The sequence below is a fragment of the Triticum aestivum genome, chromosome 4B (genome assembly GCF_018294505.1).
Source record: "Triticum aestivum cultivar Chinese Spring chromosome 4B, IWGSC CS RefSeq v2.1, whole genome shotgun sequence".
In the NCBI taxonomy this organism is placed as follows: Eukaryota; Viridiplantae; Streptophyta; class Magnoliopsida; order Poales; family Poaceae; genus Triticum; species Triticum aestivum.
The window spans coordinates 80011722-80083810 of record NC_057804.1 but is presented as its reverse complement, the minus strand read 5'-3'; the positions used below and the strand labels follow the sequence as shown (position 1 = coordinate 80083810).

Genomic DNA, 72089 nt, shown 5'->3' with positions numbered 1-72089 from the left:
GGTGAATCTTCTCTCCTTTTGTAGGGAGCCATACACTCATTGGAGTAGTGTCCGGGTCTTCCACAATTGTAGCAATTACGTTCACGACTCGAAGATCTTTTGTCATTGTAGGACCTTGACTTGGAACTTCTTTCCTTGCTTCTACTCTTGTAGAACTTGTTGAAGTTTTTCACCATTAGGCTTAATTCCTCATTGAAGGTTTGTTTCTCACTTGATGATGTAGGAGCATCACATGAGGCTTTGTAAGCACCACTTGACTTGTTGTGAAGCTCTTCCTTATCCTTGAGTGACATCTCATGAGCAACAATTCTTCCAATGACTTCCGTTGGCTTGAGATCTTTGTAGTTGGGCATCATTTGGATCAATGTGCACACGGTATCATATTTTCCATCCAAAGCTCTTAGGATCTTCTTGATGATGAACCTATCGGTCATCTCTTCACTTCCTAAGCCACCAATCTCATTTGTGATGAGAGCAAGCCTAGAGTACATTTCAGCGACACCTTAACCATCCTTCAGTTTGAACTTGTCAAGTTGACTTTGAAGCACATCCAATTTGGATTCCTTGATGGAGTCGGTACCTTCGTGCATATCAATCAAAGTATCCCAAATTTCCTTTGCATTCTCAAGGCGGCTGATTTTGTTGAATTCTTCGGGGCACAATCCGTTGAAGAGGATATTACAAGCTTGAGCGTTGTATTGCAGCATCTTCAACTCTTCCATGGTAGCTTCACGGTTTGGTTCTCTCCCATCGAAGAATTCACCTTGCAAGACAATACACACAATAGCCCAAACGGTGGGGTTATGTCCAAGAATATGCATTTTCATCTTATGCTTCCAACTAGCAAAATTAGTACCATCAAAGTAAGGACCTCTACGGTGGTAATTTCCCTCGCTAGACGACATACTCTCCTAGGTTGTGAAACCAAGTCTATGATCACCAAAACCTATCAAAATCAAGGCAAATGGAGACCAAAGCTCTGATACCACTTGTAGGATTGAAAGTATGTCTAGAGGGGGGATTAGACTACTTGACCAAATAAAAACTTAACCTTTTCCCAATTTTAGTTCTTGGCAGATTTTAGCAACTTAGCACAAGTCAAGCAATCAAGATACGGTTCAAGCAAGTATGCAAAGAGTATATGAGATGCGGAAAGTAAAGCATGCAACTTGCAAGAAAGTAAAGGGATGGGATTGGAGTGTGCAAACACAATTGGAGACATGGATATTTTTGGCGTGGTTCCGATAGGTGGTGCTATCGTACATCCACGTTGATGGAGACTTCAACCCACGAAGGGTAACGGCTGCACAAGTCCACGGAGGGCTCCACCCACGAAGGGTCCACGAAGAAGCAACCTTGTCTATCCCACCATGGCCATCGCCCATGAAGGACTTGCCTCACTAGGGTAGATCTTCACGAAGTAGGCGATCTCCTTGCCCTTACAAACTCCTTGGTTCAACTCCACAATCTTGACAGAGGCTCCCAAGTGACACCTAACCAATCTAGGAGACACCACTCTCCAAAAGGTAATAGATGGTGTGTTGTTGATGAACTCCTTGCGCTTGTGCTTCAAATGATAGTCTCTCCAACACTCAACTCTCTCTCATAGGATTGGATTTGGTGGAAAGATTATTTGAGTGGAAAGCAACTTGGGGAAGGCTAGAGATCAAGATTCGTATGGTTGGATTGGAATATCTTTGTAAGTGCATCTAGTGCCCCTTAGTGATTTTGGTGTATTGAAGACTTATAGGTTAAGGGACTGATGCGTTTGTGAGTGTACACAGGTCTATAAGTCTATGAGGAGTTTGATATTTACAAAGAAAGTCAACCCTTAAAAATGAAGTTCTTCGTCTGAAGACTTTGGATATCTGAAGACTTTCTGAACACTTTGAAAGTGAAGAAATTGGTGTGACCTTGAAGACTTGGTATTCATTCGAGGAACATGAAGCGTGAAGACTTTTGTTTTCGTAGTTTCATTTTCTCTTTCTTGAGTCATAGGAAACGCCGTACTGTTAAAGGGGGTCGAGGAAATACTAAGGAAAAATTTTCATGTGATGCTCAACTCAAAATCCTACACCTACCAATCCCTTCGAGTGAAGCCATTGGAAATCTCATACAGTTCAGTCATATTCTTCAGTGATAGAGACGAAGTTCTTCTGGTCTCTGAGGAATTTGTTCTGACTGAGGAGTTAGGAATTCACCAGTGTGAATTGCCTACACAGTGAGGAACATGATAGCCCTGAGGATTTTGATAGTCAAAATTCCGACCGTTGTTGTGCTATGCGCCAGCGGTTCCAAAATATCTACCCACCTAACGGTCATATCAGACAAGGGCATTTATGTCTTATCATGTCGAGCTGCTCCCTAGGCTATAAATAGCCGCCCCCTTCAACCACTAGCTGGTTGGCTGCTCCGAGAGAAACTAACACTTGTCAATTGAGAGCATCCCATCCTCCGAGGACTTTGAGCGAAAATCATCAAGTGAGGAAAACCCAAACCCAACAAACCTACAACCCAAAGTGATTGAGCATCACTGAAGAGATTGATCCTGTGTGGATCCGATGCTTGTTACCTTTGAAGACTGTGATTCTTCCACACGGTTAGGCGTCAAGGTCTATAGCATCCAAGAGGAATTGTGGATCGCCGAGTGACCGAGTTTGTGAAGGTTCGGAAGTCACCTGAAGACTTACCACGAGTGATTAGGCGAGGTCTGTGTGACCTTAGCTCAAGGAGAATACGGTGAGGACTGTGTGTCCGGGACTGGGTGTCCTCGAGTTTAAATACTCAGCCGCTCCAACCAGATGTACAACTGAGACAGCAGTTGGAACTAGTCTACCAAATCATTGTCTTCACCAAGCCTACTGGTTCTATTTCCTCAACTCTTTCATTTCCTCATGTATGTTGTTGTGTGCCTATTCATATCTGTTTGAAGACTTTGACTGAAGACTTTCTCAATTTCCTCAGATCAATTTCTTCAGTTTGTCCGTCTTCTTTCTTGTGTTATCCTGTGTTTACGCTTTCTGTACTCTGTGTTTGTCTTCATCTTGCCATGATGACTATGCTTGTATTCTGTTATGTTTACTTCTGAGTACTTATTCCGCTGCTAGTAGTTCTTCATTTAGGAATTTCCTCACCAGCAAATTCCTCAGTGAAGAATTTCATAAAAATCGCCTATTCACCCCCCTCTAGTCGATATAACGCACTTTCAATTGTTATCAGAGCAAGGTACTCCCTTGTTCTGTGTGATTTTGGTTTAACCGCTTGGAGTTTTAGTTATGTCGACTGCAGGATTGAGGAACGTATCTTTCCCTATCTTTGACGGTCATGAGTATCCTCGGTGGAAGGCCATGATGAATAAGCGACTCATGGCTATGGACAGCGAACTATGGACAGCGAACTATGGACAGCGAACTATGCAAGATGGCGGAGGCTGATGACATTCGCAAGTACACTCTACTGAACCTCATGGCGAAGGATGTCAACTGCTCCTGTCTGTCCCGAAATCATTTCAGGAATGTCATGCACCTCAATCACGCGAAGCTAATCTGGGACCGGCTTTCTGATGTCTATGAAGGTCATCGTACTCGTCATGATCCTTGGTTTGAGGATTACAAGGATCCTCTCAAAGAAATGACTTTCGCACCTGAATCATCTTCCTCTTCACCATGCCTCATGGCTGAAGGTGCCAAGGTAACTGAATGCTACCTTTCCGAATCTAGTGATGATGAATCAGGTGATGAATTTGGCCCCAGTTATGTCAAATTTGCTTCCCTTGCCACTAAACAACAAAGAGCTTTGGAAAAAGTTCAATACATCCTTAATAAGAGTGATGATATGTTGGATGAAGAAATGGATTAGTCAAAAGCATTGGCTGAGAGTCTTCAGAGACTTCATTCCAAGTTTGACGCCCTTCAAGATCAACATAATACTCTCTTGTCTGATCACGAGAAGCTTTCGTCTAAATTTCTTCAAAGAAAGCAAGATCTTGAAAAGCTAAGAGTGGATTATGAAGATCTTCAGAAGGAGCGCAATTCATTACTTGCTCAACAAATCAGTGCTACACAGGAAGAATTTGTTCCTCCATGTCTGAAGTGCATTGAACGTGAAACTGCTAATTCTTCACCTGAATGTTCAAATGCTTCTAATGCTACAAATTCTTCATATGTCTCTGTTGTCACTAATTCCTCATCTGAGGACAATGCAGGTATCACTGATGATGTAGGGTTGAAGGAATTGTACATGACAGGCATGTACAAAAGCCTCAAAGGGCATCAGACTCTTTGTGATGTGCTGAAAAAGCAAATCCTCAACAGAAACCCTAGGAAAGAGGGTATTGCCTTTTAGAGGAAACTCAATGCTGATGGAACATATTGGAAGCCTCAGCAGTACCCCAAAACCTCATGGGTTGCTGCAAAGGGACCTCCAGTTGATCCATCCAACTTATCTGGTTTTACACGTGAATCTCCTTATTCTTCTGATGAGTCATTTGACTCTAACTATAAACTGTTCAAAAATCAGAATGGTGAAGTATTTGCTAGATATGTTGGGACTAACTGCAGGAACGGTTCCCCTATGAAGAAAATCTGGGTTCCCAAAAGTTGCCTTGAAAGTCTTCAGGTGAATGTCCTCATGACACCGCCTGTGAAGAAAAGGAACTCCAGATCAAATTCTTCATATGGATCCAAGTCCTCACGTGGATCAAATTCCTCAAAAGGATCAAAGTCCTCATATGATCATCATCATGCTAACCCTTCGTTTCGCAGGGTAGAGCTAAGGGCTATGAATATGTGCATTATTCTTCAAATCATTATGTTCATAAGTCCTTGAAGAATTTCTCTGCTTATTCATATGCTTACCCTAACCCCTCTTATGTGAAACGAAGTGGACTGGCGTCCATGCCACCTTTCTCATATGGTGCTCACAGAGTGATAAATTCTTTGCCACCCCTCCAGATGTGGGTGGTGAATAAAAAGAACTAATCTCTTATGCAGGGTCAAGTCTCCAATCATGCTCAAAACGACTGAAGAATTTGCTGGAGACCTGAACAGTGCCTGATAGGACGCAGACTAATCATGATGAAATGAACTTTCATTTCTCATGTCCTCATACTGATTGTCTGTTCTAACTGCTTGATGAAATTGACCTGATGATACTGAAGTCATATTCTTCACTGATGAAGTATATGAGTTTGTAAGCTGCACTAATTCATCTGCAGGATGATCAACCCAAGGCAAATGAGTGGGTCCTTGATAGTGGATGTACAAAACACATGACTGATGACAAGAATCTATTGATGGATGCTCCCTTATCACCGTCACATCTGAAGCATATCATCTCCGCTGACAAAGGCATAAGTCAGGTATTGGGTCTAGGTAAGGTTGTGATCTCTAAGGACATACACATGGACAACGTCATGCTTGTTGAGTCCTTAGGATACAACCTCATGTCTGTCTCAATGCTTTGTGATCTTGATATGGTTGTTGTCTTTGGCAAGTATCGTTGTGTTGTGATCATGGAAGCTGACAATTCCAAAGTCATCGAAGGCTTTAGGAGAGGAGACTTGTACATTGTTGATTTCTCTACAGGACCACAACCTGCCGTGTGCTTACTTGCAAAAGCTTCAGAAGGCTGGCTATGGCATCGACGACTTGGTCATGCTGGCATGAGGAATCTGCACACGCTCGCGAAGAAGAAGCATGTCATTGGCATTGAGAATGTCAAATTCCTCAAGGATCATTTATGCGGATCCTGTGAAGCTGGAAAGATGACAAAGGCCAAGCATCCAGCGAAGACTATCATGACTACCACTCGACCATTTGAATTGCTTCACATGGATCTTTTTGGTCCTAATCATTATTCTGCTGTGACAAATGATGCATCTCTATATGGCTTTATTATTGTTGATGATTATTCTCGTCACACATGGGTACACATTGTTACTTACAAACATGAAGTGCAGGAAGTCTTCAAACGATTTTCCTCGAGGGCTTCAACTTTGGTGTGAAGATCAAGCACATTAGGAGTGACAATGGAACTGAGTTCAAGAATTCCGGTCTTGATGACTATCTTGATGAACTTTGTATTACTCATGAGTTATCTGCTCCTTATACTCCTCAACAGAATGGCGTCGTGGAGCGCAAAAACAGAACCCTCGCTGAAATGTCCCGCACTATGCTTGATGAATACAAGATACCTCGTCGGTTCTGGGTTGATGCAATTGATACTGCTTGCCACATCATCAACAGAGTATATCTTCACAAATTCTTCAAGAAGACTACCTATGAACTCCTCACTGACAAGAAACCCAATGTAAGTTACTTCAAAGTCTTCGGTGCTAAATGTTGGATTAGAGATCCACATCACAATTCTAAGTTTGCACCGAAAGCACATGAGGGTTTCATGCTTGGTTACGGGAAGGACTCGCGCACCTACAGAGTCTTCAACAACGTTCTTCACAAGGTTGTTGAAACTGTAGATGTGCGGTTCGATGAAACTAATGGCTCGCAAAGAGAGCACCTACCTTCTGTGATAGATGAACCAGCACCTGAGGATTCTATCAATTTCAAAGCCACTGAGGATGTCATTCCTACTGAAGAATCTGCTGAAGAATTCATTCTAGAACGTGATGAACGTCGAGCTGGCGCACCTGAAGAAAATGGTGCTGAGGAAAATGCTCCTGAAGAAAATGCGGATCAAATTCCTCGAAGACAACCCGCTCATCCTCATATAGCAAATGAAGTGCAAATTGAGAAGATCATCGATGACATTGAAGCACCAGGTCCTCTCACACGCTCAAAAGCTTCATATTTATCTAACTTTTGTGGGCACTTTGCATTTGTATCTATCACAGAGCCCACTAAGGTAGATAAAAGCATTTCTGGAGCCTGAGTGGATTCAAGCTATGCAAGAAGAATTACATCAGTTCGAGCTCAACAACGTCTCGGAACTGGTCAAACGTCCATATCCTCGCAAGCACAACATTATTGGCACAAAGTGGATCTACCGCAACAAGCAAGATGAAAATGGCCTTGTGGTGAGTAATAAAGCATGGCTTGTAGCTCAAGGCTACACACAGGTTGAAGGAATTGACTTCGATGAAACTTTTGCACCAGTTGCTAGACTTGAGGCTATTCGCATATTACTTGCTTATGCTAACCATCATGATATTATGTTACAACAAATGGATGTGAAAAGTGCATTTCTCAATTGTAAGATTGAGGAAGAAGTATATGTTGCTCAACCCCCAGGTTTTGAAGATCCAAAGAATCCTGATAAAGTCTTCAAGCTCAACAAGGCCCTGTATGGCCTCAAGCAAGCCCCTCGGGCGTGGTATGATACCTTGAAGGAATTCTTCGTGAAGAATGGCTTCAAACCCGGTTCACTCGACCCAACTCTTTTCACTAAGTCTTATGATGGTGAATTATTTGTGTGCCAAATATATGTTGATGATATCATTTTCGGCTGTACTGACCAACGATATAGTGATGAATTTGCCTATATGATGAGTGAAGAATATCAAATGTCTATGATGGGAGAGTTGAAATTCTTCTTAGGTCTTCAAATTCGTCAACAGCGCAATGGAATATTCATATCTTAGGAGAAATACCTCAAGGACGTATTGAGGAAATTCGGCATGCAAGATTGCAAGGGGGTCAAAATTCCAAGGCCCACAAATGGCCATCTATGCACTGATGAAAATGGTAAAGACTTCGATCAAAAGGTATACCGCTCCATGATTGGCTCTTTATTGTACCTATGTGCATCTAGGCCGGATATTATGCTTAGTGTTTGCATGTGTGCCCGATTTCAAGCTACACCGAAGGAATCACACCATAAGGCTGTGAAGCATATTCTTCGATACTTAGCTCACACACCAACACTTGGATTATGGTATCCCAAGGGCTCCACTTTTGATCTCATTGGATATTCAGACTCTGACTATGCTGGTGATCGCGTGGACCGCAAGTCAACATCTGGTACATTTCATTTCCTCGGACGATCTTTGGTCTGTTGGTCCTCGAAGAAATAGAACTGCGTATCTCTCTCCACTACAGAAGCTGAGTACATTGCTGCTGGATCGTGATGTGCTCAACTACTATGGATGAAGCAAACACTCAAGGACTATGGCGTCAACGTGAAGAATGTGCCTCTCTACTGTGACAATGAGAGTGCCATCAAGATTGCTCATAACCCAGTTCAGCACTCGAAGACCAAGCACATCCAAATTCGTCATCATTTTCTTCGTGATCATGTGTTGAAGGGCGACATCTCCATCGACCACGTCAGCACTGAAGATCAATTGGTCGATATCTTCACAAAGCCCTTGGATGAGAAGAGATTTAGCAAGTTGCGGTGTGAGCTAAATATCCTAGAATCTTCGAATGTTCTCTGAAATGGACACACATCCTAACACTTATGCTGACTTGATGACTTAGATGCGCAACACACGAATTAACGTTTTTCTTCAATCAATGAAGACTAACCCTCTAAGTGTGAAGAAATTAATGAAGAAATTGATTCTCAGAGCCCTACGACAATTGTACGCGGTGTCTGAAATCAGCTTTCTTATACGGTGGGTTACGCCACCAACCAAAGTTGAAAATCTTCAATTTGAGTTTTTCTTCGTTTTTGAAATTCCTCAGTTTTTCAAATTCTTCAACTTTGCATTGTCTTCACTCTTCCCGGTGTTGTTCTTCATTCGAGTATATAAATATGAGTTTTAAGTCCTCTACAGCATTCAATTATTGTTATTTCTTCAAGATGATTTCTTCTGCTAAGTGAATGTGATCGGACCCTTCCCCCTCTATGCTAAACTCAACCCAGTCTATTCACAAATTCCTCATATCCGTTCTATTTGGAACTCGTTTAAATTCTTCACTGTGTCCTTGATAGCTGAAGAAATTGCGAACGGAACTTTAAAACTTATCTTATCTGAATTTTCGGCTTTGCAGCTCAAACCGTTCCGCATCCCACGATATATTTATCTATTCACCCACGATCCTACACGATCGCCACCTCACAGTATGTGGGTGACACATGTCATGTGAATGAGAAGGGTCAGGGGCATGTTCGTCCTAAATCTTCGGGTGAACAGTTTTTCACTGCGACTATAAATACCCCATCACCCCTTCCTCACTTCCTTTACTCCGCTCGACCTCTCTCTCCCGCTCGAGCTTCTCAAACCCTAGCGCCGCCGCTACTCCATCGTCGCCGGTGAGGAAGAGCTTCACTGCCTCGACCTCATCGCCGTCGTACTCGCACCGGCCGCGGAAATCTTCACTCCACCACCGCCGTAGTCGTCTTCCTCCGCCAAGTTAGGGCGTGGAAGATCTGAACTGGTGAACTTCACATCTGTTCTTCCCAGTTCGTCGTGTTCTTCACTTCGGGTAATTAAAAGTTACTTTTAACTGCTCGCTTTGATTCTCAAGTTTTCCTGAAAATCTTCAAAGGTGTTTATTCTTCAATTCTTCACACACATAAACACCTCACATGTCATTTGTTCTTGATTCATTTCTCTAAGCTATGATTTTTCTTCAAGATTCCTCAATTGTGTGGATTTTCAATCTATACAACTCTGGAACCTAAGACAAAGAACGCTTAGTGAAATTCCTCAAGACTCAACTGGTCAAACTCCTCAAGCTTGTTCTTTTTAAAAAAAACCTCTGAGAACGCATATGACCTCTCCAAATTCCTCGCAACTACACTATGTTCACAGGTACAAATGTCCGCTGCTGAATCACTAGGTTCTCATCAACTTAACTCATTTGCAGCGTTCCTCGAAGAAAAGATGCATACTTCTTAAGAGAATTCGATTGTTCAAATTCCTCAACTGAAGAAAATGGCAGATGGTAAGAAGCCACAGAAGGGAGGAAAGAAGCCTGAGGTCATGACTGCTTTTGAGATCCCCGAGGACATTTACGCAGGCTATTGCACACCTGATGGAGCCAAGTTTGGTAAGGAGAACAAAAATCAGCGCAAGGTGCGCATACAGAGGATTGAAAGGAGATGGGCACGGGAATGGAGGGAGTACAGGTATGTAACTCCTAAGTACATGAAGAAATTCGCACTCAACCCTCCATGCCCAAGACCTCCATTGGCACCAGGCCAGTTGGTGGATCCCACTAGCCTCAAGTGCGGTGAGGATTATCCTGATGAATGGGCAAAGCACCAAGCCAAACTGGCTAAGCAAGCAAAGGAAGCAGTGAGGAAGTTCAACACTGATTATGCTGCTGCTGCTGCCTCTGCTGAGGCCTCTGCCAGTCAGCCCAAAAAAGGCTATGCACAAGAAGCTTGCACACATGTCCAATGCTTCACCTTCAATGCCCTCACGGCCAAGCTCCTCTGATGTACCATCAAGGCCAGACTCCTCAAGGCCCTCATGGCAAATTCCTCAGATTACTCCGTCAAAGTCCTCAGCTCCTCCGTCAAAGTCTTCAGCTGCTCCGACAAAATCCTCGGCACCTGTGCATCTCGCCATGTGCCAAAGGACTCAAGGCTTCTCTATTGCCTCGGGAGCATCTGCAAGCTCCTTTGCTGCTTGAAATTCCTCAGCTGGTCCCTCTCCGCTGAAGAAAAAGGCCACTGCTGGACAAGGCACTCGCCCAAGTCCTCATAAGAAGCAGGTCGCCTTCCATGTACCTTCTGATGATGATGAGGCTGATGATGAAGAACTTGCCGAAATCATCAGAAGCAGGCAAGCCAGGGCCGCTAGAGCCAAAGGAAGCAATGTGCCACTGATGTTGGATCCCAAGCTGATCCTCGACTACATTGACTTATGGCACAAGGACCCTAACACGCCTTTGCCAGAGATGAACCTCACTCCTGGTCAAAGCCATGTCCTCACTCTCACTCCTGATCAGCTCCTTGCCTTGCAAGTGGAAATCAAACAACTAAGCGATGAATTTGATCGCTATTATGCTGATTGGAAGGGCGCCAAGGTGCGTTTCGTCAATCTGGCGAAGAAATTCACTTCAAGTGCTGCTCCACCTGTGCACGTTGAAGTTACTCAGGCTGGGGTATATGCTCAGCCTACTGAAGAAAATGGCAGCACCGCTGATGAAAATCAGGCTGCTGAAGAAAATGAGAGTGCCAGGGCTGATGACTCCATTCCAGCCGCTGAAGATATTGCCAGGGCATCCACTAGTGGTGCGCCTGAAGAAAGTGAACAAGTCAAGGCAACTGCATCAGTTGCGCCTGAGGAAAATGAACCAATGTCCTCTGCACCTCCTGCGCCTACTGAAGGAAATATGCCCTAGAGGCAATAATAAAGTTATTATTTATTTCCTTATATCATGATAAATGTTTATTATTCATGCTAGAATTGTATTAACCGGAAACATAATACATGTGTGAATACATAGACAAACAGAGTGTCACTAGTATGCCTCTACTTGACTAGCTCGTTAATCAAAGATGGTTATGTTTCCTGACCATGAACAATGAGTTGTTATTTGATTAACGAGGTCACATCATTAGTTGAATGATCTGATTGACATGACCCATTCCATTAGCTTAGCACCTGATCGTTTAGTATGTTGCTATTGCTTTCTTCATGACTTATACATGTTCCTATGACTATGAGATTATGCAACTCCCGTTTGCCGGAGGAACACTTTGGGTGCTACCAAACGTCACAACGTAACTGGGTGATTATAAAGGAGCATTACAGGTGTCTCCAAAGGTAGATGTTGGGTTGGCGTATTTCGAGATTAGGATTTGTCACTCCGATTGTCGGAGAGGTATCTCTGGGCCCTCTCGGTAATGCACATCACATAAGCCTTGCAAGCACTGCAACTAATATGTTAGTTGTGAGATGATGTATTACGGAACGAGTAAAGAGACTTGCCGGTAACGAGATTGAACTAGGTATTGGATACCGACGATTAAATCTCGGGCAAGTAACATACCGATGACAAAGGGAACAACGTATGTCGTTATGCGGTCTGACCGATAAAGATCTTCGTAGAATATGTAGGAGCCAATATGGGCATCCAGGTCCCGCTATTGGTTATTGACCGGAAACGTGTCTTGGTCATGTCTACATTGTTCTCGAACCCGTAGGGTCCGCACGCTTAAGGTTTCGATGACAGTTATATTATGAGTTTATGAGTTTTGATGTACCGAAGGAGTTCGGAGTCCCGGATGAGATCGGGAACATGACGAGGAGTCTCGAAATGGTCGAGACGTAAAGATCGATATATTGGATGACTATATTCGGAGTTCGGAAATGTTCCGAGTGATTCGGGTATTTTCGGGAGTACCGGGGAGTTACGGGAATACGGGGAAGAGTATTGGGCCTTGATGGGCTTTAGTGGGAAGAGGAGAAATAGGCTGCGCCCCCCCTCCCCTCTAGTCCGAATTGGACTAGGGAAAAGGGGGCCGGCCACCTCTCCTTCTCCTCCTATTCCTTCTCCCTTCCTCCCCTCTTGGTGGACTCCTACTAGGACTTGGAGTCCTAGTAGGACTCCCCACCCTGGCCGCACCTCTGCCTTGGCCGGCCTCCTCCTCCTCCATCCTTTATATACTGAGGCAAGGGGCACCCCATGGACACACAAGTTGATCCACGTGATCTATTCCTTAGCCGTGTGCGGTGCCCCCTGCCACCATAGACCTCGATAATACTGTAGCGGAGTTTAGGCGAAGCCCTGCTGCTGTAGTACATCAAGATCGTCACTACGCCGTCGTGCTGACGGAACTCTTCCCCGACACTTTGCTGGATCGGAGTCCGGGGATCGTCATCGGGCTGAACGTGTGCTCGAACTCGGAGGTGTCGTAGTTTCGATGCTTGATCGGTTGGATCGTGAAGACGTACGACTACTTCCTCTACGTCGTGTCATCGCTTCCGCAGTCGGTCTGCGTTGGGTATGTAGACAACACTCTCCCCTCGTTGCTATGCATCACATGATCTTGCGTGTGCGTAGGAAATTTTTGAAATTACTACGAAACCCAACACCTACACCAACTCCAATCCTTCCGTCTGCATCAGATGCGAAGAAGACCAAGGCTGCAGAACGTGTAGCAGTGAAGAAAAGGAAGGCATCAACTTCTTCAAATTTTTCAGCTCCAAAGAAGATGAAGACTCTGATAAGTTAGATTGATAATCCAATTGTTGCTGTTCCAGTTTCATCAATGCCATCAAAGGACCTTGTTCCTTTTGGTGAAGATTATGTGATTCCTGATGAATCTGATGAAGAAACTCCTTCTGCTGCTTCTTCAAAGCAGTTGGACGAAGAAATTGAAGTGGATAAGATCCCTTCAACCCCAATCATTTCCTCACCTTGCCTTAGTTTACTGCTGAAGAGGCAGGTGTTGAAGAAATTGAATAGGAGGATGTGGACATTGGTTGTACCACTCCTGTGCTCAATGATGAATTTTGGGACAGTCAACATCCCAACTCTCCAATGTTCACTCCCCTTCAAGCTATTCCTCAGTCCCCTGCTACCACTGAAGTGCAAATGGGATCTGAAGAACCTCATGCAACCCCGAGTGTTCATGAAGAAATTCCAGCCACTAGTGCTGAAGAAATTGTCAATGAAGAATTGATGACCCAGGCTGAAGCTGAAGAAGAGCCTGAAATTCCTCAGCCTGAGGAACCTGAGATTGCGATTCCTGAAGTGGTGCTGCAATTGACTGACACTCCTCGGCCCAAGCCAAAGGATCCTTTCTCTAAGAAGCAAAAATTCAAGGCTGATGATTTCTTCGGCGAGCATGTGTTCTTCACTGACTTCAACCCCTATGACAATGCTCGTCTTAGAAGGAAGCGTTTCTGGACTGCCAGCCAGGCAAACTTCTATTCCTCAGTGTTGTACAACAAGGACAAAGTCTTCGATCATGAGCATATTCCTCATGTGGACATGGAATCCATGTCGTGCTTCTCTCAAGTCCTCAGCATGATTCATGACGCTGGCTTGCTCAATTTCTGCTCTGACATTGTTGATTGGAATGAAGAACTTATTCTTCAGTTCTACACAACCTTGCATATCACAGGCGATGTTGCTGACGTCAACTCATGGGTGTTGGACTGGATGACTGAAAACACTCATTACAAGGCACCAGCCACTGAATTGCTTCGTGCCCTACCAATCAGTCCTCCACTTGACGGTGCTCGTTGTCTGTATGATGAGCCTGAACTCACTGATACTATATGCAAGTGCTCATGAAGCCGCTGAAGCCAGGACAAGCCCCAAGGACCAAATTCCTCGTGAATGAATTGCTCTATGTGCCAAGGACAATCTACCGCATTTTGACGAAGACCATGAGTCCCATCAAAGGCACTCATCCGATGAAGAAATTATCGAAATGATGAAGAATATGCTTTTCAACATCATTCATGGCATCCCCATCAATTATCATGATTTCTTCATGAGGACTCTCGCAAATATTGCACTTTCTCCATTTGAGTTGAAGCCTTATGCACCATGGATCATGAGATTCCTCAGAACAAGGTCTTCACTCAACTACAAGGCTGATTTTCAGAATCACCTCAGCTACTTGCCCCCCCATTGAAGTCCTCAAGTGGACAATTTCCTCATCTGATGAGAAGGGCAAGTCACCTGCCGTGATCGATGAAGGCATTCGTCCATTGTATGGTCAGTTCCGCAAAGCTACATCTTACTCCACCAATGATGACTCTGCCACTCATGATACTATTGCCAATGCTACCAAGACAAGTCCTCAAGCTACTGCTCCTTGTGTGTTGACTGATCGTGAACTGCTGATAAGTCTTCACCAGAAGGTGGATCGCAACCACAAGTGGGTTAAGCGTCAGTTTGGCTCTATTCTTCACAACATTACTTCCACACATAATGCAGTGAAGAAAAACCACTACTACCTCCATGAGGTGTTTGATTGCACCTGGGCTATTCTGTCACATCTATATGGTGAAGAAGATCTGAAGCAAATGGGCTTCAAGGAAGACTTTGACTGGTCTGCTCCTCCTCCGAATAAATTCAAGAGGGTCAAGGTTCCTCCCTTGGTGGCCAACTCATATTCTTCATCATGCGCCACAGACGAGCATGAAGACTTGGACGACACTGCAGCAGGCCCTACATCGACTCAAGATCCTGACAACGCTGGCGCTCCTCCATCTTCATGATATTCTTCAGGGGCGTTAGTCCTCAGTTTCAACCCTTTTGGTCATTCGATGACAAAGGGGGAGAAATTTGAGTTAGTCTTGAAGCGGGTCTATCTTATATGGGCGTTTTTTTGCTAAGTTACAACTCTCGTTCTTTTGATGACTTTGCTGGATCGAGTTGTAATCTTAAACTCTATGGTGACCTGATACTTTTGTTGTGGTCTTCTGCATGCTTATTCCTCATTAATGTTAATGCACGCTTGCTGAATTACATCAGTCACCATATTTCATCATGCATTTCAAATTCTTCATACTATATATCAAATGCGTGTATGAATACAAGATATAGAGGGAGATCTCCATGATTATACTCTTCAAGTGTGCATTGCTTCAAAAGCAAATTCCTCACTATGCACATCTTCAGGGGGAGTTCTTCTATATCTTGCAATCAAATTCCTCAATATCAGTATTTACACTTCACGTGTTTATCCCCGTTGAAAACTTAACCTATATTGTCATCAATCACCAAAAAGGGGGAGATTGTAAGTGCATCTAGTGCCCCTTAGTGATTTTGGTGTATTGAAGACTTATAGGTTAAGGGACTGATGCGTTTGTGAGTGTACACAGGTCTATAAGTCTATGAGGAGTTTGATATTTACAGAGAAAGTCGACCCCTAAAAATGAAGTTCTTCGTCTGAGGACTTTGGATATCCGAAGACTTTCTGAAGACTTTGAAAGTGAAGAAATTGGTGTGACCTTGAAGACTTGGTATTCATTCGAGGAACATGAAGCGTGAAGACTTTTGTTTTCGTATTTTTATTTTTTCTTTCTTGAGTCATAGGAAACGCCGTACTGTTAAAGGGGGTCGAGGAAATACTAAGGAAAATTTTCCATGTGATGCTCAACTCAAAATCCTACACCTACCAATCCCTTCGAGTGAAGCCACTGGAAATCTCATATAGTTCAGTCATATTCTTCAGTGATAGAGACGGAGTTCTTCTGGTCTCTGAGGAATTTGTTCTGACTGAGGAGTTAGGAATTCACCAGTGTGAATTGCCTACACAGTGAGGAACATGATAGCCCTAAGGATTTTGATAGTCAAAATTCCGACCGTTGCTATGCTATGCGCCAGCGGTTCCAAAATATCTACCCACCTAACGGTCATAACAGACAAGGGCATTTATGTCTTATCATGTCGGGCTGCTCCCTAGGCTATAAATAGGCGCCCCCTTCAACCACTAGCTGGTTGGCTGCTCCGAGAGAAACTGATACTTGTCAATTGAGAGCATCCCATCCTCCGAGGACTTTGAGCGAAAATCATCAAGTGAGGAAAACCCAAACCCAACACACCTACAACCCAAAGTGATTGAGCATCACTGAAGAGATTGATCATGCATGGATCCGACGCTTGTTACCTTTGAAGAATGTGCTTCTTCCAGACGGTTAGGCGTCAAGGTCTAGAGCATCCAAGAGGAATTGTGGATCGCCGAGTGACCGAGTTTGTGAAGGTTCGGAAGTCACCTGAAGACTTACCACGAGTGACTGGGCGAGGTCTGTGTGACCTTAGCTCAAAGAGAATACGGTGAGGACTGTGTGTTCAGGACTGGGTGTCCTCGAGTTTAAATACTCAGCCGCTCCAACCAGATGTACAACTGAGACAGCAGTTGGAACTGGTCTACCAAATCATTGTCTTCACCAAGCCTACTGGTTCTATTTCCTCAACTCTTTCATTTCCTCATGTCTGTTGTTGTGTGCCTATTCATATCTGTTTGAAGACTTTGACTGAAGTCTTTCTCAATTTCCTCAGATCAATTTCTTCAGTCTGTCCGTCTTCTTTCTTGTGTTATCCCGTGTTTACGTTTTCTGTACTCTGTGTTTGTCTTCATCTCGCCATGATGACTATGCTTGTATTCTGTTATGTTTACTTCTGAGTACTTATTCCGCTGCTAGTAGTTCTTCATTTAGGAATTTCCTCACCAGCAAATTCCTCAGTGAAGAATTTCATAAAAATCGCCTATTCACCCCCCTCTAGTCGATATAACGCACTTTCAATCTTGGTCTCAACACATGAGTAGGTGGTTCTCTCTCAGAAAATGAATGCTGGAAGTGTAGGCACGTTCTGATGGCTTCCCTCACGAATGATGAGAGGGTGGAGGGATATATATAGCCTCCACACAAAATCCAACTGTTACACACAATTTACCAAACTTGGTGGGACCGAATCAGAAAACTTGGTCGGTCCGATTTAGTTCATAATGTGACTGTTAGGCATTTCGGTGGGACCGACATGTCAACCCGGTGGAGCGATATCATTACGGTTAGGGCATAACGTAATCTCGGTTTGACCGATTACACAAACTCGGTTGGACCGACTTTGGTAATAAGCAAACCAGGGAGTTGGTCAGGCAAACTCGGTGAGACCGATTCGCTCGTTTTGGTGGGACCGAAGCGTTACGAAAAAGGAAAAAGGATGCAAACTCGGTGGGTCCGATCGCTCATCTGGTTAGACCGAAACGTTACGAAGGGACACAGGGAGTTTGCAATCCTATCTCAGTGAGACCGAGATCCCTATCGGTTAGACCGAAGTGACTGGGGTTTCTGGCAGTGGCTATGTTAACTGAACTCGATGGCGCCGGATAGATCAAATCGGTGGGGCCAAGTTTGACTTTTGGTTTGGAACAAATGTGGATATGAGAAAGTGGTTGAGGGTTTTTGGAGCATATCACTAAGCATTTTGAGCAAGCAAGCCATTAAGCAACACCTCATCCCCTTTTAATAGTATTGGCTTTCCTATGGACTCAATGTGATCTTGGATCACTGAAATTGAAAATGTAGAGTCTTGAACTTTAGAGCTTGAGCCAATCCTTTGTCCTTAGCATTTTGAGGGGTCCACATCCTAATCCATGCCATGCCAATCAATAAACTTTCTTGAAATATTTATCTTGAAATAGCATTAGTTCAATGAGCTATATGTTGTTAATCATTACCAAAACCACCCGGGGATAGTTGCACTTTCAACAGGTCTCTAATATTTGCTCCTTTTCCAGTCCAGAATTCCAACTGACGGCATTCTCCCTCTTCATGTAAACCTTATAAAATAAGAAAGAATAGGCATAAGTATTGTGATATAACTTGTAATAACAACGCATAATGCAATAAATAACGATATAAAAGCATGATGCAAAATGGACGTATCAATGGGCCGCCCTTTGATGGGCCGGCTCAAGGTGCACTGGCTTGGGCCCGCTTGTAAACCGTCATATGAGTTTCCTTTACTTAAGGGACAAGACGTAGACTTGTTCCGGCTTGGACTCTCATATATGCCTTGGGCCTCAACTTATATATAAAGGGGAGCCCCGGGTTAGACAGAAAAACCTACGATCTCTCGAGGTTTAGGGTTGGCCAAGCGCACCTCTTGCATCGAGATCATAATCGATACACCCAAAGTAGGACGTAGGCTTCTACCTCTGCAAGAGGGGACGAACCTGGATAAATCCTCGTGTCTTTCGTGTCCACTTAACCCCTTCGATCTACCACTCGACGTGACGGCCTCGCGCCTAAGTCCTATGTGGACATCTGTCGTGAAAATACCGCAACATAACCGAAATGAGAAAAACGGGGCACGATCGGGTCGCGAGTGCCGCCATCCCAACACTTCCCACTCGTCACCCGTCATGGCGCCATGACCTTTTAGTCGTGCCATCCCACGATCGGGTCAGGGCGCAGCTCGGTTATTAACTGACGAAACTGAAGAAAACTAGCTACTGTCGAAACTGAAACTTTTTGACACCTAAAACCCTACTGAAACTCTGAACTGAAGATTACAACAACAATGGCTTAATGAACTTCACAAGGGCCATGTAGAGACAAGAATATTGGATTCTAATTTTCTTCCGCAGTGTTCGGAATTCCTAGATGTTTTGGGCTACTGCATGGAACTCATGAGTTCTTCCTGCTTCCTTTAGGTCTCCAAGATTTTGATTTGTTCTTGGAAGTTCAGTTAATCTTCGTGAACATGATAAGTATATATTTGTGAGTGCCTAATTCAAACGATTAGTATACTCATGTGCTGAAAAATAGTGGTCGGCCATTCACCCCTGATTGTACTATTACCGAGCCTGATGAATTAACAGTCAACTTGAAAACTTAAATCATATATGTGAAGTCCACTTCATTCATCATCAAACGAAAGGGTGGAAATTTTAAAATGTTCAGAGAACGCCATGTGGCTATGATTACTTATTGTGTCTATATAAATCATTTAAATGTGTAAAAACTTTGAGCTAAATGGTTGGCTTTGCACCAGGTAGATTACTAATTTTTCACTAATAAAAATTGGTTGCGCAATCTGATTACAATATTTATGTGTATAGAGGGTGATACTACAACATGAATTGTTCTTTTTGCATGTCTTATCAGAGTTCGGAGGATACACATGCTAGGCCACTTTCATATATTAGATTCGCATATACCTCTTGCTGAAATTTCAAAATTGTACATTTTTTCGACAAAGGGTGGATTTTATTGGCTCAAAATGAAGCATGATAAGGATACAAAACACAATGAGGACACACACGGCTTCTGCATAGTTAGGATGCACACAACTAATACCAACACACGCACACAAAAACACGCCATAAAATAGCAAAGTCATACAAGACCAAAGCTATGTGTAGGCGAGACAGAGAGAAAACGATCAGATCCGCGATCGGCAAACTACAACAATGACCTTATTTGCACCAACCATCTCATGGACGATGAGGTTGTTCAACAACAACGCCTTCATAAAATGAGCGACGCTCAAGCGCCACCGTCACCGGATTCGTCTAGAATCTAGGTTTTCACCTTGAAAAAACAGTCCGAGCATATCCGAGTAATACCTTCAACAAGGTACCAATGTAAAAACTTCGTCATTGCCAGGTATAACCAACTCGGGTATGACCTAGGCTTTCAACCGGGAGCTCGAGACCAAGTACTGGAGTACCGACACCATCGACACCACTCATGTGTTGTCTCCACCACTTATCTGTGATCCCAGCAATTGCATGCGATTGCCGCCGAGGCTGCACAACCATTCCTCTGCGTCAAGTCATCGTCCATAGTTTGCATCTCACTACTGAAGTCAACCATCGGATCTAGAGGGAGAAATCCTGACGAAGACATTTCGGTGACCACCGTAATTCACCGCCGCCGTCACGAACATGAACAACGGAGTACCTCGCCAGAGGGTACTCTGCCCGGGCCCATCGGCCCAAGGACCGACATGCTACAATCATGAGACTTAGGCATTGTATCTATTGTATTCTCTTAGTCGTTAGAAACTTTTATGGCCCATATTCATATTTCTAGAATGTTTGTTGTGAAATATCATTACTAGCACTACATCGACATGCGTCTCTTAGATGGCTTAGATTGTTGATTAACAAATTTCAGTAGCCTTAAACATTTTTCTACTGTTATAGATTCTACACATGATGACAAGTATTGTTTGTACCTTTCTTGAGGGATATAATACAACAACCAAGCTAAAAATTATTTATTTAAGATATGAGATATTCATTCACCTTGAAACTCTATTTATTCTAGGGAAAGAAATTGCAATAATTTATTTAATTTAAGGACAATATAACCGCATCCTTTCCGGCCCTCTCACGCGCCCACAAATTTAGGCCGTTGGATTGCGCCTCTCAGCCATCCCTGGCCGTCGATGGCACTTTTTCCTCTCGCGTGGGCTTTTACTGGGCCGGTTCGATCTGTCCTGGGGCAACTCTTCCCGTGGCCGAATCCAAAGCATCTGGTTCACTGATATTCTCGAACATTGGATGAAGAATGAATGAATGTGATTCTGCTCCGCCTCCTGAAAAAAAAATTCTGCTCCGTGTATTCGTAGCCCCACCCAGGCAGCCACTTCCCTCACCTTCCCGCATGCACCTCGACTCCACACCCTGGATCCCTCAGATGCGCCGCCACTGCCGTCGTCACCAAGAGAGAGAGAGAGAGGGAGAGAGAGAGAGAGAGAGAGAGTGCTAGCGATGGCAACGGCGGGCCAAACGGATTGCCAAGCACATGCGAAGTGTATCCGCTGAGATCGCTGCCCTTCTAGATCTCCGAATCTCGCACGAAAGAAGGATCATGGGGATGGCGGCGGCGGCGGCCGGAGTCACTTCCTCCATCATCCACAGGTAACAGGTCTGTGTACCTCTCCTCCTTCTGTGCATCCCCTGTTTTCTACGAATAGCTTACTCGATTTGGTCTCAGAGATGGTCAAATCGAAGAAGAAGAAGAGGAGAGGCTGAGCATGTGCGTCGCTGCCGTGCAGGAAGACGATGTATCCGGGCCTGCCGCCGCCGCCCCATCGCAGGAAGAGGCGCCCTCATAGGTTGTCGAGGCCGAAGGCGACCACAAGAGAAACCTCGAGGAGGTGAGGTGAACGACACAGGGGAGGATGCCAACCGACTGCGCGTGGAAGACTGGAAGCCAACGTGCAGGTTAATCTCTGCAGCACCCCACCCCTCTATATCCAAGATTTGGTAATGTTAATGACCTTTCTGAACATATGGGCAGGGACAACGTGAACCTGCAAAACCAAATAAGAAAATGGGCATTGACGCTACTATGATTTGTCATGTGCTAATGAAATTTGCAACCCAAATTTATCAAAGAATGGAGATCTCACCTCGTCCATAAGGACGAGTTGGCGATGCTGGGCGGCGATGGCCAAGATGATGCGGATCGGCAACTAGACGCCGGCACTAGGATAGAGAAATTGGATCTTTTGCCCCACTTTACTTCTCCATTGGATAATTTGCCCCCCCCCCCCCCCCCCCGCTGAGAGGCTACCAGGTGGGGCCCGGGGCCACTGTCATTGAGACAATCAAAGGGCAAATCATCCAACCCCTTGTAAAGTGGGGCAAATCATCCAATCCCCCCACTAGGATAGGGCAGGTCGACACTCCTTTTCTCTCTCTACTTGTCAGCCTCTCGAATGTCCTGGAAGGAGCTAGGAATTGATATTTTGTTGTCGTGCTAGCGATTATCTCTCTCAACCATCGCTCCAACCTTTTTTCTGCAGTGAGCAACGGTCGATGACTAGGGCGACATCCACAGCAAGGCGGAGCAGGTACTAGGAAATTAGCAATCAGGGAAGCTTCCTCGAGAATCTTGTTGGTTAGAAGTTCATGCATGGATCGAGTCATGTAATAGTTAGTTTTGATTAGCATATGTATTACACTCTGCCATTAGTTCTATTGGTCCTATATTTCTGTCGGTTCAGTGGATGTCTTAGCTTGGTCCTCGTTGCGTACTCGTGGTGTGCTTTCTACGACTGGTTTGATGATGGATTTATGCTGAACTATTTTATTCAACTTCATTGATGTGTTTCTTGACCCTGTTCTGAATCTTTCTAATTCTTGGGCGTATGTGTGTATGTATATGTTTTTGGTATTATCTATTAAATTATCCATTTGAAGTAAAATGGCATACTTATAAATTTAATTAATTTTCATATCTTCATTTCTCATTTCTTATGTTGCAAAAATTGGAAGTTATGAGGTAATTCCGTAATTGCACTACGGCCAACTACAGGCATAATGTTGTCGGCTGCCACAAGAGCAAAAGTCCGTCGGGCGGTGCCTCTGTGGGGTCTCCCAGCCAACGACGATGAAATGAAGCTACAAGACCAGCCTGCTCTGTCTAGGGATGCGGCAACCATCACTGGACAGAAATTCCTATTCTTGAGCCTTGAGTTCTCTCCTCTCCCAGCTTGCACTCGTGACTGGCCGGAGAGCAACTACCGCATTCATGGTAGGAGATATTGATTCTTGGTTTGTGTTCTCTGTTTGTCAATCTTGAATTTGATTATTTGGTCATGATGCTCACACTGTTAATTTATTGATCTCCCAGGTTTCATCAAAGTTTCCACCATTCTGATTCTTCTTCTGGTAACTCTGAGTGCTCAATGCAATTATACAGTGAAGAGGGACTGGTAACTAAATTATTCTTTGTTCTGCAACTCCAGAATATTGTAGCGTTGCTGCACTATTTCTGGCATGTCTCTATATTGCCATTGGATGCCAAGCGGAAAGTCTCAGTTATCTAACAAACTAAATAGGTACCAGAGGAATTTCTTGTCTCCATAATATTTTTTTAGCTATCCACGGGAACATTTTGGTTGTTGCTCAGATGACTTCTAAGTTATTTTTGTAGTTTCTGAACAGTATGTTCATCTAATCTTTACAATGCCTAGTTCTGGTAGCAGTATAAGATGTTTGCTTACATTAAGCAATACTTATAATATACACAATTTTTTCCTCAAAGTTTATCCCAAATATTAGTGATATACATTTTGTTTATATGAAGAATCGATTGAGTTTGCTTTAGAAGGTATTGAAAATGCTTATTAAAAGCTTCTACAACCTATTCTACATCAATATCTGATTTAAATGTTATAAGCTCGCTTTTGCCTGAAGGCATTTCCCCTACTATATATATGAAACAATCCATGTATAATTAATGAGAAGCAGTTAGCTGTTATATGACATGTCAGACATGGCGTCTTTGGGAGGTCTGTGAAGTTTTCGTTAATGCAGTATGTATACAATCTATGATGACAATTTATGTCGATTGCTGCATGATTATTTGTGACGCTGCTTATTTTCCATCTCGACAGTACTGATTAGTTATATTTATTTACTAAGTGTAGATTGTTTTGTTGTCATCCAAAGCCACTTCGTGCATCTGAACATTCTTTTACTGAATATATATAATATTTATCTCCATTATTAACTAATAAGATACTTATGTTGAAAAAAAAATTATGTTTCATGTGTGAGCATCCATATATTTATTGCACAAAAACACGGGTGCGGCAACGCGCACCGTCAATGATCTAGTACCAATTATAACTTATGGTACAAGGTTCATGTAAAAGATATTGCCGGGTGACTGAAAACAGGTGCAAGAATATATGTACAAAAGGTTCATATATAACCTTTTAGATTAGAGATAGTAGAAAACTAATAATATGCTCAAAATGAAGGCTTGATTTGCACCTCAAATAGTTTGTAGTTGTAAGCATAGTTCACATTGTCTTAATCAGCATGTAATACACTGAGTTCAGTCAGTAATGAAGCAATACACATCTAACATATAAAGCCTCCTAGAGTACCCGCTATTCTAGCGCCATCGCGGACTCGGATGAATCCGGTGCGCACATTCTACCCTGCACTGTACCTGTTTGGTCCTTTTAATCTTGCTGTCAAACATCCTGACGTCCGTTTTTCTGTACGTTGGTTGCTTGAGTTAGACCGAATGACGGCTGGGCCACTCTTGTGCGCGGGGCCAGCAATTCAGCTTCTACTGCGGCTGTCGCGCGCGTGCGCTAGCGGTGAACGTGGGTGGCAGGGTGCGGGGTGGGATGAATATTTTTTACCGTCCTGGCCTAGACCCGGCTGCGACTCCTCTGTTTCAGCCATGATGGGCCCAACTGTCGGTCTTTTGGGTGGCCAGTTGTTGGTTGGTTGGTTCCTTCCGTGCAAAGCGATAGGCTAGGGATCGCGTGCCTGCTGACCAGGCGAGACTTGGGTGGGTGGATGGTGCGTCGCTGCTTTTTTACCCGCCGTGTCTATACCCAGCTGTGTTGGTGGCCCCTGCTTCGGGGTGGTCCCGTATGGCAGCGTTTTGGGTGTTTGGGAGGTGTGCGCTTGCTTGTGTTGCCTGCCAGGGACCGTGCGACGCGGCGTGGGATGGGTCACGTGGGGTGCAATTCTGCTTTTCTACTCGCTCTTCATCTACCTAGCTGTTTCGGTGTCCCTCTGCTCTTTTGGTCCCACATGTAAATGTAATGGGTGGCTCGTTCTGGGTGAGGGAGAGTCGTAGAGACATTTCTTTCCAGGAAAGATGGTCCTCCTCTCCCCACGTTCTCGGTACCGGGGTGGGTGGGTCATGAGTGCATGTTCCCCGCTTCACTCCCCTCTCCCTCCTCTTTGATTCCCCATCCACCGCCGCCTCCTCTCATGCCTCACCGCCGGCCTCCTCTATGCCTCTTCCTCTACCTCTCGGACGACGCCTAGCTACGACGCTCAATGGCCGCCCGTGCGACATCCTGCATCTGGCGCGGGAGCGTGTGGTGGTGACGAGCCGAGCCGTCTTTGTGACGGCGTCCGGACGGGGCCGGGCGCAAGGCGGAGCTGCGGCCGGCGACCCGGCACCGGCGCATGCCCGGCGGTGGGACCATCTTCGCCGTGGCCGGTGGGGGGTTGGGCGGCAGCAAGCGGTGCAGCGAGGGGAGGCGCACGGGCGAGAGGGGTGGGGCTCTTGCTAGCCGCTCTCCCGTTCCCGTTGGTTTCTTGCCGCCACGGTGGCGTTTCTCAGATCGAGATGGATGGCGCGACGACGACCATGGCACAGGTCGACTTGGGAGCGCATCCGGCATCCCGGTGGCCATGTAGCGGCTCTGGTCTCCGGGAGGGCTTAATTTTGGTTGTGGCTGATTCCATCCACCTCTCCTGGTCTCACTTCTCTTTCTCTTCTTGATGCAGGGTCGTGATGTGATCCACCCTGTGAAGAGGGTAATTTCTGCTTGTGATTTGGGCAAGGATCTGGGTGCTCTTCGTTTGCTCACTGTGTTTGTTCCTAGGTGAGCCTCTTCTTTTTCCCATGCTCTTGACCTGCTCGATAAAATGCTTGTGTGGCTGCAAGCTATTTTCTGCCTTAGGTTAGATTCCTTTTGGTTTCTTGACAAACATGTGCCTGAGTGAAAAAATGGAGGTGAAGAGGCGAGGAGGAATTACTTCATATGTTTAGGCAGCAAGAGATTTCTAAAGTTAGTTTACAACTTGTTAGCCAATTTTGGTTGTCTTGCAAAGTAGAAAAAATCAAGTAAATAATTTGCTTATTCGCTAAGAAAATCGGTGTTCTGTTCACCGCATTCATCTAATCACTTTCTCGTGCATCCAGGTTAGCACCGCTGTTGTCAGCGGGTAGAATGGTCGACTGGCCATGGAGCCCTCTGCGAGCAGGTAACTGAATTTTCTGACCAAGGAGCTTTCTAACCCTGTAAAAAATCATTCTAACAGTTGCTAATCAGTAAATATGTGTAACTGTTTCAGGTGAGCTTAATTTCTAGGGGTATGAGGTGATTCTGGTCACCTCCGGCGCCGTCGGCATCGGGAGGTAGAGGCTCATGTACCGAAAGCTCATCGACAGCAGGTTGCAAAGAGTTTTTTCTCACAGCAGTTTACTGACGGTCATTGCCTCTGGTTATCGTCACTTGTGTGTTGATAATTCTCCTTGCTTGCAGTTTCGCTGATCTGCAGAACCCACAGTTCGACCTGGATGGGAAGGCCTACGCTGCCGTCGGCCAGAGTGGCCTCATGGCTATCTACGATACACTGCTTAGCCAAGTGGGTTTGCTAATTGTTGTTCTTTCTTTTGTTGTTGTTGTTGTTGAGATATGGTCTTTCTTGCTAATCTCTAATCAAATGCTTGTGAGCTGAAAGGTTCTTGTTTGCTTGTTTCCCTTCCTGTTCAGTTGTTCGTCGTCTGTGTTGTTAGCCAGCAAGTCTGTGTCGTTAGCCAGCAAGGTTAGATGTGCTCTCATTTCCACGCTTGATTGCTTCTTGCAGCATGTTCTTGTTTGCTTATGTTTACCCTGGTGATTTGCTTTGGGCAAATATGTGTGTCCCCTGTTTTCGGCAGTACATGTTCGGGTTAGTGCTTTGGGCGAAATGTGTGCATCAAGTAGTAGTTGTAGCTGCTCATTATGAATATTGTGCCTACAGCCATGGTTGACACACGTATTAAGTGGCAGTTACTCCGTACACATAGAGGGACGGTTTGGTGGGGAGAGGTTTATGAAGGCCTACTGGAATTAATTATTTCATAATACTTACACCTTCTAAATTATATATTAGCAGGGGTGTGCTTATTTGTCCCTCTTCAGATAGTTCTTGGGGAGATGGCATATTAATATCTATAATTTAGGCTACAAAATGCATTTTATTCGTATGTCTGCTATATTTCAGTTGATTGCTTTTCCTTCAATCAATTGACAAGTTCTTGCTTCTTTTAATGTTATTTCTCTTCAATCAATTTATGAATCCTTAGTTCATTTAGTGTTTTCTCTTTACACAGAAGATCCTACTTTCAGAACAGATGTGCTATTCTCACATGCAATTAACTTGATCTGGTTAGAAAGAACCAATGGTTGGTGCTTGTTAATTGCATTAATAGTAGCATGTTCTTGTTTGCTTATGTTTACCCTGGTGATTTGCTTTCTGTTTGCTGATTGGGCAAACATGTGTGTCCCCTGTTTTCGGCAGTACATGTTCGGGTTAGTGCTTTGGGCGAAATGTGTGCATCAAGTAGTAGTTGTAGCTGCTCATTATGAATATTGTGCCTACAGCCATGGTTGACACACGTATTAAGTGGCAGTTACTCCGTACACATAGAGGGACGGTTTGGTGGGGAGAGGTTTATGAAGGCCTACTGGAATTAATTATTTCATAATACTTACACCTTCTAAATTATATATTAGCAGGGGTGTGCTTATTTGTCCTTCTTCAGATAGTTCTTGGGGAGATGGCATATTAATATCTGTAATTTAGGCTACAAAATGCATTTTATTCGTATGTCTGCTATATTTCAGTTGATTGCCTTTCCTTTAATCAATTGACAAGTTCTTGCTTCTTTTAATGTTATTTCTCTTCAATCAATTTATGAATCCTTAGTTCATTTAGTGTTTTCTCTTTACACAGAAGATCCTACTTTCAGAACAGATGTGCTATTCTCACATGCAATTAACTTGATCTGGTTAGAAAGAACCAATGGTTGGTGCTTGTTAATTGCATTAATAGTAGCATGTTCTTGTTTGCTTATGTTTACCCTGGTGATTTGCTTTCTGTTTGCTGATTGGGCAAACATGTGTGTCCCCTGTTTTCGGCAGTACATGTTCGGGTTAGTGCTTTGGGCGAAATGTGTGCATCACGTAGTAGTTGTAGCTGCTCATTATGAATATTGTGCCTACAGCCATGGTTGACACACGTATTAAGTGGCAGTTACTCCGTACACATAGAGGGACGGTTTGGTGGGGAGAGGTTTATGAAGGCCTACTGGAATTAATTATTTCATAATACTTACACCTTCTAAATTATATATTAGCAGGGGTGTGCTTATTTGTCCCTCTTCAGATAGTTCTTTGGGAGATGGCATATTAATATCTGTAATTTAGGCTACAAAATGCATTTTATTCGTATGTCTGCTATATTTCAGTTGATTGCCTTTCCTTCAATCAATTGACAAGTTCTTGCTTCTTTTAATGTTATTTCTCTTCAATCAATTTATGAATCCTTAGTTCATTTAGTGTTTTCTCTTTACACAGAAGATCCTACTTTCAGAACTGATGTGCTATTCTCACATGCAATTAACCTGATCTGGTTAGAAAGAACCAATGGTTGGTGCTTGTTAATTGCATTAATAGTAGTTGTTGTGTTATGTGGTGATTATATGTGCCACACATAAAGTATGGTATAAATGTGCTTTTATTGTTCAACAAGCAGGTATTTCTGCCATTTTTTGTTGTCTTTCATCTTGGGATAGCTACGTATCTGTTGCATATGTTTTAGGCATCTTGGGATAGCTACAAATCTGTTGCATACGCTTTTCAAAATTAGGCGGAGAAACTTTTACCAATTGGTGGCAGGTCCCTTTTTGGTTTGCTACATTATTTTGCTGTTTATTAGGCAACGCACTAATTTCCCTTTGCTTACTAATGCCATGATTCCTTTTATGTTTATGGTAAAAACAGTTGGGTAATTCTTCTGTTGCTTCACGGATTTTCCTGCACGTTGTGTCTGTATTATTGTCACTGAAGATATACCTCAACTGAAGATCTAGCTCGCGACGATGATGTACCTAAGGTTAGTGTTATTATTACATATGGGGAGAGGTTTATGAAAGCCTACTGAAACTGATTATTTGGTTACACTCACCACTTCCTTTGGACAGAAGTTGTTGTCTGAACGTACTGAACATTGTGTTATGCAGTGTTGGTCTATACTTTAATGCACCTGTGTTCACGCATGGCCAGCTTTATGTAGCAGTGTCGCGTGTGACCTCAAAAAAGGCTTTGAAAATCCTGATTGAAAATGAAGATGGTACTACTGATTCTCAGACCAGGAACATTGTGTTTCCTGAGATCTTCCAATCCATTTCTTAGAATCCATGCTGGTGGTGTCTTTTACAATATGTACATTATTCTATTTACCCTATTCGCTATGGCCGGCCAGTCTGTTCTAGCTGTTTCATGTGGTCGGCCGATATGTGTGGTGTCAACTGCCATTTACCAGTATACAAGCTCATTTCCGCTCTTCCATATATCCAGGCTCGGATGCAAGGTGTGAGTCAACAATGCCAGTAGTGAGTCGAGAGAAGTGGAGAAGAGGGTCCCTCCAGGCTCCATACATGAATGGTGTATGTCGAATGTCTTGTGTAAACTTTTGCTTTTCCTTCATTTCTTCATCTTCAGTTGAAGAATCATCCCTCTACTGTCATCTTGAAGGGTGGCATGTGGCAATGTCGGGGAAAGCAAGGAAGATGTTGTTGTACATCGTCGAACATATAAACCCTGGTGGCCAAACTAAATGTTTTATATTCCTTTGGGAAAATTTTAAGGAAATCCCCCCAAACAAATTATTCAGGTTAGAAGGAACAACTTTCACATAGAAAGCACATTGTATCAAACTTCAGATAAGTCTTGATGCACCCTTCAGGCTGCATGATTAATGCCTGTAATTTACCTAAGCTATCAACAAATGGTTAGTTGCCGAGTTTACATGCAGTTATGAAAGTTAGAGCACATACATGCTTGATTTTACTTCCTTTAATATAGGGCATTCTATAATTACTAAGAACTGATTTGTTGAAGTGTGCCTCCCTATTTTGTCCAGATAACTACTTCAGGTTAGGCAAGAGAAATAAAAAGGGTAACCATAGATATATGGTCTAGCATCACGAGGTTCAGGTTCCTGCTGTTGATCAACCGTTGCTTCAGTCGAGGTGGGTTATGCTTGATTATGTTCTTCTTTGTATTTTTGTTCATGGCCTACACCGGTGTTATCATCTATTCTGTTTCAAAAATTTCAATGGCTTAGTTTCATGTCTCAGTACCACTTGAAGTACAACTAAGTACCTTCTAACAGGACAATAATGTATGTATTTACCTATGGTTATTGTTTCCTATAAGAAACATGATCATCTCACCTTGGTTTCCCCTGTATCTGACTTGGGACAGTTTTGTGTGAGATTTGTTTTGCATTTTCTGTTTGTGTGGATGCTTAAGCTTAAGATTTTGTTATTTGTTAGAGATTAAAGAAGACTGAAATATGGGCTCAAGCGATTGCTATGTCCGACCTGCACAAGAATGCCAAGAAGTCTTTCTCGGAGATGTAAGCCACGGTGCATGTTTCTGCCATGATTTCCTTCGGTTGGATTTCGTGGATTTAGGTGTTGAAAAATTATGGGCTGTGGATGCAGGATTAAGGACATGTACCTGCACTACAACGAGAGATCTGGGCTGCTTCTTTGTGGCTTCCAAACTTGAAATGTTTGTTTGGGAGTTAGTTTAGTTTTTTGTTTTGGATTCACAGCTTCTCACATGTACCATCCTCTTAGACCTTTAGATTTTCAAAGAAACTAAATGAAGATATGGTGGTATGGTCTCAATAGTACAACTTAAATCTTTCTATGCTTTATATTTGCTCTGAAATTTGCTCTCGAAGAATCATGTATCTATGTTAGATCCCGTGAGCTTTATATTTGCTCTGAAATTTGTTCTTGAAGCATCATGTATTTGTGTTAGATCCGGTGAGAAAATGCGTCTTCCAAGCAAAGGATGAGGTAGTGTTGGCCACATTTGGTTTTCGACTTGGGTGTTTAATATTCTCACAATATTTGGCTCCCTCTCGGCCTTTGCGCCATTGGCGCAACAAGTCATCTAGTGAGAGAAAAGGATTATGAAACACGTGGAAAACCATGGATGGATGTTTGATGGCCAAATTATGGTAGTGTATGAGTAAGTATTGGTATTTCAAGATACAAAAATGCGTGGCGGTAGCCGTATAAGATCATCCCACCCTCGGGTATGTCGATGTCAGATCTTACAATTTTGTGGCATGCTTCTGAATACCAACTCTGCATTAAAAGCCTCCTAATTTGTACGGGACGAACTCTTACTAATTTTGTGGCTCCACATAAATCCTATTGTGTTAGGGGTGTCATTGAACAACAAAGACTCTTGTTTAATGTGATTACTCTCTAAAAAATCTCTGTCTTATTTTTGGTTCCGTACTTTACCCCTCACCTCATTCCATCTGGTTCCGTGGCATAACACAGGCATCTTACTAGTATAATGTAAGTATAAAGTTGAGTCGCTTATTTTGAGACTAAAGGAGTATATTGATTTAAACATTTGTATTGATATAAGCATCACATAGTAAAGCACGCTGCTGGTACATCACACAAAGTGATCCACTGAATTGAGACTGATATGAAGCGGTTACCATGCTGTCTAATATTCTTCAACTTACGTGTCAATGCCAATAACACCTCTCCGAATTATGCCGCAATAGTCTTCTTTATTAATCTTAGTTAGTACCTTGACTACTCCCTCCGTAAAAAAATATAAAAACGTCTTTAGTGATATAAACGCTTTTATATTTCTTTGCGGAAGAAGTACTTTAGGAAGCGCAGACTGTACAAACTAGATCATACCATGCGCGTGGGACACACGAAAATTGGTTGCACTATACTATTTTAATGAGATTTTGTTGTCTTGAAATTGAATATGACCATGTAAATTAAAAATACATATGATTTATTGTATTTGATTATTTAATAGTTGTAAAATATTTATGAAATAAAAGTTATGTTTCTTATGTAACAAAATCTTATGTAACAACGACAACAACAACAACAACAACAAAGTCTTTAGTCCCAAATAAGTTGGAGTAGGCTAGAGGCGAAATCCATAAGATCTTATAACCAACTCATGGTTTGGGCACATGGATAGCAAACTTCCACGCACCCCTATCCATAGCTATTTCTTTGATGATACTCCAATCCTTTAGATATCTCTTTACGGACTTCTCCCATGTCAAATTTGTTGCACTATATTATATTTCTTATGTATGTTCAGAGAAACTAAAAATAGTAGGTCGATGAAATGAGATGTATGCATGTTGAGAGAACTAATATATGTAGGATTTTACATGCATGCATGTTAAGAGATATAAAAGTAGTGAATATTCACCACTGCAGGGTGCTGCTATCGAGACACATGAATCAGAGACCCTTTGACCAAACTGTGAGCGATGCATTAATCGCAAACGGTGTTATAATAAACCGTCTCTAATAAGATGGACTGTGTGCGATGACAGAGACATCAAACACTATTCAGATTAGAGTTGTGTGTGCGATACGTGGCATACAGTTGGTCCATATGAACTATTTGCGATGAGCCAAAAAACTGAAACAGTCAACCATATTAAGGTGTGTGCGATAGCCGGTATACAATTCACTTGGATGAATTGTTTTCGATTAGGCAACACAACAAAAACGGTCGGCCAGATCAAGATGTGTGCGATACACGGCATATAGTTCACTCGGATAAAGTGTTTGCGATGAGCGAAAGCAACATAAACGGTCAGTCAAATCAAGGTGTGTGCGATAGACGACATACAGTTCACTCGGATAAAGTGTTTGCGATGAGCGAAAACAACAGAAACGGCCAGTTAAATCAAGGTGTGTGTGATAGACGGCATATAGTTCAATCGGATGAACTGTTTGCGATCAGCCAAGACAACAGAAACAGTTCAACTTAACAAGATGTGCGAGATACACGGCAAACATGTCCGTAATTAGAAATGCGTGCGGTGACCGATAATAACACAGACGATTGCTGCTAATAAGTCGTGTGTGTTGTGGGCAAACGCTTGCTGGTATACAATTATCAACGATTGATGAAATCATCACCAACGTGTTCCCTAATTTGGTACGTGTGCAATGTGATTTGCTCTGTCCACAGAACAACAACTTATAGTTGCACTTATGGCACATCGTAGATATGTTTTAACAAAACTGATATACTTATAAGGACATGATTGCATAACCAAATTAAACATCTAATTACATAGGTGGTTAGTGCATACATGACATTTGCACACACCAAAATAAACAATTACATGCATAATTAACTAGGAGTGCAGCGGCTTCACGACCTGCGATGGAGAGAAGAGACATGGCTGGGAGGGCGGGACAAGGGAGGTGAGGAGGAAGGGGTGGCGGCGTGAGGGAGGCGAGAGGATGAATGCGCGAGGGGGGTGGGAGGCGAATGGGAGCACGAAGAGGCAGCAGTCGCCCTCCCTCGTCTCATCCAACCACGGGCCAACCAGCAACCAACACTCAATGGACGGACACGTGAAAAGACAAAAATACCCTCGGCGCGGCACAAATTCACGCGTAGTGGCACAAGATCTTTTACCGCGGGAGCTAACTATTCATTGCTACAGGGTCTCCAGTTCGATCCAACGGCCGAAGTCCTCCAGTGGCTTGATCCGACGGCCCAGATCGCATCAAGAAAACAAAATGGACGACCGAATGTGCCAAATCGCTGTGAGCGTCTCGTGGCTGTCTAGGTTCTTATTTCTGGGTAAATGTATGTACGTGTATATGAGTACCTGCCATTGTACAGTGTTCAGAGAGAGAAAAAAACTGAACCAAGGTTCTGTTTTTATCCCTTATATACGTTCTGCGTGATTTAGGTCATGTTTGGTTCATAAGTTCTAGGACTTTTTCTAGTCCCAACTAAAAAGTCTCTAGTCCCTAAAAAGTCTCACCCTGTTTGTTTTCAGGGACTAAAAAGTCTCTAGTCTCTCACTAGAGGTTATTAAATAACCATGTTACCCCTAGTATACAGAAAAATAACAAAAAACAACACCATGGGGCGGCGGGGCAATGGATGCAGGGAGGGACATTGTTGGAAAAGTCTCAAAAAGTCCGCAAAAAGACTCTCCTTGAGAGTCTTCTTCATTTAGTCCCCAAAAGCAACTTTTTAATCCCTAATAATACTTTCTGTTAGGTTAAAAAGTCTTTAAGAGGGACTTTTTCTAGTCCCTACATAAAAAAGTCCATGTAAACAAACACCCCCTTACTTGATCATCTTAACTTTCCTTGTTTGCCCTGCCAGCTGCCTCTTATCTCCTCCCATGCGTGCGTATTTAAAGCCCTAATTGAGAAATACAGTGATTATTTACACGGTGCTCACGTCTCCGATACTAACTCGCACGCGATTCGATTTAGGTTTCCAGAGTAAACTCGTGTGTGGAAAAAGTTAGGGTAAAGCCCCGCTCGTCGCCGTCTCTCTTCCCCCAATGGCACAGTGGATCTCCTCGACGCCGTGCAACGCGTCCAGCTGCGAGGCGACAGAGGAGGCGCCGCTGCTGGACGTCGAGAAGGGCGTACCCGAAGAACGCGCCACGGCGTCGCCGGCGGATGATGGGGGCGTGGAAACGTCCGGCTGCCGGCGCTTTTTCCAGGTAACTACCTACCAGTCGTGATGCGGTCGATGTGCTACCTGAAACTGAATTTGCGCGGTGTAACTAACTGAATTCTGCAGGGGTTCTTGGCCGTTGTGTGGCTGTGCATGGTGAATCAGATGAGGATAGCCTATAACGCCTACGGTGACGCCGAAACGAGACCGCTCATGGTGTTTCTGCTGGTAGTGATGGCCTTGAGTGTCGGCAACGTGTTTCACATGTTCAGCACACAGCCTGCGTATCCTCCGGCATAATCTACCTCCGTGTTTCACTGATTTATTTGGTAGCTAGCTCGCTTTTACCACAAGTGTAGCGATCAATTTAGCCGCTAGAAAGAAAGATATATGGCATTACCCAGATTTGTGGCATGAAAATATGGCAGTGTGTACAAGTGTATGGCAGCCAAACATGCCTAAGTTTTGCAGCTGATGAGTCTCCAATGCATCTCTCTAGCCGTTCAGACTAGTTGAATGTCGGTGCAATGGTGAATGATGGCATGTGCTGGTTGCGCTCTTCGTTTCCATACAGAAACTCAACAAATAAGTCTCCCTGGAAAAATCAAAGCACTGTAAAACAGCAGTGGAAATCTCGGGATGAGATAAGCATCTCCACTACTATTAAACAATCAAACAAGAACTTTCTTACGTGCACCCCGTTAAGTGTACACCGATTAATCAGCACCGTCCGATTCTCTAAATCATTGAAATCTAACATATTGGATTGATCTAATGAGTCATCAGGGGTGCAGTTAGCAATTATAATAGGCTGACCACCACTCCACCTACAGACGAAAACTTCCCCTCCGTAATTTCTCTCTCAACCAGAAATTTCTCTCCCAAATAGATAAAGAAATCAACAATCAATCCCTAATTAATAGCGATGTCATTATAGCTAATGCTTGCAACCAGGCGTATGTGATCCATGCAAACCGGATATTCCCGCATCAATTCCTCACCCAATCAACGCCTCCATAGTCTGCATGCGTTTGTTGTTATGGAGAATAAAGGACGCCTCACCAGGGCGTGTGCTCGGGTGAGGCGCGGCACCCATGCCGGCGGCGGGGACGGCTGCTGCCATGCGGCGAGGTGGAGCAGGGTCAACGCGGCGGCTCAAGCGGTTGGGGACGGCGCCACTGCTCGATGGAGAACGCCGGGGGCGGTAGCAGCTGGAGCTTGCGAGCGGGAGACGAGAGGCTCATCGGAGGACGTGCCACCGCTAGCGTGTGAGACGGCGCTCGGGCAGTGACGCCGCGATAGTCGCCCGGCGAGGCAGCGAGCAACATGACAGGCGCGGGCGGCACGCTGCCCGGACAAGATGAGGAGAATGAGGGGAGACGTGGAAGAAGCGGTCGTTGCCGGCGGCGGTGCCGGATGCGTCGGACGCGCGTGCTCGCCCGCGGTCATTGCAGACGCAACAGCTGCCCATGGACGCTCGGGTCGATGCAGGAGGACGAGGAGGAGCTCGCGAGGGCCAACGGCGCTGGGAATGGATGGGATGCATGCAGATCTGGCAATTCCACGAGGGCCACGACTCTCTGTTGAGGAAAAAGAAAGAGAAACAAGAGGGAGAAAGAAGAGACAAATTCATGTATCCTCTCTTCTCCTTACTCTCTATGATGCTGCTGCCCCTCTAATCTTGTTGCCCCTTGCTAATCCTAATCTCTTTCTGCTCTCCGTTGTTGCTCCTTCCCATCTACTCTTCTCTGAATCTCCCTTTGATGTGCTTCTCTGAACCCCAACCTGCTATTGCTTCTTTTCTCCCAGCTACCCCACTGCTGGTACTTCTTTGAACCTTCACAGCTGCTGCTCCTCTTCATCACTTCAAGCAACAACAAGGACTGGATTCTCTCTCTCTCTCTCTGAAATTTTTGTAAACTTGCGAAATTTATGTTCAGAATTATGTAATATCCAGATTTGAGGAGTGCTTGCAGTCAGTGATTGGTTCACTTTCGTATTTGTAAATATAATGACACATTTTGTGTGTTCAAAAAATAGAGAAGCAATTTACACGTTAAGAAAGAGAAATATGGGATTTATCAGCATGACAAGTTCTGCATCTATATGGGATCTATCAGCATGCCAGTGTGTAGGCGAGGAGCTGCCCCTTTTTGAATTTTTCATGACAAGTTCTGCGGCTATATGGGATTTCTTCATGACCATCAGCATGGATGTTCAGGTACGGATTTCTTCAGAACCATCGACACTCAGAACAATATGTATGCATGCAGAGAACAGTTATACAAAGACGTGTGTATCTATCATACTCCCTCCGCTCCTAAATATTTGTCTTTCTAAATTTTCAACAAGTGACTATATACAAAGCAAAATGAGTGAATCTACATTCTAAAATATGTCTACATACATCCGTAAGTGGTAGTCCATTTAAAATGACTAAAAAAACAAATATTTAGGAACCGAGGGAGTATAATCCTACCACTACATGCATGTATTTGTTTATGGATCATTCATAGTTGGCAAGTTTTAATGTTCTCTAGGCAAATTTAATATAATTTCACATGAGATAGTCATCATGTGCAAAGACCTAAAGAACAATTGTTTGGATGGGCATGAGACGATTGCACTGAATGCTTGACACTGTATCAATAGTTAGACAAGATTAGTTATCCAAAGAAACTTTATGCCTGATATGCTTGGAATATAGGAAGTATGTGTGCCTTCTGTCTTCTTATGAACCTACGTTTGTGAACAAAATATGTTCACTGCATTTTCAGCTACCTATATGCTTAGGAAGACACAACTTACATAGTTTTTTTTTCAATCCTGTTTAATAGATGCAGACCAACAAACAAGTTCAAATTATTTTACTATCATTTTTTATTGAGAATTGTTTGCCATTAATCTTTCTCCCTATTGATTTATTTTCCCCTTAGCATCTATCAACCATCATTGCCCGTGATCAGTATCGCTTTCCCAAATGCACAAACAAACAAAATGTCTTGCATGCACTGCATAATTTAGTTACATTCAATGCCAGCACATGATCTTCTTACAGTATGTGAACAACGGACTGGAATTTTATTCGTTGGGTTCATATGTGGCATTTGCTCATTTGGTTTTCACTTGAATGATCTTCTTACATTATGTGAACAACATACCGGAATTTTATTCCTTCGGTCCATATGTGGCATTTGCTCATTTGATTTTCAATTAAATTTGCGAGCGGGCTACTTTAGTTAGAATGCAATTTTAAAAAATGAAGGATCGTTCTAAGAGGTTAGTGTGGAATGAAACTTCCTAAGGAATGTAGTGCAAAAGAATATGTAGAATTTTTTTATAGGATTAATTCATTCATATAATAAGAGTGCCTAGAAAAAAAATCATATGGATTCAACCCTCTGAATTTTCAATGAAAATATTCTGGATCAAAGATACCCTAAGGTGGAACAGAAAGACCACCATGACCACAATTATTATCAAAAGTAGTTGATGTTTGTTATGAACTATTTTGAATACAAATAATAGGAAATAGGCCAAACATTTACTAGACTCAGAGAGGGTGTGGCGTGCAATGGTGTTCGATTTCTTAAATGGCTCGGTAAAACAACTCACTAAAAGAGAAATAAGATTCAAAATAGATGTTTTATTGCAGATTATAATGCGTGCGTTGCACGTGCATGCTTACTAGTCACACTTAATAGCAAGCACACTGCTAGTACGTCACACACCGAGACTGACACGGCCTCACCAAGGATCAAACAACACATTGTATCATATAAGACCAAAAATTCTTTCATTGGGAGACTGACGTTCACATCGACAGGGGGATAGAACACAATAGCAGGTGCTACTGAAGATGTTCTTAGCCGCTTCACCATGGAGGATACGGGCCGCCGCACGGCCGGTATCACGTTGACACCACAGGGGAACACCAACGCCACACGGAGCCACACCAACCCGCTGCAACAGGCAACAGAGTGCAGGACTGATAACTCTTAGAAATTTCCCTGTTTACAAAAAAATAGAGAACGAATAGGTGATGATATGATAACTAGGTAAATTTTCCTGTTTTAAATAATTTAGAGAAAAAATAGCTGAGTATATGTAGCACATCATTCTTTACTCCGAGATAAACTATCTGTACACATATATTTCAAAAAATAAACACATACACATTTGGGAAATATCAGTTGAAAGAAACAAAGCAATGTGTAATAAACATGAACAAAATTGCGTGATCCATGTCCGCTTGCTAGGTCTTTGTACGTGTTGAGGATTGATGTCCTTTTGCAGCAAAAAGGTGAATAAACATCTAGAGGATTGCTGGATCTTTGTATTTCTTGAAAAGAATCTCAATGTCATCGAGGACTTGCGGTGGCAGAGGCCTCGGAGCGCTGGTAAATGCATCGATGTTCTCCTTTAACTGATCCATGGTGGTTGCTCCGATGATGGTGCTAGCTGTGAAAGGGCGGTCGCGCACGAAGCCGAGGGCAAGCTGGACAGGTGTTAGCCCATGCTTCTTGGCAAGCTTGACATACTCGTCCGCTGCTTCCTGAAACAAAGGCAATAAGACGTAAACGAGGATGAACACCGCCCTCACAAAAGTGGGAAACTAATAAACTTTAGTTCTGAATGTTTAGTTGTAGTGTTTAACCATACTTTAGCCAAAGACACGTTGTAGCGCTCCATGTATCCCGGGAAGAGATTCAGCCTGCTCCTTTTTGCATCAGCAGAGTTAGCATCAAGATACTTTCCGCTGAGAACGCCACCCGCCAATGGGGAGTAGGCAAGCAGCCCAATATTGCAGTTATTTGGGTGGCAGACCTCAACAAGATCAACTGTGACAAAAAAAAACATGAAGGCTAGGTCCAGCATATTAGGTGCACACTAAGCTGCACACTCAAGAGTCGGGCACTCTGATACCATCACCTCAAGAATATACAAAATGCACAATTTAACAAAATCATAATACGATTGTATGGAACCCTTTTCATTCTTTTCAGTTATATCTAAGCAGGAAGGAAATTAGTTGCCAGCAAATATTTATCAGCAGTTTGTATTTATTTGACATAACAGGCAACTGATTTTCAGACTAAAAGAGAAGGTGAAAATTCTCAGTTATTTAGAACTAAGGGCCTGATAAACAGAATTCTGATGAATCCAGTGAAGAGATTGGTGCCATCTGTTTCACCTTCAAAGCGGCATCTCACAATTAGACTATAACTGTTCTGGATGCTCACAATCTTTGGAAGTCCTTGAAGTTTGGCAGCCTGTACAAACTCCATTACTCCATAGGAGGTTTCATTGGAAACACCGATATAGCGTACCTAGAACAGACAATAAAAGTGATTTCAACAATTGTTCTTGTCTGCACTTCGAATACGCTGTGAGTGAACTACTCAAATGTGCCTCTAAAATGCAGTAACAACATGATCATAAGTTACTTCTAGAAACAAGGCATTAAGCCTGGCTTTCATTGCAATTCCCATTGGCAGCATTCATTCAAGGGGACACCAGCTTACAAGGGGAGCTCAAACAAGATAAGTTCAGACTAGCAGCGCCATTCCAGATAATGAGTTTCGTGCAGTGGTTTCAAAGACTGAATGCCAAATAAGAGTTTCTTGTGGTCGAAATCAAATGGTAACCTGTTTCTATTAATCTTGAAAGCTTACAAACAAGCTTTAGCAGTATGTTTGCATGTCATGTTTTGGGCCAGCGCCATCTGGAAAAGCTGCCCTCCGCTCAATTGCGAATATTCATGTGGCTGGCGTTGCAGTGCCGTATCTGGACAACTGATCACAGGGTATGATGAGGCCTACAAGATCATCCCTCACCCTGCTATCTCTGTGACCAAGAGGAGGACACAACAGATCACATCCTCATGCAATGCGTTCATGTTCCGATTGATACTGACAACTTGGAGAGTTGGTAGTACAGCACTCGCAAGAGGATCCCAAGGGAAAACGGCGTGGTTTCAACTCCATGGTCATGATTACTTGTTGGAGTTTGTGGAAGCAACGAAACGCAAGGGTGTTCAACAACATTCATCTGCAGCTTCTGGCGCTCTAACCTCACTCATCCATCAGGATTTGAAACTCTGGGCGTTTGTGGGAGGAAGAGGCATAGCTGAATTTTATGAGTAATCTCTAGGTCTTGTAGCAGGAATTGGAGCTGTCACATTTTGTGAGTAGTTCATGAGATTTTTAGGTGGTTATGGAGACTCTCTGCTCTCTGAGGATTGACAGGAGCATTTGTAATTTCAACTCTTTCTCTTCTGTAAAAATATCAGCTAAATATGCATCACGCAAGGCTTTTGTGTTTTCTCGAAAAAATGCCTAAAAAATAATACCTTTCCTTCATCAATTAGCTCCTGGAAAGCTTTCAATTGATCCTCAAATGGAACGCTTGGCCTCCATTTGGTTGAATTATAACTGAATCCACCGAATATTGGCACATACCTATCGGGCCTAAAGACATAAAAGAAACATTTGGAGGCGGGGTTGATTTTCTCGTCAAGGTGAAAGAAACAAACTATATCAATATAACAAAAAATAACCTCCTCCCTAATGTTGATAATAAGTTGGAAAATATTTTCATGAACAAATAAACATCTGACAAAGTTAATCTAATGAATATTGTCTCTGAAAATGATTGTCCATGCATTCAGCTGGACAAAACAATGTGCAGGTTATGCAAACAAGAATAATCTTCAAAATGAAACACTAACCAGTGTATCTGAAGCAAATCAATGTAGTCTGTAGATAAACGTGAAAGACTCTTTTCAACACTTTCCTTGATATTGGCGGCATCGACACGTACCACCTCTGCATTATCCCGAAGATAAGTAGATCGCCCTGAATAACCAGAAACTTTGGTGGCTAGAATCACCTAGATACACATAATCAAATCGTGCAAGTGTCATGTTTCAGACTTTCAGTGACACTATTCAAACATGTCATTACAAATTGAAAATTTGGGGTCTGTTGATACTAAAGCCTGGGCCATATTTTATTCTGTTGTTCAACATATTTATTCTTATCATTACGATCATAATCTCTAAACCCAGGCTTTCACGTTTATATTTATTCTATTCGGCCATATCATTAATGAAAACAGCTCAATGCTGCTCTTCCGTCAAAAATAATCCTAAACACTGACATCAACTTGGGCGGGGAATCAGCGTAACATATATGCAGATCACAAAAAAAAACATCATGTACACATAGAAACAATTTAATTAAACAGAGTAGAGTCTCATGTCCATGAATTTGCTGGTAATCCAAGCAGCAGTCATGATTGAACAATTTAGAATAAGGTGATAAACAACTGAGTCTGTTTTACAGTACCTTGTCTCGTGGCTTGGATTGCATCCACCTGCCTATATATAGATCAGTCCTGCCTTGAGTTTCCTTCTTTGTTGGAACTGGGTACTAAAGGAATAAAAAAAATAAAAGCTAGATTTATCATTCATGGATGGCTGATAGAACTGAACTTCAGAGGATAAGGGAATAGAGTTCACAAAAGGAAGGAAAGATACACAGTTCTGCACTGACCATTTCCGCAGTGTCCAGGATATTGATGCCCTGATCAAAAGAATAAGAAAGCATATCATGTGCTTCCTTCTCTGTGTTTTGCTCCCCAAAAGTCATCTAAAGGAACAAAAAATTAGTCCGGATTGTAAAAGAAATGTAGCAACAATATACAACATGATCTGCAGCTATGCACATACTGTTCCAAGAGTAATCTCGCTGATAAGAAGGTCTGAATCTCCAAGCTTCTTATACTGCAACTCTTGTTGTGCCTGCGCTCGAACTTGGCTGCGCAGGCGTCTCGCGCGCCATCTTTGAGACCGGTGGGCAGTCAACCCCGGTAAGTTAATGTTATAGGATGAGGAGGGGGTCGTGACGAACGCAGATAGCGCCATTTGTTGCATACTGAAATTCCTGTGCATGCATATTACAGCAAACAATCATTTTCCGTGTCAGCGGCGGAACACTAGGTGCCCAATTTTTGGAATTAGTACAAAGAAAACCTGACCGCTACATTCTACATTATGCATAGCCAAACCCTTAATTGTAATTATAATTCTTGATTGATCTGGCAAGTCCACTAAATAAATTAATATTGGGAACCCAAACAGATAACCCCCTAAAACCTAGTATCTGGAATTCTTGCCCCCAATACCCACTATTTCTCAGATACTGTACTTAATTTGACAAATAAGTATGTGTTTCTCGACTTGCATTCCCGAGAACTTCCGGGAAAACAACATATGGGACGGTTTGAAACCTTAGTCTGATGCGCTTATTCGGAATCGAGAACCCCAGAGAAGTAGAGACGGAAGAGGGCTACCTGTTTCTAGGTCGTTGCCTCCCAAGTTCAGCGCCCCTGCCTGCATCTAGGATGGTGGGAAGCTAGGTTTCCCCTGCCTGCGACGCCGGGAGAGTACGGAGGAGGCTCTGCGAGGTTGGTTGCCTGAATTCCGGGTGACGAAGGCGGGTAGGGGTGGATGAGGTGGCCGACCCGCGACGGCGCAGAACAGTGTGCGTGTGTGGCAAAGATTCGTGGAAGCGGAAGCAACAGCATGGCCAAGCCCAGGCACACTCTCTAAGCAGGGACCAGGATTCTCACGAGTAAACAATCGCTGGATCCGTTTGCACCGGCCCGGCCCAGCCCAGCCCAGGATGAGACTTTTAGGGCTCATCGGGAAAATAAAGTGTACCCCCTCGTATTAAAATACTTGAAGTTATAAAAAAAACTAGGTTATACATGCCCGTTACTTATGATCATTATATTTTTCCCATATCACTTATGATCATTGTAATAGAGAGCGTAATTAATCGAGTAGCTCATGAACTAGCATGGTTAGCGAGGTTTTCTCCTTCGAGTGTTTGGATGGATAACGCCCCTGATGAGGTTATCTCTTTACTTGTAAACGATGCTACTTAACTTATGAATGAAGAAAGGAGAAGAAGTTTATAAAAAAAGTTTATACATTCCCGTGCGTTGCAATGGGAGAGATAATTGATGTGTCTACTGAAATATCTGCCAGGATGGCCCAACAACATCCGAATTGTGCCCCGCCATGTAGAGAGGCGCACACTAAGGTCTAGCAGAAATTCATATCTGAAAGTGCAATTAATCCCTAGGTGGTTTTGGTAATTAATAACAACATATATGTCATTGATCTAATGAACAATGATGATAGATTTCAGAAAAGATCAATGATTGCCATGGCAAGGGCTAATGGATGTGGACCCCTCAAAATATCAAGGACAAGAATTGGCTACCCTAAGACTCTACATTTTTGGTTTAGTGATCCAAGATCACGTTGAGTCCCTTAGAAAAGTCAATACTATTAAAAGGGGATGAGGTATTGTTGATGAGGTTGTTGCTCAAGTGCTTTGTAATATTGCTCCAAAAACCCTCAATCATTTTCTCAATCACATCTGTCCAAAACCCTAAATCTTCATTTCGGTCCCACCGATATCACCTACTCTGGACCCACCGAGATGATCATTCCTTTGCCACAGCCAAAACCCTAGCAATTCGGTTTGACCGAAATGGTTCTCGGTCCACCGAGACGGCCTGACCAAGTTTCTGTGATGAAGTTGCTTCATTTCGGATCACCGAGATGAACCGACCAGAATTTCCGAAACGAGGTCTTGCCCTAGACATTGCACTTCGGTCCCACTGAGTTGGTATAATCAGTCTCATCGAAAATCCTAACGGTCAAGTCTTTTGCACTAGTCGGTCTCACCGAGATTCTCGTGTCAGTGCCACTGAGTTGGCTCAATCCACGAAGGGTCCACTGTCTTGAAAGTCTATCTTGTGCAACTCTTACCCTCCATGGGTTGAAGTCTCCATCAACGTGGACGTACAAAAGCACCACCTGTCGGAGCCACGCCAAAAATCATCATGTCTTCATTGCGTTTGAAATCTCCAAATACCTCATTTACTTACATGTGCAATGTTTTACTTTCCGCTACTATACTCTTAGAATTGCATGTGAAGGGTGATACTAGACTTAGTAGAATTGCTAAAATCTAAACAGACTTTCGATCCTACTGTTGGGGAACGTAGCATGTAATTTGAAAAAAATTCCTACGATCACGCAAGATCTATCTAGGAGATGCATAGCAACGAGAGGGGAAGAGTGTGTCCACGTACCCTAGTAGACCGAAAGCGGAAGTGTTAGCTTAATGCGGTTGATGTAGTCGAACGTCTTCTCGATCCAACCGGTCAAGCACTGAACGTACGGCACCTCCGAGTTCTGCACACGTTCAGCTTGATGACGTCCCTTGAACTCTTGATCCAGCAAAGTGTCGAGGGAGAATTTCGTCAGCACGACGGTGTGGTGACGGTGTTGGTGAAGTAATCCATGTAGGGCTTCGCCTAAGCACTACGACAATATGACCGGAGGAGTAAACGTGGACTGGGGCACCGCACACGGCTAAGAAATAATTGATCTCCTTTGGGGTGCCCCCTGCCCCCGTATATAAAGGAGGAGAGGGGAAGAGGCCGGCCCTAGGGGGCGCACCAAGTGGGGGGAAACCCACTAGGACTCCTAGTCCTAGTCGGCCCCCCTTCCTTCTTTCGGAGGGGGAAAGGGGAAGGAGAGGGAGAGGGAGAAGGAAAGGGGGGTCGCGCCCCCTCCCCTTGTCTAATTCGGACTACCCATGGGGGGCCGCGCGCCACTCCCTTGCGTGTTGCCCTCTCTCTCTCCCCTATGGCCCATGTGGCCCATTACTTTCCCCGGGGGGTTCCGGTAACCTCCGGTACTCCGATAAATATCTGAAACACTCTGAAACCATTTCGGTGTCCAAATACTATCGTCCAATATATCAATCTTTACCTCTCGACCATTTCGAGACTCCTTGTCATGTCCGTGATCTCATCCGGCACTCCGAACAATCTTCGGTCACCAAAACACATAACTCACAATACAAATCATCATCGAACGTTAAGCGTGCGGACCCTACGGGTTCGAGAACTATGTATACATGACCAGGACACCTCTCCAATATAACCAATAGCGGAACCTGGATGCTCATATTGGTTCCCACATATTCTACGAAGATCTTTATCGGTCGAACCGTTATGACAACATACGTTATTCCCTTTGTCATCGGTATGTTACTTGCCCGAGATTCGATCGTCGGTATCCTCATACCTAGTTCAATCTCGTTACCGACAAGTCCCTTTACTTGTTCCGCAATGCATCATCCCGTAACTAACTCATTAGTCACATTGCTTGCAAGGCTTATTATGATGAGCATTACCGAGAGGGCCCAGAGATACCTCTCCGATACTCGGAGTGACAAATCCTAATCTCGGTCTATGCCAACCCAACAAAACACCTTCGGAGATACCTGTAGAGCATCTTTGTAATCAACCTTTTATGTTTTGACGTTTGATAGCACACAAGGTATTCCTCCGGTATTCGGGATTTGCATAATCTCATAGTCAAAGGAACATGTATAAGTCATGAAGAAAGCAATAGCAATAAAACTTAACGACCATTATGCTAAGCTAACGGATGGGTCTTGTCCATCACATCATGCTCCTAATGATGTGATCCCCTTCATCAAATGACAACACATGTCTATGGTTAGGAAACTTAACCATCTTTGATTAACGAGCTAGTCTAGTAGAGGCTTACTAGGGACACTGTTTTGTCTATGTATCCACACATGTATCAAGTTTCCGGTTAATACAATTCTAACATGAATAATAGATATTTATCATGATATAAGGAAGTACAAATAACAACTTTTTTATTGCCTCTAGGGCATATTTCCTTCAGTCTCCACCTTGCACTAGAGTCAATAATCTAGATTACATTGTAATGATTCTAACACCCATGGAGTCTTGGTGCTGATCATGTTTTGCTCGTGGAAGAGGCTTGGTCAAGGATCTGCTATATTCAGATCCGTATGTATTTTGCAAATCTCTATGTCTCCCTCCTTGACTTAATCACAGATGGAGTTGGAGTGTCTCTTGATGTGTTTGGTTCTTTTGTGAAATCTGGATTCGTTCACCAAGGCTATTGCTCTAGTATTGTCACAAAAGATTTTCATTGGACCCGATGCACAAGGTATTACACCTATATCGGATATGAACTCATTCATCCAAACTCCTTCATTCGCTGCTTCCGAAGTAGCTATGTACTCGCTCCACACGTAGATCCCGCCACGACGCTTTGCTTGGAACTGCACCAACAGACAGCTCCACCATTCAATATAAATATGTATCCAATTTGTGACTTAGAGTCATCCGGATCAGTGTCAAAGCTAGCATCGACGTAACCATTTACGATGAGCTCTTTGTCACCTCCATAAATGAGAAAGATATCCTTAGTCCTTTTCAGGTACTTCAGGATGTTCTTGACCGTTTTCCAATGATCCACTCCTAGATTACTTTGGTACCTCCCTGCTATGCTTATAGAAAGGCACACATCAGGTCTGGTACACAACATAGCATACATGATAGAACCTATGGCTGAAGCATAGGGAATGACTTTCATTTTCTCTCTATCTTCTGTAGTGGTCGGGCATTGAGTCTGACTCAACTTCACACCTTGTAACACATGCAAGAACCCTTTCTTTGACTGATCCATTTTGAACTTCTTCAAAACTTTATCAAGGTATGTGCTTTGTGAAAGTCCAATTAAGCGTCTTGATCTATCTCTATAGATCTTGATGCCCAATATATAAGCAGCTTCACTGAGGTCTTTCATTGAAAAACTCTTATTCAAGTATCCTTTTATGCTACCCGGAAATTCTATATCATTTCCAATCAACAATATGTCATCCACATATAATATTAGAAATGCTACAAAGCTCTCACTCACTTTCTTGTAAATACATGCTTCTCCAAAAGTTTGTATAAAACCATATGCTTTGATCACCTCATCAAAGCGTATATTACAACTCCGAGAGGCTTGCACCAGTCCATAAATGGATCGCTGGAGCTTGCACACTTTGTCACCACCTTTAGGATTGACAAAACCTTCTAGTTGGATCATATACAACTCTTCTTTAAGAAATCCATTAAGGAATGCAGCTTTGACATAAATTTGCCAGATTTCATAATCATAAAATATGGCAATTGCTAACATGATTCAGACAGCTACGGGTGAGAACGTCTCATCGTAGTCAACTCCTTGAACCTTCCGAAAACCATTCGCAACAAGTCGAGCTTTGTAGACAGCAACACTGCCATCAGCACCAGTCTTCTTCTTAAAGATCCATTTATTCTCTATGGCTTGCCGATCATCGGGCAAGTCCACCAAAGTCCATACTTTGTTCTCATACATGGATCCCATCTCAGATTTCATGGCCTCAAGCCATTTTGCGGAATCTGGGCTCATCATTGCTTCCTCATAGTTCGTAGGTTTGTCATGGTCTAGTAACATGACTTCGAGAACAGGATTACCATACCACTTCTGTGCGGAACATGCTCTGGTTGACCTACGAGGTTCGGTAGTAACTTGATCTGAATTTTTATGATCATTATCATTAGCTTCCTCACTAATTGGTGTAGGCATTACTGGAACTGATTTCTGTGATGAACTACTTTCCAATTCAAGAGATGGTATAGTTACCTCATTAAGTTATACTTTCCTCCCACTCACTTCTTTCGAGAGAAATTCCTTCTCTAGAAAGGATCCATTCTTAGCAACAAATATCTTGCCTTCGGACCTGTGATAGAAGGTGTACCCAACAGTCTCTTTTGGGTATCCTATGAAGACACACTTCTCCTATTTGGGTTCGAGCTTATCAAGCTGAAGCCTTTTCACATAAGCATCGCAACCCCAAACTTTAAGAAACTACAGCTTAGGTTTCTTGCCAAACCACAGTTCATACGGTGTCGTCTTAACGGATTTAGACGGTGCCCTATTTAAAGTGAAAGCTGTCTCTAATGCATAACCCCAAAACAATAGTGGTAGATCGTAAGAGACATCATAGATCACACCATATCTAATAAAGTATGATTACGACGTTCGGACAAACCATTACGCTGTGGTGTTCCAGGTGGCGTGAGTTGTGAAACTATTTCACATTGTTTTAAATGAAGGCCAAACTCATAACTCAAATATTCGCCTCCATGATCAGATCGTAGAAACTTTATTTTCTTGTTACGACGATTCTCCACTTCACTCTGAAATTCTTTGAACTTTTCAAATGTTTCAGACTTGTGTTTCATTAAGTAGATATACCCATATCTGCTCAAATCATTTGTGAAGGTCAGAAAATAACGATACCCATCGCGAGCCTCAACACCCATCAGAACACATACATCGATATGCATTATTCCAATAAGTCAGTAGCTTGCTCCATTTTTCCAGAGAGCGGAGACTTAGTCATCTTGCCCATGAGGCATGGTTCGCAAGCATCAAATGATTGATAGTCAAGTGATTCCAAAAGTCCATCTGCATGGAGTTTCTTCATGCATTTTACATCAATATGACCTAAACCACAGTGCCCCAAATATGTTGCACTATCATTGTCAACTTTGCATCTTTTGGCATTAATATTATGAATATGTGTATCACCACAATCGAGATTCAACAAAAATAGACCACTCTTCATGGGTGTATGACCATAAAAGATATTACCTATATAAATAGAACAACAATTATTCTCTGATTTAAATGAATAACCGTCTCACATTAAACAAGATCTAGATATAATGTTGATGCTCAATGTTGTCCCCAAATAACAATTATTCAGGTCTAAAACTAATCCCGAAGGTAGATGTAGAGGTAGCGTGCCGACGGCGATCACATCGACCTTGGAACCATTCCCGACGCGCATCGTCACCTCATCCTTAGCCAATCTTCGTTTAATCCCTCGCCCCTGTTTTGAGTTAAAGATATGAGCAAGCGAACCGGTATCAAATACCCAGGCACTACTACGAGCATTAGTAAGGTACACATCAATAACATGTATATCAAATACACCTTTGTTCACTTTGTCATCCTTCTTATCCGCCAAATACTTGGGGCAGTTCTGCTTCAAGTGAACAATCCCTTTGTAGTAGAAGCACTCAGTTTCAGGCTTAGGTCCAGACTTGGGCTTCTTCCCGAAAGTGGCAACTTGCTTGCCATTCTTCTTGAAGTTCCCCTTCTTTCCTTTGCCCTTTTTCTTGAAACTAGTGGTCTTGTTAACCATCAACACTTGATGCTCATTCTTGATTTCTACCTCCGCAGCTTTGAGCATTACGAAGAGCTCGAGAATAGACTTCTCCTTCCCTTGCATATTATAGTTCAACATGAAGACTTTATAGCTTGGTGGCAGTGATTGAAGAACCCTGTCAATAACACTATCATCAGGAAGATTAACTCCCAGCTGAGTCAAGTGGTTATGGTACCAAGACATTCTAAGTATGTGTTCACTGACAGAACTGTTCTCCTCCATCTTGCAGCTATAGAACTTGTTGGAGACTTCATATCTTTCAACTCGGGCATTTGCTTGAAATATTAACTTCAACTCCTGGAACATCTCATATGCTCCATGATGTTCAAAACGTATTTGAAGTCCCGATTCTAAGCCGTAAAGCATGGCACACTGAACTATCGAGTAGTCATCAGATCGAGCTTGCCAGATGTTCATAACATCAGCATCTGCTCCTGCAGCAGGCCTTGCACCTAGCGGTGCATTAAGAACATAATTCCTCTGTGCAGCAATGAGGATAATCCTCAAGTTATGGACCCAGTCCGTGTAGTTGCTGCCATCATCTTTCAACTTAGCTTTCTCTAGGAACGCATTAAAATTCAAGGGAACTGTAGCATGAGCCATTGATCTACAACATAGATATGCAAAAACTATCAGGACTAAGTTCGTGATATATTAAGTTCAATTAATCATATTACTTAAGAACTCCCACTTAGATAGACATCCCTCGAGTCATCAAAATGATCACGTGATCCAAATCAACTAAACCATGTCTGATCATCACGTGAGATGGATTAGTTTTCAATGGTGAACATCTCTATGTTGATCATATCTTCTATATGATTCACGCTCGACCTTTCGGTCTCAAGTGCTCTGAGGCCATGTCTGCACATGGTAGGCTCGTCAAGTTTAACATGAGTATTCTGCATGTGCAAAACTGTCTTGAACATGTTGTATGTGAACGTAGAGCTTATCACACCCGATCATCACGTGGTGTCTCGGCACGACGAACTGTCGCAACGGTTCATACTCAGGGAGAACACTTATACCTTGAAATTTTAGTAAGGAATCATCTTATAATGCTACCGTTGTTCTAAGCAAAATAAGATGCATAAAAGATAAACATCACATGCAATCAAAATATGTGACATGATATGGCCATCATCATCTTGTGCTTTTGATCTCCATCTCCAAAGCACCGTCATGATATCCATCGTCACTGGCTTGACACCTTGATCTCCATCGTAGTGCTGTGGTCGTCTTGCCAACTATTGCTTCTACAACTATTGCTAACACATAGTGATAAAGTAAAGCAATTACATGGCATGTGCATCTCATACAATAAAGAGACAACCATAAGGCTCCTGCCAGTTGCCGATAACTTTTACAAAACATGATCATCTCATACATCAATGTATATCACATCATGTCTTAACCATATCACATCACAACATGCCCTGCAAAAACAATTTAGACGTCCTCTACTTTGTTGTTGCAAGTTTTACGTGGTTGCTACGGGCTTCTAGTAAGAACTGTCCTTACCTACGCATCAAAACCATAATGATGTTTCGTCAAGTTTGCTGTTTTAACCTTCAACAAGGACCGGCCGTAGTCAAATTCGATTCAACTAAAGTTGGAGAAACATACACCCGCCAACCACCTTTATGCAAAACAAGTTGCATGTTTGTCGGTGGAACCGGTCTCATGAACATGGTCATGTAAGGTTGGTCCGGGCTACTTCATCCAACAATACCACTGAATCAAAATAAGACGTTGGTGGTAATCAGTATGACTATCATCGCCCACAACTCTTTGTGTTCTACTCGTGCATATCATCTACGCATAGACCTGACTCGGATGCCACTGTTGGAGAACGTAGCATGTAATTTCAAAAAAAAATCCTACGATCATGCAAGATCTATCTAGGATATGCATAGCAACGAGAGGGGGAGAGTGTGTCCATGTACCCTCGTAGACTGAAAGCGGAAGCCTTAGCTTAACGCGGTTGATGTAGTCAAAAGTCTTCTCGATCCAACTGATCAAGCACCGAATGTACGGCACCTCCGAGTTCTGCACACGTTCAGCTCAATGACGTCCCTCGAACTCTTGATCCAGCAAAGTGTCGAGGGAGAGTTTAGTCAGCACGACAGCGTGGTGACGGTGATGGTGAAGTAATCCACGCAGGGCTTCGCCTAAGCACTACGACAATATGACCGAAGGAGTAAACGGTGGAGGGGGGCACCGCACACGGCTAATAAACAATTGATCTCCTTTTGGGTGCCCCTGCCCCCGTATATAAAGAAGGAGAGGGGAGGAGCACGGCCCTAGGGGGCGCGCCAAGTGGGGGGAAACCCACTAGAACTCCTAGTCCTAGTCGCCCCCCTTCCTTCTTTCGGAGGGGGAAAGGGGAAGGAGAGGGAGAGGGAGAAGGAAAGGGGGGACGCGCCCCCTCCCCTTGTCCAATTCGGACTCCCCATGGGGGGCACCCCCTTATGGGTTGCCCTCTCTCTCACCTATGGCCAATGTGGCCCATTACTTTCCCCGGGGGGTTCCGGTAACCTCCCGGGACTCTGATAAATATCCAAAACACTCCGAAACCATTCTTGTGTCCGAATACTATCGTCCAATATATCAATCTTTACCTCTGGACCATTTCGAGACTCCTCGTCATGTCCGTAATCTCATCCGGGACTCCGAACAATCTTCGGTCACCAAAACACATAGCTCATAATACAAATCGTCATCGAACGTTAAGCATGCGGACCCTACGGGTTTGAGAACTATGTATACATGAGCGAGACACATGTCCGGTCAATAACCAATAGCGGAACCTGGATGCTCATATTGGTTCCCACATATTCTACGAAGATCTTTATCGATCGAACCTTTATGACAACATACGTTATTCCCTTTGTCATCGGTATGTTACTTGCCCGAGATTCGATCGTCGGTATCCTCATACCTAGTTCAATCTTGTTACCGGCAAGTCTCTTTACTCGTTCTGCAATGCATCATCCCATAACTAACTCATTAGTCACATTGCTTGCAAGGCTTATTATGATGTGCATTACCGAGAGGGCCCAGAGATACCTCTCTGATACTCGGAGTGACAAATCCTAAGCTCGATCTATGCAAACCCAACAAAACACCTTCGGAGATACCTGTAGAGCATCTTTATAATCATCCTTTTACGTTGTGACATTAGATAGCACACAAGGTATTCCTCCGGTATTCGGGAGTTGCATAATCTCATAGTCAAAGGAACATGTATAAGTCATGAAGAAAGCAATAGTAATAAAACTTAACGATCATTATGCTAAGCTAACGGATGGGTCTTGTCCATCACATCATTCTCCTAATGATGTGATCCCGTTCATCAAATAACAACACATGTTTATGGTTAGGAAACTTAACCATCTTTGATTAACGAGCTAGTCTAGTAGAGGCTTACTAGGGACACTCTTTTGTCTATGTATCCACACATGTATCAAGTTTCCGGTTAATACAATTCTAACATGAATAATATATATTTATCATGATATAAGGAAATATAAATAACAACTTTATTACTGCATCTAGGGCATATTTACTTCAGTCTCCCACCTGCACTAGAGTCAATAATCTAGATTACATTGTAATGATTCTAATATCTATGGAGTCTCGGTACTGATCATGTTTTGCTCGTGGAAGAGGCTTAGTCAACGGGTCTGCTATATTCAGATCCGTATGTATTTTGTGAATCTCTATGTCTCCCTCCTTGACTTGATCACGGATGGAGTTGGAGCGTCTGTTGATGTGTTTGGTTCTTTTGTGAAATCTGGATTCCTTCGCCAAGGCTATTGCTCTAGTATTGTCACAAAAGATTTTCATTGGACCCAATGCACTAGGTATTACACCGAGATCGGATATGAACTCATTCGTCCAGACTCCTTTATTTCCTGCTTCCGAAGCAGCTATGTACTCCGCTCCACATGTACAACCCGCCACGACGCTTTGCTTGGAACTGCACCAACTGACAGCTCCACCATTCAATATAAATACATATCTGGTTTGTGACTTAGAGTCATCCGGATCAGTGTCAAAGCTAGCATCGACGTAACCATTTCCGACGAGCTCTTTGTCACCTCCATAAACGAGAAACATATCCTTAGTCCTTTTCAGGATGTTGTTGACCGCTGTCCGGTGATCCACTCTTGGATTACTTTGGTACCTCCCTGCTATACTTATAGCAAGGCACACATCAGGTCTGGTACACAACATAGCATGCATGATAGAACCTATGGCTGAAGCATAAGGAATGGCTTTCATTTTCTCTCTATCTTATGTAGTGGTCAGGCATTGAGTCTGACTCAACTTCACACCTTGTAACACCGGCAAGAACCCTTTCTTTGACTGATCCATTTTGAACTTCTTCAAAACTTTATCAAGGTATGTGCTTTGTGAAAGTCCAATTAAGCGTCTTGATCTATCTCTATAGATCTTGATGCCCAATATATAAGAAGCTTCACTGAGGTATTTCATTGAAAAACTCTTATTCAAGGATCCTTTTATGCTATCCAGAAATTCTATATCATTTCCAATCAATAGTATGTCATCCACATATAATATTAGAAATACTACAGAGCTCCCACTCACTTTCTTGTAAATACAGACTTCTCCAAAAGTTTGTATAAAACCATATGCTTTGATCACCTCATCAAAGTGTATATTCCAACTCCCAGAGGCTTGCACCAGTCCATAAATGGATCGCTAGAGCTTGCACACTTTGTCACCACCTTTAGGATCGACAAAACCTTCTGGCTGCATCATATACAACCCTTCTTTAAGAAATCCATTAAGGAATGCAGTTTTGACATCCATTTGCCAGATTTCATAATCATAAAATGCGGCAATTGCTAACATGATTCGGACAGACTTAAGCATCGCTACAGGTGAGAACATCTCATCATAGTCAACTCTTTGAACTTGTCGAAACCCTTTCATGACAAGTCGAGCTTTGTAGACAGTAACATTGCCATCAGCGTCAGTCTTCTTCTTAAAGATCCATTTATTCTCTATGGCTTGCCGATCATCGGGCAAGTCCACCAAAGTCCATACTTTGTCCTCATACATGGATCCCATCTCAGATTTCATGGCCTCAAGCCATTTTGCGGAATCTGGGCTCATCATTGCTTCCTCATAGTTTGTAGGTTTGTCATGGTCTAGTAACATGACTTCCAGAACAGGATTACCGTACCACTCTGGTGCGGAACGTGCTCTGGTTGACCTACGAGGTTCGGTAGTAACTTGATCTGAAGTTTCATGATCATTATCATTATCTTCCTCACTAATTGGTGTAGGCATCACTGGAACTGATTTCTGTGATGAACTACTTTCCAATTCAAGAGATGGTATAGTTACCTCATTAAGTTATACTTTCCTCCCACTCACTTCTTTCGAGAGAAACTCCTTCTCTAGAAAGGATCCATTCCTATTAACAAAGATCTTGCCTTCGGATCTATGATAGAAGGTGTACCCAACAGTCTCTTTTGGGTATCCTATGAAGACGCACTTCTCCGATTTGGGTTCGAGCTTATCAAGCTGAAGCCTTTTCACATAAGCATCGCAACCCCAAACTTTAAGAAATGACAGCTTAGGTTTCTTGCCAAACCACATTTCATACGGTGTCGTCTCAATGGATTTAGACACTGCCCTATTTAAAGTGAATGCAGCTGTCTCTAATGCATAACCCAAAAACGATAGTGGTAGATCGGTCAGAGACATGATAAATTGCACCATATCTAATAAAGTACGATTACGATGTTTGGACACATCATTACGCTGTGGCGTTCTAGGTGGCGTGAGTTGTGAAACTATTACACATTGTTTTAAATGAAGGCCAAACTCGTAACTCAAATATTCGCCTCCGCGATCTGATCGTAGAAACTTTATTTTCTTGTTACGATGATTCTCCACTTCACTCTGAAATTCTTTGAACTTTTCAAATGTTTCAGACTTGTGTTTCATTAAGTAGATATACCCATATCTACTCAAATCATTTGTGAAGGTCAGAAAATAACGATACCCGCCGCGAGCCTCAACACTCATCGGACCACATACATCGGTATGTATTATTTCCAATAATTCAGTAGCTCGCTCCATTGTTCTGGAGAATGGAGTCTTAGTCATCTTGCCCATGAGGCATGGTTCGCAAGCATCAAATGATTCCTAATTAAGTGATTCCAAAAGTCCATCTGCATGGAGTTTCTTCATGCACTTTACACCAATATGACATAAATGACAGTGCCACAAATATGTTGCACTATCATTATCAACTTTGCATCTTTTGGCATCAATATTATGAATATGTGTATCACCATAATCGAGATTCAACAAAAATAGACCACTCTTCAAGGGTGCATGACAATAAAAGATATTACTCATACAAATAGAACAACCATTATTCTCTGATTTAAATAAATAATCGTCTCGCATTAAACAAGATCCAGATATAATGTTCATGCTCAACGCTGACACCAAATAACAACTATTCAGGTATAAAACTAATCCCGAAGGTAGATGTAGAGGTAGCGTGCCGACGACGATCACATCGACCTTGGAACCATTCCCGACGCGCATCGTCACCTCGTCCTTAGCCAATCTTCGTTTAATCCCTAGCCCCTGTTTCGAGTTACAAATATGAGCAACCGAACCGGTATCAAATACCCAGGCACTACTACAAGCATTAGTAAGGTACACATCAATAACATGTATATCAAATATACCTTTAATCACTTTGCCATCCTTCTTATCCGCCAAATAATTGGGGCAGTTCCGCTTCTAGTGACCAATCCATTTGCAGTAGAAGCACTCATTTTCAGGCTTAGGTCCAGACTTGGGCTTCCTCCCGGGAGTGGCAACTTGATTGCCATTCTTCTTGAAGCTCCCCTTCTTTCCTTTGCCCTTTTTCTTGAAACTAGTGGTCTTGTTAACCATCAACACTTGATGCTCCTTCTTGATTTCTACCTCCGCAGCTTTGAGCATTGCAAAGAGCTCGGGAATAGACTTCTCCATCCCATGCATATTATAGTTCATCACGAAGCCTTTATAGCTTGGTGGAAGTGATTGAAGAACTCTGTCAATAACACTATCATCAGGAAGATTAACCCCCAGCTGAGTCAAGTGGTTATGGTACCCAGACATTCCGAGTATGTGTTCACTGATAGAACTGTTCTGCTCCATCTTGCAGCTATAGAACTTGTTGGAGACTTCATATGTCTCAACTCAGGCATTTGCTTGAAATATTAACTTCAACTCCTGGAACATCTCATATGCTCCATGACGTTCAAAACATATTTCAAGTCCCGATTCTAAGCCGTAAAGCATGGCACACGGAACTATCGAGTAGTCATCAGATCGAGCTTGCCAGACGTTCATAACACCAGCATCTGCTCCTGCAGCAGGCCTTGCACCTAGCGGTGCATTAAGGACATAATTCTTCTGTGCAGCAATGAGGATAATCCTCAAGTTACGGACCCAGTCCGTGTAGTTGCTGCCATCATCTTTCAACTTAGCTTTCTCTAGAAACACATTAAAATTCAAGGCAATGGTAGCACAGGCCATTGATCTACAACATAGATATGCAAAAACTATCAGGACTAAGTTCATGATAAATTAAAGTTCAGTTAATCATATTACTTAAGAACTCCCACTTAGATAGACATCCCTCGAGTCATCTAAATGATCACGTGATCCAAATCAACTAAACCATGTCCGGTCATCATGTGAGATGGAGTAGTTTTCAATGGTGAACATCTCTATGTTGATCATATCTTCTATATGATTCACGCTCGACCTTTCGGTCTCCAGTGTTCTGAGGCCATGTCTGCACATGCTAGGCTCGTCAAGTTTAACCTGAGTATTCCGCAAGTGCAAAACTGTCTTGCACCCGTTGTATGTGAACGTAGAGCTTATCATACTCGATCATCACGTGGTGTCTCGGCACGACGAACTATCGCAATGGTGCATACTCAGGGAAAACACTTATACCTTGAAATTTTAGTAAGGGATCATCTTATAATGCTACCATCATTCTAAGAAAAATAAGATGCATAACATCACATGCAACCAAAATATGTGACACGATATGGCCATCATCATCTTGTGATTTTGATCTCCATCTCCAAAGCACCGTCATGATCTCCATCGTCACCGGCTGGACACCTTGATCTCCATCATAGTGCCGTGGTCGTCTCGCCAACTATTGCTTCTACAACTATCACTAACGCATAGTGATTAAATAAAGCAATTACATGGCGTGTGCATCTCATACAATAAATTGACAACCATAAGGTCCTGCCAGTTGCCGATAACTTTTACAAAACATGATCATCTCATAAATCAACGTATATAACATCATGTCTTGACCATATCACATCACAACATGCCCTGCAAAAACAAGTTAGACGTCCTCTACTTTGTTGTTGCAAGTTTTACGTCGCTGCTACGAGCTTCTAGTAAGAACCGATCTTACCTATGCATCAAAACCACATCGATGTTTCGTCAAGTTTGCTGTTTTAACCTTCAACAAGGACCAGCCATAGTCAAATTCGATTCAACTAAAGTTGGAGAAACAGACACCCGCCAGCCACCTTTATGCAAAACAAGTTGCATGTCTTTCGGTGGAACCGATCTCATGAACGTGGTCATGTAAGGTTGGTCCAGGCCACTTTATCCAACAATATCGCTGAATAACAATAAGACGTTGGTGGTAATCAGTATGACTATCAGCGCCAACAACTCTTTGTGTTCTACTTGTGCATATCATCTACGAATAGACCTGGCTCGGATGCCAGTGTTGGGGAATGTAGCATGTAATTTAAAAAAAATTCCTATGATCACGCAAGATCTATCCAGGAGATGCATAGCAATGAGAGGGGGAGAGTGTGTCCACGTACCCTCGTAGACCTAAAGCGGAAGCATTAGCTTAATGCGGTTCATGTAGTTGAACATCTTCTAGAACCAACTGATCAAGCACCGAACGTACGACACCTCCGAGTTCTGCACACGTTTAGCTCGATGACGTCCCTCGAACTCTTGATCCAGAAAAGTGTCGAGGGAGAGTTTTGTCAGCACGACGGCGTGGTGACAGTGAAGGTGAAGTAATGCACGCAGGGCTTCGCCTAAGCACTATGACAATATGACCGGAGGAGTAAACCGTGGAGGGGGGCACCGCACACGCCAAAGAAACAATTGATCTCCTTTGGGGTGCCCCCCTTCCCCCGTATATAAAGGAGGAGAGGGGAGGAGCCCGGCCCTAGGGGCGCGCCAAGTGGGGGACCCACTAGGACTCCTAGTCCTAGTCGTCCCTCCCTCCCGGTCCTTCTTTCGGAGGGGGAAAGGGGAAGTAGAGGGAGAGGGAGAAGGAAAGGGGGGCCCTGTCACCTCCCCTTGTCCAATTTGTACTCCTAATGGGGGGGGTGCCCCCCCTTGCGGGCTGCCCTCTCTCTCCCCTATGGCCCATGTGGCCCATTACTTTCCCCGGGGGGTTCCGGTAACCTCCCGGTACTCCGATAAATATCCGAAACACTCTGAAACCATCCCGGTGTCCGAATACTATCGTCCAATATATCAATCTTTACCTCTCAACCATTTCGAAACTCCTCTCCATGTCCGTGATCTCATCCGGTAATCCGAACAATCTTCGGTCACCAAAAACATAACTCATAATACAAATCGTCATTAAACGTTAAGCGTGCGGACCTTACGAGTTCGAGAACTATGTAGACATGAACGAGACACCTCTCCGGTCAATAACCAATAGCGGAACCTGGATGCTCATATTGGTTCCCACATATTCTACGAAGATCTTTATTTGTCGAACCATTATGACAACATACGTTATTCCCTTTGTCATCGGTACGTTACTTGCCCGAGATTCGATCGTCGGTATCCTCGTACCTAGTTAAATCTCATTACCGGCAAGTCTCTTTACTCGTTTCGCAATGCATCATCCCTTAACTAACTCATTAGTCACATTGCGTGCAAGGCTTATTATGATGTGCATTACCGAGAGGGCCGAGAGATACCTCTCCGATACTCGGAGTGACAAATCCTAATCTCGATCTATGTCAACCCAACAAAACACCTTCGGAGATACCTGTAGAGCATCTTTATAATCACCCTTTTACATTGTGACGTTTAAATGCACACAAGGTATTCCTCCGGTATTCGGGAGTTGCATAATCTCATAGTCAAAGGAACATGTATAAGTCATGAAGAAAGCAATAGCAATAAAACTTAACGATCATTATGCTAAGCTAACTGATGGGTCTTGTCCATCACATCATTCTCCTAATGATGTGATCCCGTTCATCAAATGACAACACATTTCTATGGTTAGGAAACTTAACCATCTTTGATTAACGAGCTAGTCTAGTAGAGGCTTACTAGGGACATTGTTTTTGTCTATGTATCCACACATGTATCAATTTTCCGGTTAATACAATTCTAGCATGAGTAATAGATATTTATCATGATATAAGGAAATATAAATAACAACTTTATTATTGCCTATAGGGCATATTTCCTTCACCTACAAGTGGTATTACATCTTTGGTCTTCATTGCATTGGTTTCACAACCTAGAAGAGTATGTCGTCTAGTGAGGGGAAGTACCACCGTAGAGGTCCATATTTTAATGGTACAAACTGAAAGATCGAGGATGTCGCCTAGAGGGGGGGGGTTGAATAGGCGCTTTAAAATAATTATGTTTTAGGCTTAAACAAATGCGGAATAAACCTAGCGGTTAATTTGTCAAGCACAAAACCTACAACAACTAGGCTCACCTATGTGCACCAACAACTTATGCTAAGCAAGATAAACCACTAGGTGATAGCAAGATATATGAAAAGAAACAATATGGCTATCACAAAGTAAAGTGCATAAGTAAAGGGCTCGGGTAAGAGATAACTGAGGCATGCAGAGACGATGATGTATCCCGAAATTCACACCCTTGCGGATGCTAATATCTGTTTGGAGCGGTGTGGAGGCACAATGTTCCCCAAGAAGCCACTAGGGCCACCGTAATCTCCTCATGCCCTTGCACAATGCAAGATGTCATGATTCCACTAAGGGACCCTTGAGGATGGTCACCGAACTCGTACAAATGGCAACCCTTGGGGGCGGTCACCGAACCCGTCAAATTGCTCGGGGCGATCTGTTGGGGAACGTAGTAATTCAAAAAAAAAATCTACGATCATGCAAGATCTATCTAGGAGAAGCATAGCAATGAGCGGGGACAGTGTGTCCATGTACCCTCATAGACCGAAAGTAGAAGCGTTTAGTAACACGGTTGATGTAGTCGAACGTCTTCATGATCCAATCGATCCAAGTACCGAACGTACGGCACCTCTGTGTTCTGCACACGTTCAGCATGATGACGTCCCTCGAGCTCTTGATCTAGTTGAGGACGAGGGAGAGTTCCGTCAGCACGATGGCATGGCGACGGTGATGATGAAGTTACTGGTGCAGGGCTTCGCCTAAGCACTAGGACGATATGACCGAGGTGTGTAACTGTGGAGGGGGCACCGCACGCGGCTAAGAGAAACTTGTGTGTCTTTGGGGTGCCCCCCTCCCACGTATATAAAGGAGGGGGGAAGAGGAGGCCGACCCTAGAGGGGGCGCGCCAAAAGGGGGCAGTCTTACTTGGCCTCCCGGTCCAAGTAGGATTCGCCCCCACCCTTTCCTATTCCAACTAGGAGAAGGAGGGAAGGAGGAAGAGGGGAGAAGGAAGGAGGGGGGCGCCGCCCCCTGATACGTCTCCAACTTATCTATAATTTATGAAGTATTCATGCTATTATATTATCCTTCTAGGATGTTTTATATGCTATTTTATATGATTTTTGGGACTAACCTATTAACCTAGAGCCTAGTGCCAGTTTCTGTTTTTCCTTGTTTTTGAGTATCACAGAAAAGGAAAACCAAACGGAGTCCAATTGACCTGAAACTTGATGGAGCTTATTTTTGGACCAGAAGAAGGCCATGGAGTAAAAGAGTTGGGCCAGAAGAGTCCCGGGCTGCCCACGAGGGTGGGAGGCGCGCCCACCCCCTGGGTGCACCCCCTACCCCGTGGACAGCCCGAAGACCCCCTGACTTGTTCTTAACGCCAAAACCTCTTATATATACAGAAACCCCCAGAACATAACCTAGATCGAGAGTTCCATCGCCGCAAGCCTCTGTAGCCACTGAAAACCAATCTAGACCCGTTTCGGCACCCTGCGGGAGGGGGAATCCCTCTCCGGTGGCCATCTTCATCATCCCAGCGCTCTCCATGATAAGGAGGGAGTAGTTCACCCTCATGGCTGAGGGTATGTACCAGTAGCTATGTGCTTGATCTCTCTCTATCTCTCGTGTTCTTGAGGCGGTACGATCTTGATGTATCGCGAGCTTTGCTATTATAGTTGGATCTTATGACGTTTCTCCCCCTCTACTCTCTTGTAATGGATTGAGTTTTCCCTTTGAAGTTATCTTATCAGATTGAGTCTTTAAGGATTTGAGAACACTTTATGTATGTCTTGCATGTGCTTATCTGCGGTGACAATGGGATAACACATGATTTACTTGATGTATGTTTTGGTGATCAACTTGCGGGTTCCATAACATTGTGAACTTATGCATAGGGGTTGGCACACGTTTTCGTCTTGACTCTCCGGTAGAAACTTTGGGGCACTCTTTGAAGTTCTTTGTGTTGGTTGAATAGATGAATCTGAGATTGTGTGATGCATATCATTGAAGGAAATATGCCCTAGAGGCAATAATAAAGTTATTATTTATTTCCTTATTTCATGATAAATGTTTATTATTCATGCTAGAATTGTATTAACCGGAAACATAATACATGTGTGAATACATAGACAAACATAGTGTCACTAGTATGCCTCTACTTGACTAGCTCGTGAATCAAAGATGGTTAAGTTTCCTAGCCATAGACAATGAGTTGTCATTTGATTAACGGGATCACATCATTAGGAGAATGATGTGATTGACTTGACCCATTCCGTTAGCTTAGCACTTGATCGTTTAGTATGTTGCTATTGCTTTCTTCATGACTTATACATGTTCCTATGACTATGAGATTATGCAACTCCCGTTTACTGGAGGAACACTTTGTGTGCTACCAAACGTCACAACGTAACTGGGTGATTATAAAGGAGCTCTACAGGTGTCTCCAAAGGTACTTGTTGAGTTGGCGTATTTCGAGATTAGGATTTGTCACTCCGATTGTCGGAGAAGTATCTCTGGGCCCTCTCGGTAATGCACATCACTATAAGCCTTGCAAGCAATGTAGCTAATGAGTTAGTTACGGAATGATGCATTACGTAACGAGTAAAGAGACTTGCCGGTAACGAGATTGAACTAGGTATTGGATACCGACGATCGAATCTCGGGCAAGTAACATACCGATGACAAAGGGAACAACATATGTTGTTATGCGGTTTGACCGATAAAGATCTTCGTAGAATATGTAGGAGCCAATATGAGCATCCAGGTTCCGCTATTGGTTATTGACCGGAAACGTGTCTCAGTCATGTCTACATAGTTCTCGAACGCGTAGGGTCCGCACGCTTAAGGTTTTGATGACAGTTATATTATGAGTTTATGAGTTTTCATGTACCGAAGGAGTTCGGAGTCCCGGATGAGATCGGGGACTCGACGAGGAGTCTCGAAATGGTCGAGACGTAAAGATCGATATATTGGACGACTATATTCGGAGTTCGGAAAGGTTCCGAGTGACTCGGGTATATTTCGGAGTACCAGAGAGTTACGGGAATTCGCCGGGGAGTATATGGGCCTTATTTGGCCATACGGGAATAAAGGAGAGAGGCCAAAAGGAAGGAGGCCTCGCCCCCCCTCTGGTCCAAATTGGACAAGGGGCGCAGCCCCCTTTCCCTTCTTCCTCTCCCCCTCTTTCCCCTTCTCCTACTCCAACAAAGGAAGGAGGAAGTCCTACTCCCGGTGGGAGTAGGACTCCCCTTGGCGCGCCCCCTCCTAGGCCGGCCGCCCCCTCCCCCCTTGCTCCTTTATATACGGGGGCAGAGGGCACCTCTAGGCACAACAACAACAACAATTGATCCCTTGGATCTCTTAGCCGTGTGCGGTGCCCCCCTCCACCACAGTTCACCTCGATAATGTCGTAGCGGTGCTTAGGTGAAACCCTGCGACGGTAGAACATCAAGATCGTCACCACGCCGTCGTGCTGACGGAACTCTTCCCCGACATTCTGCTGGATCGGAGTCCAGGGATCGTCATCGAGCTGAACGTGTGCTAGAACTCGGAGGTGCCGTAGTTTCGGTGCTTGATCGGTCGGGCTGTGAAGACGTACGAGTACATCAACCGCGTTGTTCTAACGCTTCCGCTTTCGGTCTACGAGGGTACGTGGACAACACTCTTCCTTCTCGTTGCTATGCATCACCATGATCTTGCGTGTGCGTAGGAATTTTTTTGAAATTACTATGTTCCCCAACAGTGGCATCCAAGCCTGGTTTTATGCGTAGATGTTATATGCACGAGTAGAACACAAGTGAGTTGTGGGGATACAAGTCATACTGCTTACCAGCATGTCATACTTTGGTTCGACGGTATTGTTGGATGAAGCGGCCCAGACCGACATTACGCGTACGCTTACGCGAGACTAGTTCTACCGACGTGCTTTGCACATAGGTGGCTGGCGGGTGTCTGTTTCTCCAACTTTAGTTGAACCGAGTGTGGCTACGCCCGGTCCTTGCGAAGGTTAAAACAACACTAACTTGACGAACTATCGTTGTGGTTTTGATGCGTAGGTAAGAACGGTTCTTGCTCAGCCTGTAGCAGCCACGTAAAATTTGCAACAACAAAGTAGAGGACGTCTAACTTGTTTTTGTAGGGCATGTTGTGATGTGATATGGTCAAGACGTGATGCTATATTTTATTGTATGAGATGATCATGTTTTGTAACCGAAGTTATCGGCAACTGGCAGGAGCCATATGGTTGTCGCTTTATTGTATGCAATGCAATCGCCCGGTAATGCTTTACTTTATCACTAAGCGATAGCGATAGTCGTAGAAGCATAAGATTGGCGAGACGACAACGATGCTACGATGGAGATCAAGGTGTCGCGCCGGTGACGATGGTGATCACGACGGTGCTTCGTAGATGGAGATCACAAGCACAAGATGATGATGGCCATATCATATCACTTATAATGATTGCATGTGATGTTTATCCTTTATGCATCTTATCTTGCTTTGATTGACGATAGCATTTTAAGATGATCTCTCACTAATTATCAAGAAGTGTTCTCCCTGAGTATGCACCGTTGTGAAAGTTCTTCGTGTTGAGACACCACGTGATGATCGGGCGTGATAGGCTCTACGTTCAAATACAACGGGTGCAAAACAGTTGCACACGCGGAATACTCAGGTTAAACTTGACGAGCCTAGCATATACAGATATGGCCTCGGAACACGGAGACCGAAAGGTCAAGCGTGAATCATATAGTAGATATGATCAACATAGTGATGTTCACCATTGAAAACTACTCCATCTCACGTGATGATCGGACATGGTTTAGTTGATTTGGATCACGTGATCACTTAGATGACTAGAGAGATGTCTGTCTAAGTGGGAGTTCTTAAGTAATATGATTAATTGAACTTAAATTTATCATGAACGTAGTCCTGGTAGTATTTTGCAAATTATGTTGTAGATCAATAGCTTGTGTTGTTGCTTTCATATGTTTATTTTTGATATGTTCCTAGAGAAAAATTGTGTTGAAAGATGTTAGTAGCAATGATGCGGATTGGATCCGTGATCTGAGGTTTGTCCTCATTGCTGCACAGAAGAATTATGTCCTTAATGCACCGCTAGGTGACAGACCTATTGCAGGAGCAGATGCAGACGTTATGAACGTTTGGCTAGCTCAATATGATGACTACTTGATAGTTTTGTGCACCATGCTTTATGGCTTAGAACCGGGACTACAAAAAACGTTTTTGAAACGTCACAGAACATATGAGATGTTCCATGAGATGAAATTGATATTTCAGACTCATGCCCGCGTCAAGAGGTATGAGACCTCTGACAAATACTTCGCCTAAAAGATGGAGGAGAATTGCTCAACTAGTGAGCAAGTGCTTAGATTGTCTGAGTACTACAATCGATTGAATCAAGTGGGAGTTAATCTTCCAGATAAGACAGTGATTGGCAGAGTTCTCTAGTCACCATCACCAAGTTACTGGAACTTCGTGATGAACTATAATGCAAGGATGACGAAAACGATTACCGAGCTCTTTGTGATGCTGAAATCGACGAAGGTAGAAATCAAGAAAAGAGCATCAAGTGTTGATGATTGACAAGACCACTAGTTTCAAGAAAAGGGCAAAGGAAAAGAAAGGGAACTTCAAGTAGAATGGCAAGCAAGTTGTCACTCCCGCGATGAAGCCCAAAGCTGGACCAAAGCCTGAAACTGAGTGATTATACTGCAAAGGAAATGGTCACTAGAAGCGGAAATTCCCTGAATATTTGGTGGATAAGAAGGATGGCAAACTGAACAAGGGTATATTTTATATACAGGTTATTGATGTGTACCTTACTAGTGTTTATAGTAACCCCTGAGTATTTGATACTTGTTCGGTTGCTAAGATTAGTAACTCAAAACAGGAGTTATAGAATAAACAGAAACTAGTTGAGGGTGAAGTGACGATGTGTGTTGGAAGTGGTTCCAAGATTGATATGATCATCATCGCACACTCCCTATACTTTCGGGATTAGTGTTGAACCTAAATAAATGTTATTTGGCGTTTGCGTTGAGCATGAATATGATTTGATCATGTTTATTGCAATACAATTATCCATTTAAAATCAGAAAATAATTGTTGTTCTATTTAAATGAATAAAACCTTTGATGGTCATACACCCAATGAAAAATAGTTTGTTGGATCTCGATCGTAGTGATACACATATTCATAATATTGATGCCAAAAGATGCAAAGTTGATCATGATAGTGCAACTTATTTGTGGCACTGCCATTTGGGTCATATCGGTGTAAAGCGCATGAAGAAACTCCATAAAGATGGATTTTTGGAATCTCTTGGTTATGAATCATTTGATGCTTGCGAACCGTGCCTTTTGGGCAAGATGACTAAAACTCCGTTCTCCGGAACAATGGAACGAGCTAGTGACTTATTACAAATAATACATACCGATGTATGCGGTCCAATGAGTGTTGATGCTCATGGCGGGTATCGTTATTTTCTGACCTTCACAAGATGAATTGAGTAGATATGAGTATATCTACTTAATGAAGCACAAGTCTGAAACATTTGAAAAGTTCAAAAAAATTCAGAGTGAAGTGGAGAATCATCGTAACAAGAAAATAAAGTTTCTGCAATTTGACCGCGGAGACAAATATTTGAGTTGCGAGTTTGGTCTTCAATTAAAACAATGTGGAATAGTTTCACAAACTCATGCCACCTGGAACACCACAGCTTAATGGTGTGTCCGAACGTCATAACAGTACTTTATTGGATATAGTGCAATCTATGATGTCTCTTACCGATTTACCACTATCGTTTTGGGGTTATGCATTAGAGACAGCTGCATTCACTTTAAATAGGGCACCATCAAAATCCGTCGAAACGATGCCTTATGAACTGTGGTTTGGCAAGAAACAAAAAATTGTCGTTTCTTAAATTTTGGGGCTGCGATGCTTATGTGAAAAAGTTTCAACCTGATAAGCTCGAACCCAAATCGGAGAAGTGCGTCTTCATAGAATACCCAAAGGTAACTATTGGGTACACCTTCTATCACAGATCCAAAGGCAAGTTATTCGTTGCTAAGATGGATCCTTTCTAGAGAAGAAGTTTCTCTCGAAAGAAGTGAGTGGGAGGAAAGTAGAACTTGATGAGGTATCTGTACCTACTCCCTTGTTGGAAAGTAGTTCATCACAGAAATCAGTTCCAGTGATTCCTACACCAATTAATGAGGAAGTTAATGATGATGATCATGAAACTTCAGATCAAGTTGCTACCAAACCTCGTAGGTCTTCCAGAGTAAGATCCGCACTAGAGTGGTGCGGTAATCATGTTCTGGAAGTCATGTTACTAGACCATGATGAACCTACGAACTATGAGGAAGCGATGATGAGCCCAGATTCTGCGAAATGGCTTGAGGCCATAAAATCTGAGATATGATCCATGTATGAGAACAAAGTATGGACTTTGATTGACTTGCTCGATGATCAGCAAGCCATGTTAAATAAATGGATCTTCAAGAGGAAGACGGACACTGATAGTAGTGTTACTATCTACTAAGCTCGACTTGTTGCGAAAGGTTTTCAACAAATTCAAGGTGTTGAATATGATGAGATTTTCTCACTCGTATCGATGCTTAAGTCTGTCTGAATCATGTTAGCAATTGCCACATTTTATGAAATCTGGCAAATGGATGTCAAAACTGCATTCCTTAATGGATTTTTTAAAGAAGAGTTGTATATGATGCAACCAGAAGGTTTTGTTAATCATAAAGGTGCTAAAAAATGTGCAAGCTCCAGCGATCCATCAATGGACTGGTGCAAGCATCTCGGAGTTGGAATATACGCTTTGATGAGTTGATCAAAGCATATGGTTTTATACAGACTTTTGGAAAGGCCTGTATTTACAAGAAAGTGAGTGGGAGCACTACAGCCTTTCTGATAAGTATATGTGAATGACATATTATTAATTGGAAATGATGTAGAATTTTCTGGAAAGCATAAAGGAGTGTTTGAAAGGAGTTTTTCAAAGAAAGACCTCGGTGAAGCTGCTTACACATTGAGCATCAAGATCTATATAGATAGATCAAGACGCTTGATAAGTTTTTTCAATGAGTACATACCTTGATAAAATTTTGAAGTAGTTCAAAATGGAACAGTCAAAGAAGGAGTTCTTGCCTGTGTTGCAAGGTGTGAAATTGAGTAAGACTCAAATCCCGACCACGGCAGAAAATAGAAAGAGAATGAAAAGTCATTCCCTATGCCTCAGTCATAGGTTCTATAAAAGTATGTCATGCTATGGACCAGGCCTATTGTATACTCTGCCCTGGTTTGGCAAGGGAGTACAATAGTGATCTAGGAGTAGATCACTGGACATTGGTCAAAATTATCCTTAGTGGAATAAGGATATATTTCTCGATTATGGAGGTGACAAAAGGTTCGTCGTAAAGGGTTACGTCGATGCAAGTTGTGGCACTGGTCCAGATGACTTTAAGTCTTAATCTGGATACATATTGAAAGTGGGAGCAATTAGCTAGAGTAGCTCCGTGCAGAGCATTGTAGACATAGAATATTTGCAAAATACATACGGCTCTGAATGTGACAGACCCGTTGACTAAACTTCTCTCACAAGCAAAACATGATCATACCTTAGTACTCTTTGGGTGTTAATCACATAGCAATGTGAACTAGATTATTGACTCTAGTAAACCCTTTGGGTGTTGATCACATGACGATGTGAACTATGGGTATTAATCACATACAGATGTGAATATTGGTGTTAAATCACATGGCGATGTGAACTAGATTATTGACTCTAGTGCAAGTGGGAGACTGAAGGAAATATGCCCTAGAGGCAATAATAAAGTTATTATTTATTTCCTTATTTCATGATAAATGTTTATTTTTCATGCTAGAATTGTATTAATCGGAAACATAATACATGTGTGAATACATAGACAAACATAGTGTCACTAGTATGCCTCTACTTGACTAGCTCGTGAATCAAAGATGGTTAAGTTTCCTAGCCATGGACAAAGAGTTGTCATTTGATTAACGGGATCACATCATTAGGAGAATGATGTGATTGACTTGACCCATTCCGTTAGCCTTAGCACTTGATCGTTTAGTATGTTGCTATTGCTTTCTTCATGACTTATACATGTTCCTATGACTATGAGATTATGCAACTCCCGTTTACCGGAGGAACACTTTGTGTGCTACCAAACGTCACAACGTAACTGGGTGATTATAAAGGAGCTCTACAGGTGTCTCCGAAGGTACTTGTTGAGTTGGCGTATTTCGAGATTAGGATTTGTCACTCCGATTGTCGGAGAGGTATCTCTGGGCCCTCTCGATAATGCACATCACTATAAGCCTTGCAAGCAATGTAGCTAATGAGTTAGTTACGGAATGATGCATTACGTAACGAGTAAAGAGACTTGCCGGTAACGAGATTGAACTAGGTATTGGATACCGACGATCGAATCTCGGGCAAGTAACATACCGATGACAAAGGGAACAACGTATGTTGTTATGCGGTTTGACCGATAAAGATCTTCGTAGAATATGTAGGAGCCAATATAAGCATCCAGGTTCCGCTATTGGTTATTGACCGGAAACGTGTCTCGGTCATGTCTACATAGTTCTCGAACCCATAGGGTCCGCACGCTTAAGGTTTCGATGACAGTTATATTATGAGTTTATGAGTTTTGATGCACCGAAGGAGTTCGGAGTCCCGGAATAGATCGGGGACATGAGGAGGAGTCTCGAAGTGGTCAAGACGTAAAGATCGATATATTGGATGACTATATTCGGAGTTCGGAAAGGTTCTGAGTGATTCGGGTATATTTCGGAGTACCGGAGAGTTACGAGAATTCGCCGGGGAGTATATGGGCCTTATTGGGCCATACGGAAATAGAGGAGAGAGGCCAAAAGGAAGGAGGCCTGCACCCCCCCTCTGGTCCGAATTAGACAAGGGGCGCAACCCCCTTTCCCTTCTTCCTCTCCCCCTCTTTCCCCTTCTCCTACTCCAACAAAGGAAGGAGGGAGTCCTACTCCCGGTGGGAGTAGGACTCCCCTTGGCGCGCCCTCTCCTAGGCCGCCCCCCCTCCCCCCTTGCTCCTTTATATACGGGGGAAGGGGGCACCTCTAGGCACAACAACAACAACAATTGATCCCTTGGATCTCTTAGCCATGTGCGGTGCCCCCCTCCACCATAGTCCACCTCGATAATATCGTAGCGGTGCTTAGGTGAAGCCCTGCGACGGTAGAACATCAAGATCGTCACCATGCTGTCATTCCGACGGAACTCTTCCCCCACATTCTGCTGGATCGAAGTCCGGGAATCATCATCGAGCTGAACGTGTGCTTGAACTCGGAGGTGCCGTAGTTTCGGTGCTTGATCGGTCGGGCCGTGAAGACTCACGACTACATCAACCGCGTTGTTCTAACGCTTCCGCTTTCGGTCTACAAGGGTACGTGGACAACACTCTCCCTTCTCGTTGCTACGCATCACCATGATCTTGCGTGTGCGTAGGAATTTTTTTGAAATTACTACGTTCCCCAACAATCATATAATCATACCCGCGGATACTTGAGGTGACATTGGAGTATCTAGGACATTAGGGTTATGGTTGATTTGTGTCTTAAGGTGTTATTCTAGTACGAACTCTTGAATAGATCAATCAGAAAGAATAACTTTGAGGTGGTTTCGTACCCTACCATAATCTCTTCGTTTGTTATCCTCTATTAGTGACTTTAGAGTGACTCTTTGTTGCATGTTGAGGGATAGTTATATGATCAAATTATGTTATTATTTTTGAGAGAACTTGCACTAGTGAAAGGATGAACCCTAGGCCTTGTTTCCTAGCATTGCAATACTGTTTACGCTCACTTTTATCATTAGTTACCTTGTTGTTTTTATATTTTCAGGTTACAAAAACCTATATATACCATCCATATTGCACTTGTATCACCATCTCTTCGCCGAACTAGTGCACCTATACAATTTACCATTGTATTGGGTGTGTTGGGGACACAAGAGACTGTTTGTTATTTGGTTGTAGGGTTGTTTGAGAGAGACCATCTTCATCCTACGCCTCCCACGGATTGATAAACCTTAGGTCATCAACTTGAGGGAAATTTGCTACTGTCCTACAAACCTCAGCACTTGGAGGCCCAACAACTTCTACAAGAAGAAGGACGCGTAGTAGACATCACCCCCTCCTAGTCCAATTCAGACTAGCTCATGGGGGGGGGGGGCGTGTGGCCACCCCTTGAGGCCCTTCTCTCCTTTTCCCTAAAGCCCATTAAGGCACATTACTCTCCCGGGGGGTTCCGGTAACCTCCCGATACTCCGAAAAATATCCGAAACACATCGGAACCATTTCGGTGTCCGAATATAACCTTCAAATATATCGATCTTTACCACTAGACCATTTCGAGACTCCTCGTCATGTCCGTGATCTCATCCAGGACTCCGAACAAACTTCGGTTCATCAAATCACATAACTCATTGTCGG

At 43.2% G+C, this 72089-nt stretch overlaps 3 protein-coding genes across 30 annotated transcripts; 2 read left to right on the top strand and 1 right to left on the bottom strand.

Moving 5' to 3' along the window:
• The first annotated feature begins 20921 nt into the window (after window positions 1-20921).
• Window positions 20922-30909, top strand: LOC123091137 (uncharacterized). 28 transcript variants are annotated; one of them, XR_006442894.1, is made up of 16 exons: window positions 20922-21262; window positions 21332-21561; window positions 22146-22876; window positions 22976-23013; window positions 23091-25709; window positions 26030-26091; window positions 26182-26281; window positions 26373-26475; window positions 26604-28523; window positions 28878-28989; window positions 29117-29226; window positions 29454-29542; window positions 29631-29769; window positions 30019-30127; window positions 30434-30516; window positions 30605-30909. XR_006442894.1 is itself a non-coding variant. In XM_044512541.1 (4 exons), exons 1-4 carry the CDS (start codon window positions 28976-28978, stop codon window positions 29792-29794), a joined length of 375 nt encoding a protein of 124 aa, XP_044368476.1. In that variant the 5' UTR covers window positions 28530-28975; the 3' UTR covers window positions 29795-30012. The 28 variants fall into 28 exon arrangements, 1 of the variants encoding a protein (XP_044368476.1); XR_006442887.1 differs by having other exon boundaries at window positions 20924-21262; window positions 26604-26655; XR_006442886.1 differs by lacking the exon at window positions 29117-29226 and having other exon boundaries at window positions 20926-21255; window positions 21393-21561; window positions 22146-22193; window positions 22658-22876; window positions 26604-26655.
• A 3483-nt stretch (window positions 30910-34392) lies between these two features.
• LOC123094495 (uncharacterized) lies at window positions 34393-35059 on the top strand. Its single transcript, XM_044516486.1, has 2 exons — window positions 34393-34662; window positions 34743-35059. The coding sequence occupies exons 1-2, from the start codon at window positions 34498-34500 to the stop codon at window positions 34914-34916; spliced, it is 339 nt and encodes a 112-aa protein (XP_044372421.1). The 5' UTR covers window positions 34393-34497; the 3' UTR covers window positions 34917-35059.
• Window positions 35060-38722: 3663 nt separating this feature from the next.
• On the bottom strand, window positions 38723-43221 carry LOC123091136 (protein tas). Its single transcript, XM_044512540.1, has 9 exons — window positions 42972-43221; window positions 42349-42562; window positions 42173-42268; window positions 41966-42049; window positions 41347-41507; window positions 40969-41086; window positions 39811-39946; window positions 39279-39457; window positions 38723-39171 (listed from the first exon to the last, which is right to left on the bottom strand). Exons 2-9 carry the CDS (start codon window positions 42550-42552, stop codon window positions 38932-38934), a joined length of 1218 nt encoding a protein of 405 aa, XP_044368475.1. The 5' UTR covers window positions 42553-42562; window positions 42972-43221; the 3' UTR covers window positions 38723-38931.
• Between the last annotated feature and the right edge of the window lie 28868 nt (window positions 43222-72089).

Bases quoted from the DNA above. Each gene is read 5' to 3' on its own strand.
- LOC123094495 (XM_044516486.1), top strand. From the start codon at position 34,498: ATGGCACAGTGGATCTCCTCGACGCCGTGCAACGCGTCCAGCTGCGAG. The intron at 34,663-34,742 runs GTAACTACCTAC...TGAATTCTGCAG, and splicing joins GCTGCCGGCGCTTTTTCCAG to GGGTTCTTGGCCGTTGTGTG.
- LOC123091136 (XM_044512540.1), bottom strand. From the start codon at position 42,552: ATGCAACAAATGGCGCTATCTGCGTTCGTCACGACCCCCTCCTCATCC. The intron at 42,269-42,348 runs GTATGTGCATAG...TTGTTCCTTTAG, and splicing joins GCGAGATTACTCTTGGAACA to ATGACTTTTGGGGAGCAAAA. The intron at 39,947-40,968 runs GTATTATTTTTT...TGTCTGTTCTAG, and splicing joins AGCTAATTGATGAAGGAAAG to GTACGCTATATCGGTGTTTC.
- LOC123091137 (XM_044512541.1), top strand. The intron at 29,227-29,453 runs GTACTACTGATT...CCATATATCCAG, and splicing joins CCTGATTGAAAATGAAGATG to GCTCGGATGCAAGGTGTGAG. The intron at 29,541-29,630 runs GTGTATGTCGAA...GTCATCTTGAAG, and splicing joins CCAGGCTCCATACATGAATG to GGTGGCATGTGGCAATGTCG.